We start from the raw sequence: 72,089 nt of genomic DNA on the forward strand, positions 1-72,089 counted from the left end.
CTGGAAGGAAAAAATGGATTTGAGCGCAGAGTTAAGTGCACAAGCTCAAGGGCATCATCTTAACACAGTAAAAGCATTGACAATGATGTATTAAACTATATAAATTTGGATCCACTCTAAGAAATTTGCATGTTTATCATGCTTTAAATGTGAATATAAGGAACCTTGATAAAATTGTCCAGATTTTTTATTTACTGCAACTTAGTCCTAATGTCAGCTGGGAGTGGTCTTGAACCAGAAAAGCCAGAATAGATGAGTGACAGACATTTCAGCCACCCACTGACTGTAGCTTTGGCAACGCTGATTGGCACAGCAGGCACGGTGATACAATACTTCCCCTTCCCTCAACACACACATATACACACATATTCAAGATGTCATAAAGATAAAGAAGAGAGGGGGATGTAAAGAAAAGAATCACGGTGCCCCTTGTAATCCCTAGTGTGAAGAAATACACCATAATAGATTTTTAACAGCTTCACCCGTCCAAAAGAAAAGGTAGTGATTCAAGTGTCAATGACAAAAGGTCAGCAATTATTAACTACTGAAAATATCTTTTAACAATAACAAAACAGGAATTTTGATGTGTCTCACTCTTACTTACTCTTTCAAAGCTGATCAAAGTGTGCCTATGTGTCTGCAGCTGGAGATGTTTCTAGTTGAAAAGTAATGAGCTTTATGTTTCTGTTGTCACATTATAATTCAGAAAGTGTCATTTCACAGTGACTATTGTGACAACGTTGGCTGACACCTCTGCATTAAGGTGTAATTCCAAGCGTGATCCTTAAAGTGATCTGAGTGATGGCTCTGGTACCCCTGCTGCTCGCAGAGCACGCGCGGAGACGTTGCTGGTGGCCGATCCAGGGGCTTAATAATGATAACCTCTCCGGTATTAGCTGCAGGGGTTGTTCACACAATAATTGTTTCTGCCAAGCCATATATCTATATGACAAGAGAAAAAAAAAACTGCTGTGACTTTCCTGCTAAATAATTGATTTAAGAATTGGCTGCATCAACTATTTCAAGAAGATGAACATGGTTTGTGCTATTTTTTTTTTTTTTGCACTGAAGAAACTTATTAGCTAATTAGAAGATAATTACAAGTCTCTGCAAGTTGATTAGCAATTTCACTGTTGAACATTAACAATTTACAGCAACACTACACTCCATTTCAGCACTTGTTTTGCTTTACTTACCTAAATTCTAAACAGTACAAGTATTTAAAGATTTCACCTTGACAAAACTTATTACCAGCTTCAGCATGCAATTAAACTTGCCAAACAGGCATTAATTCTTTGTTCATTACCACATTAGATGTGTGTTGGGTAATTTAGACTCTTCAATACAGGACTAGACTACCGCGGCTATTAAAAGGCATCAATCTCGCTCCAAACGCTGATATATTTTGTTCATTTACAGCAGCTCATTTGCAGTCCGGATACCCTAGACCTACACTGGTGGCGGCTGAGGTTGGATGTGTAACGCTAAGCCTTCTCCGGAGCTCAAGGGGTGCCCTCCCCTGCAGTTTAGAGTGACTCAAAGGTGAAGCCCTGAAAACGAATACAATGTACTCACATGCTCCACAGTTTAGATTTCACTGACTCGCATCATCCTGTAAGAGCCGCACACAAAGCTGCAGTCGGTTGCAACCCCCGTGCAATTGTGTCTGGCTGTACGGCGGTATCAATGCAGCTCGCAGGTCAAAGGGTCAATGAGTAATTAAGACATGGTTGCCTGAGCATTCCCCATGCACACTTTCAGTCCTGATGAAAGGAGGGGGATTTAAGTGCAGCCTGATACTATGGATCAGATTTCCATAAGTGTGTCTAAATGTTCCTTGTTCAAGGCAATTAGTATGATTAAGAGATAGTGTGGTGTCATCACGCTGTTTAAAGAGGAATTTGCGCATGAATTCTGCATGAGGTTTAGACGTTTTTACACAGCGAAAGGTTACATTGCTTAGAATAAAAAATGTGCAAATTACTGTACATCCAGGGACCTTAAATATCGGTTTAATATCTCATTCAGTAATTAGTGTGCTTGCTGCAGCAAAGCAAAGCAGCTTTTCTGTCTTTTTTGGAGGGAAAGAGGTGATGGTGGTGCTGGTATAACATAAAGATCTTAAGAAAAAAAATCATCTTAAAACCACGAGGAAGGAACATTTAACAGTTTTTGATATATTTATTATTTTAAATTCAATTACCCTGTTAAATGTTATTGTGTAGGTCAAGTAAGTTTAAAAAACAGGACACTCATGAAGAGGCTGTAGATCATGAACAGCATGTAGGCCGAGATGTCGCAGCCTTGAAGTGCAATGGAGGTCAAAAGGTGCATTGATTTACATGTACAACAAGAAATTATTCGTTCAGTTTCATTGTTGCTAAAAATGAAGAGGCCAAGGCCGGAAAATTGAGGTCGCTGATAAATGCTATTAGTAGGAGATGCTGAGGAGTGAAGAAATCAATATGGCAGTTTGTCAACCCGCCTCTCAGAGGGAGCAGGACTCTGCAGCAGAGGGAAGTGTGCCCTGTCAGCAAAGCACATTACCAGAAATCAAAGGCCAGTGAAGGCCCGAAGGAAGGGATGTAGATGTCTCTATACAAAGGCCACACTTTGGTAATTAAAACCTATTTTATCAGACCTGTCTTGTCACTGGTTTTCCTCTAACGCTATTGACTATCTGTTGCATGCAGAGTGATCACTAATTTACCTTTAAATAAATGAGCCAGGGTTATTTAAAATCCTGCATTTGTTACACAAAATGAGGCAAAAGACATGGTCAAATAATTGATGCTGCCTTGCAACATGAATTATTAATAATTTAAGACTTGGGCTTTGAAGGAAATCTTATTTATTACAACCTCTTTTCAAGAGTTCATCTTAAAGCGCAAGTTCGGTATTTTTCAACCTGGACCCTATTTTCCCATGTTTTTGTGTCTAATTGACTAATAGGGACAACAATTTCTGAGACTGGTCCAGTATTGAGGGAGAGCGCTGTAGACGGCAGCTGCTCACAGGCTGCAAGGTAATCCTATTGGGGCAAGCTGGCACCGTCATTTACGTCCACTAAAAGTGCTTGTTTTGGCCATGACAGGCTCTGATTATTATTATAAGTGTCTGACATTATGGAAAGAGTCTCGCTCAAGAGTTCTGAAATCTGGCGAGGTGACGTGTTGCCGGAAGACGGTGGGATAGTGGAATACATCCATGGTGGAAACGTGAGAGCCAGCCAGGCAGAGTTCGTTGTGTTGGAGTACAGAGAGCGTAGCTTAGTGTTATCTAAAAGATTTTCAATGTCATGGCTGAATATTTAGATGATTTCGACAACGTGGATGAGGTCTTTGAGTTTGATTTATTTGAGCCAGAGTATATATTCAGATTTCACAACAAGACTTTTCCTTGCGCTGGACTTGGACAAAGTAACAAACAGACCGGATCAAGTGAAAGGTAAATACAAATGTTTTCTTTTCTCTGTGGCGGACCGCTTGAGATCGCCACCGAGTGCTGTACTCAAAGTTCAAATTAATTCAACTCTGACCTTTCAAAGCACAACCAATGAGAACAGCTGCAACTGTTATTGTTGCCTAGAAACAGTGAATGTCATTCCTTGTGCTCTTTTTGGGAGATATTTTACCTGCTGCCTCTGCAAGTCTCTGCGCCCTACTGTACCTAACGGTGAGTGAAGTGCAAATCTCTTATCATGTGAAGGCAGCTTCACAGTGTTCTCCCTCAATACCGGACCTATTTCAGAAATTGTTATCCCCATTAGTCAGTTAGACACAAAAACAGTGAAAAATACTGAAGTTACCCTTTAAGAAGCTGGCTGACCCTCATTATATGAACCACACAGTCATTTTGTACACTTTAATATGTTGCAAAAATAGACTTTTACAGTGTATTGACTCTGAAGACATATGCACTGGAGACTGAAACAACGTACACAACCATCACTGTGAAAACATCCAGGGAAAGGTTCGGTGTCAAACAGTCTATTCTTTGAGAAATCCTAAACTTTCCATTAAATTTTAATGGAAAGTTACCTTTCCAAACAAACACTGTCAGTATTGTATGTCAGTGTAATAACATGCATAACTGACTCCTCCACTGCAACTTTTAAATCTTAAATAATTAAACACAGATGACCCTGTGCAGTCAGACAATAAGAGCACTAGTGACACAAGATGGCACTTGAGTCAATAGGTCCGCCTGAAAATCACCTGGGGAACTGTTGTAAATACAGCAGCCTGGCAGACGAGAGGCTCTTGAAAACACACTCAAAGTAGTGTTTTGTTCACGGTTTAGTACCGAGCGCCTTCATCTTCTTTGTAGGCGAAATAGACGGTGACAGGTCCAACACTTGTCTGCACCTTTTCTGCAGCTCCCACCACCATCCAGCAACCGATGCCATAGGCCAAACAAGGGATGCCTGCAATAAAAAGGACACTCATTGTGTAGCATCTGCAGTGTTTTAAAATTAAATAGAATCTGTGTTTTATAGGAATAAGGAAGAGCTTAAAAGGGACTGTTTGTAACTTCTTACACGTATAAATCAATCCGGGTTGTTGTCCCATGCGCGCTCGTGTGTGGCTACGTTGTTCAGACAAGACTCCAACACAAACTACACGAAAGCACCAAAACTGCAAAGTTCTATCTAGTGAAGCCCGTCTTGAAAAACAGTGTTGGCTGCGGTCGGAGGACGCGGGGGAGACCGTAGCTTTGGTCTCCAGAGCCGGAGTCTCTACTGTACTCTGCTCCTCTGCCTGCCTGCCTTCACTCACACGCCGCGCTCGTTCTCGCGCTCCACTCTAACGTGCATGCGCGCACATTACACACTGCAGAAGAGTTTGTTTAGCTCTGAGAACATCTAGTGAATGTACAGTGGACGTTTGTGCAGAAATAAATGCTGCAGCTCCTCCAGACCAACAGAGGTTTCCCGTGTCTTGTGAAGTGCCGGGGCTCAGCAGCGAGAAACGTTATCGTCTCCGACCAAAACGCCGGTGTTTCCCCTGTTCCCTCCGACCGCGGTCGGGAGGCTGAGGCAGGAAAAGCCAACACTAGGATCAGCAGTGATTCATGGAGAGACCTTTGTCTGGTCAGCTAACATTACTGCCAAGCAGGTGAAATATAGAGTGATATTGTGGTTTTAGCTGACGTGTGTCGCCTCACTGTTTTGAGCGATGCTCGTTTACGTCTATGTAGAGCGAGCAAGCGCGAGCCCGACACTGACGTTTGTTGACTTAACGGTGTCGCTGTTAACAAGCATTTCTGATTCTTACAAACAGTCCCTTTAACTATATTTACTGACCTAGATTAAGAACTTTCAACACGGTGAAAAACTTGTCCTCAAAGTCCAGGTTCTGCGGAGGCGCTTTGCTGCAGTGATATTTGATAAAGGGGAAGCAGCCAGTTCTCAGTATTTGGTAGTTGGATCCCTGGACGCTCCAGTTAAAGTTGGACAGTCCAAACTGGTCGTTGTGGACGGAGCTGTAGCGGACACAGAAGGAAGTCCACGGTGGGAGTTTACGCTGCAGCAGGTGGCAGGTCAACACCTCTGAGGCAGCTGGCCGCGGGCCGGTCCGGCCAAACGTGCTCGGAAACAAGACCACCTTTAGAACGATGTTGTGCGTCTTCCTCAGAAACTCCTTCATGACATGTGCAAAAAGCAGATTCACCTTTTTGCTGCTGTTTGTGTGTTTTATCACCTAAACTGCAGGTAAATTATTCATCACTCACAGACAGAGATCTGACTACAGCCTGAGATAAATCAGCTGATGCACAACAGCAAAACATGCTGTTTCTCCACGTCCTTCAACACACGTGAGCTAACTAAGGTTAGTAAACAAAGACAGCTCCTGTTTGTTTGTGAGCTAAACAATAGTTATTATGTTAAAGATATTCCTCTACACACGTCCAGTTACACATGCTGAACACACATAGTTTATCTTAACCAGCTGAGAGAGAGAGCTGTGCAGAGAGCAGCTCTCTGTGCGTGTTTACGTGCTGTGTAGCGTTAGCTCTGACCTGGTGCTCCTGCTAAAGTCATCCGGTTGGAAACGCAGCATGCGCAGTTGTTCCTCTTCAACGATGGGACCGTTCAGCTCGCACTATTCTCACACCAGCAGGCCACCCTATAACACAACAACAACAACAACAACAACAACAACAGAGGTTTAAATCCAAATTAGCTTCTTTAGTTTATCGTTTTTAGAAAATATTCACTGCTCACTGCAATATGTGTGAGTTTAATGTTGCAGAAAAAAAAAAATCCTCTTTTACACACTTATTAGATTTCCATCTTCTTTTTATATTTACCATATAGATAGATAGATACATAGATATATGGACCACAAACTTAACTGAAACTAAAAACTAGGACCATACAACTCTAAATATATGCTAATAATAAGGATTTTTAAACAATATATTTTCAAAAAGACAAGCGGGTATTTTAAAATATCTTTATGATACAAAGGGTAATGAAAAGAAAAATCTGAGCTATTACTATTAATATATCATGTGTTTGTGTTTCGTGAGCTGTGCAAAATAAATAATGTCTATTATTATTATTAGTAGTAGTCGTAGTCGTAGTAGTAGATAGATAGATAGATAGATAAATAGATAGATAGTAACTTTATTAATCCCGAAGGAAATTCAAGTTTCCAGCATCACAGTTCCTTAGTGCAAAACATGTTAGTAAAAAAATGCAGTAAAAAAGTTAGTAGTGCAAAGTACAAAGTACAAAAAAATATACCAGATATAAAAATACAAGGAGATGAAGAAAACTGTTAAAACTGAATATAGTGGAGGGGAACAGCTGTGATACATATTTATCTTTAAGTACAAACTCAACTCAAAGACACTGAAGCACTTGAAATATTTCCAATCAACGTTCAGTTGCTGTCGATCAGCACCATGGACAGCAGTCCATATAATCCACCACAACTAAATCAAACATTTCTGCATATCAGCCAGAGTTAATACTGACTAGGGGCCACAGAAAGCAAACCTTATGTCAAGCTAACATGCACGCATACTCACATACTATGCATTTTCAGATTAAAAGATATACATATTGTATACACAGATATGTATATAAAGAAATCTGGGGTGATTGTGTGAGAGATTAGTAATGTTTAAACTATTCCAACCAATTGAATACATAATATATTGATCATTTGGTAATAACTGTGCAGTAAATTGTGTGTGAATGCAAACATTTATAAAAGCAACTGAATTTTGGATGTATTAAGAAACACTTTTTTTGTTTTTGTTGATTTATGGTTGGTTGTTATCGGTTTTCTTTTGTTTTGTTGTTGTGACTTAAAGTTTCCTCTCTATCTTTTATAATGTGTATACTTGTCACACGTTTCTTTAAGATATTGTATTCTGCACAGCAAGTGGGCCATGTTTCCTGTGTGTGAGTTGGTGTTAAAGGGGAATTTAAGAAAAAACATAAAAGAAAAACAAATCATGATAGGGGTACCGTGTGGTAATGTGCACCTATTTCTTTGAACAAGTTAAACATAAAAAAAATACTTTTACAATTCATAACTTTACTCCTATAAACAAGATATGAAAAACAACACATGACATTAATTAGTACCCAGAAAAAAAGCCACTTCAGGTGTTGTCCCGTTCTCTGGATGTAGAGGTGAAGGGGAAGCAGTGACATCCAGGCAAAGTCTCTGCTTTTAACCTTCCTGCCCAACTGTCACCTCATCAGGACCTGGATCAAATAAAAAAACACATACATCCTTGCTGCAAATGTGTATATTTATTATAAAATATCTATTTGCAATCTTGACATTAGTGACTAATTTGCAGTACTAGTTAAATGTAAAGCATGGAGTCAGAAAACGATCACAAATCACAATAATGAATAATTATGAACAGCCTACAACACTGGCAAGCTCACATATCATTTTGTAAAATGTCAACAACAGAATACTGTCTTTCCGAAAACATTAGTATATTATACTTCACAATTTACTGTATGATAAAGAAATAAATATTGTCAACTTACAGAAGAGTCCTTTGGCGACCAAATTACAGCCAGTACCAATCATTTTCTCATCAACCGACCAAAGTCATGTGTGGCCACAGGTACGCAGAGACAATGTCATTATGAAACATCTCACTAAACAATAACACTTAACAATACACACATCTATGTTGTATACATCTGGACACAAAGTCAAGATACTATGCAGTGTATAGTAATTCGATGGCACACTAGTTAAAGCAAGATTAATCTGTAGTTTCCAACACAAAATAAAACATCTTTATATCATTTGAATGTATGAATACTTGATGAATTCATGAATGAAGCCTATTATTCCCCAGTGGAATTACCTTGTGCATAGTTTACTGTGTTTCTTTAATAGCTGTCATTTTCCAATATTTAATTATATTCAAGCAGTTAAAACAGATTACAAAACCATTTATTATAAAGGCTCATGACAGATTCTGACAATGTTTTATCAGGAATTAATTCAGCTATCTGTGTGTTTGATCAACATTGATTCATCTCCAGTGTTCACAGTGTAATTTGACATCAAAGCGGGCTAAGGCATGATGGCTTAACTCGGCGAGATGAAGGTGAGTTTATTGGTGAAGCAGCTGTCTAAGCAGCAGGTTTGCCTCCACCGCTGGCATCTGGTTCTCAACAGTCATCTCATCAGTACATCTTCTATGTTCTTGGTCAGCTCCTCCAAAAAACAAAAGATAAAATAAGTTAAACTACTACCCATTATTATTCCACATGGGAACAATCTTTCATTTGAAAATATATATTTTCTTCAGCAAAAAATCATTCCAGCTGATCAGAGCTTTCACTCAAGATGCAAGTTTCATGATATAGTTGAGGAGGGATCGTTAAGTCATTAACACGGTACCTTAAAATTGGTTTCTCCGTGCATTTTAGAGGGCGATATTTCCTGATGAATGACTGACAGATTCCGAGCAAAGGTCACCAGAGCTCCCTGGAGATCCTCTGAGACGGTTCTATTAACGACACCCCAAACAAACGAGTTTACAAATGTTCCCCGTGTTGCCCGCTAAGAAACAATCACCTTGTTCATCTGATGGTGGTGGTTAAATGAAACTTTCAGCAGACATCTTCATCTTCAGCCTTTAGGGGGATGAGCACAGCTGGATTTAACTGTTACAGCACTGTGTAAGCTAAAGGATTTGAGTGATAAATATGTTAAATAACCCTCTGCTTAACAACTTCTACAGTTTGTACCAACATTTACAAAGCCAGAGGTGGCATGTTAATCCTCTAAAAGAATTGTCTTTCCTCTCAGTCTGGAGAAGTCTTTCATCCACCTAATCCGCTACTGTTTTGAACAAAGGGAGGTTAAAGCAAACCTTAATGTGCTCACAATTCTTTCCCCTGGTAATAAACCCTACATTTCAATAATACTGTTTGTATATGAATATTCAGCAATAATAAATACTTACATCATTCCAATGCTGCGTCGCTCGCTGTTGTCGTAAACAGCAAAAACAGTGCCTTGCTTCCTCTGAAAAGTAAAAGCCACAAACACACAGTGAGAAGCAGAGCTCCATCATCACATAGAGCAGATTAAAAGAGAACTCCACCGATTCAGCATTGCACTCCTTTAACATCGTCGGACTCTTGATGTACAGCTTAAGATCAAAATCAGTGGAGCAGAACCAGAGATATCAAGTTTTTTTTTTATCACATACGTTCTTCTTCCTTGTCAAAACCTGGCACCTACATTACCCACAATGCAACTCGAGATTTGGGTGTGTTATTCTGGTAGTACGGATGTCACGATACCAGAAATGTTGTAGTTGATACCAATACGAGAGAAAAGTCCACGATTCTCGATACCCAATACGATACCACGGTAAAAAACAAAAGTAAAACAATAAATCCCATGTACTTCAACATCCAGCCCTTTATTACCGTTTGCATACTGATTTTTGTGAATCTATTATTAATCCGATGATGCGCCAATTACTCGCCAAAAACTAAATTGTACAATACTACATTTAAACACATCATGATAACGTTATAATTTATATTTTATGTAATAATGTAGCTCAAGGCAACCTCAGTACGTTAGCTCTTAGCTCCTTATTTAGCCAAGCAGGACTGTGCTACTGCAGAACGTTAACTAGCCTGCCAATTTTGACACGGATTTGTTGTTCATAATGTAGCATTATCAGGGAAAATTTCTATTGTTCCCGGGATGCCTGGACACCGTTAGTCTCGAGCCCTGATCCCCAGTACCTACGTTACCTTCGGTACAACAGAAAAACAAGTACCGAAGTATCAAAGTATCGGTTCTTGAGACGCCCCTAGCTTGCAGCAGCTAAAGCCTGACCTGCTAGCCTCAAGCAGAGATGAGGAGTGTTGTGATGTGAGTGAGAATTTTCACCTTCATGTTAAATCCTATACCATGAGCCTTGCACACCATAAAGAACACATTATGGTATAACATGGAGAGGTTGGAGTGAAACAAGTGGCTCCCGATAACTGCATAACGATTCACCACAGGAGGCTGTAAACAAGAAAACAAGAAAACAGGATGTGAGTGTGTGATTGTTGGCATTAGTCTCTCTATGAATCTAAAACAAGACTAAAACATTTTTTTGCTGGAGATGCTCTATTATATTTGGAGTTAAAGTATAATAGGTGTTGGTGTGTGTAGAGATGGCTGAACCGCATACTCATGTCCTTAGGGTCACTGCTGAGTTTGGGGAGTGTGTGTGATTAGTAAACATGATGAGTGAGTGCGGGGCACATGTGGTAAACTGTTGGGCCTTTCTTAATTAACTGCGGGGAGGAACAATTAATGTTTAGAAGACATGCCAAATACAAGATGAGCTTAATTGTACGACGCCAATCAAAGAAAACACAGTTCTGGGACTGCAAATGTTTGCATTCAATTCCAGACAAAAGCTCTATACCAAATGCACAAAAGCACCACTCAACGCACAATACATATCACCATAATAGAGAGGGTTTCTGAGCATGCGGGTGTCATAAGTAACACTGGAGAGGTTGATTACTTAAAAGTGGCAGGGCTCAAGAGGATAAAAATGTTCCTGGTTCTCAGGCACCTTTGGGAAACAAAAAAGAGCAGGCCTAAGCCTCTGTGAGCTCAGGAGATCGCCCGTAACTCGCTGTGATGGGTGTGTGCTCGCGGTTGTCAAACACAGGACCCTCACACAACAATAAAAGTGTCCAACAGGGATTTAATTGTGTTTGTAATATGCAGGCCCCTAATGATGGCCACTGCTAAAGCCATTAACCACTGTGGTGGCTCAACTGCTGTACTGAAGCACCGGGCCACCGACTAAATGAATGTTTGATAAAATAATACAAGTCGCAGATTAACAAGCGTAAACTCAGGCATAGTGCTAATAAAAGAACTCTATTGTTTAAGGCCTGGCACCAGGTTGATGAGGTGCTCAAGCATGCATACACATGCATAATGAAAATGGTATGAATTATTAATGTGTTGATTATTTAGGCTCATCTATCAAAATGATAATGAATTCAGCACCTAAACACCAATTGAGCTCAGTGCGTAATTACAGTATTTAGTTGTATTTAACAAAAATGAAGAGGAAAACATTGATCTATCTTTGTGATTACTGCAGTGGTATAATAATGTCTTCTAAAGGCTCAGCTTGCTTGGTGGTTTCTTTCTTATTGAGGACACTGTATACAACTTCTACTATAGCATTTAAAATCAACCTTCTCCTGTTTAAGAAAAATGTGACATTATCAAAACTGTCCTTATAAGCAAATATAAAATGGTACTTTGGCTGCAATCTGGTGTTCACAGCATTTTTCTCGGAGTGGCATTGGCACTTCTAAACAGCCTGTGCGGCAATTCAGCGTTCCTCCAGTCATCATCAGAAGCATCTGGGTCATGGCCAGCTGGTCACTGTACGCGAGGTCCAGATCAATAGCCCACACCTGCAAACAAGACATCGTGAACCCCGTGTCACAGCAGAGGAAAAACAGACACTATAAACTTAAATTCCAATTTAATCACAAAAAATGGAACATCAAAGTATTTCACCCAGCAATCCTTGTAAAGAGAGGGGTCAGTACCTTTTAATCCTTACAATGTTATCCATGTTGAGAGGCAGGGGAAAGGAAAACACGGTTAATGGTGTGTGCTCGACAGATTTAGGTAATTCAGCTGTGGAATGACACGTGCACAAAGTAGATCCTTCCCTGCATATTTGTGTTCAGTCTGCCTTGGGCTACTTTGTGTGGCACAGGTCTGATGAGAAGCTAAGTTCAGATATGTATGGTAAATGGCATCATTATAAGTATATTAAGGGGTCAGGTATGGTCGTAGCCTTCTGCTTAAACAGGGCTAATTTTCCCAATAATAACCTAATAGCTATGCCCTCTCTTCAAAAGTGGCAAATAAATCACCGGTGAAGGAGTTGTTAATAACTAAGTGGCAGTCGGCTGCCTCCCTTTGCGGTTCCTATTTGTCAAAGTAAACGCTCCTGCCACTGAATGCAAATCGCTGCCTGTCTGAACGCCGCAGTCTCTGTAACCTGAGCACTTCATCTCCACTAACGCATGGATATCTGACCATATACAGTAATGCACTTATAACATTTAATTTTTTATTAAAATTCAAATATATTGTGAAACATAGGTCATATAGTCTAGGGCTGCAACTAACTTTCATTTTAATTATCGATTAATTTAACAATTTTTTTAAATAAAAAGTCAGAAAATAGCAGAAAATGCTTCACATTTTCCAAGGCGACATCTTCAACTGTCTTGTTTTGTCCAACCGACAGTCCAAAAACCCAAAGATATGCAATTTACAATCATACAAGACAAAGAAAATCAGCAAACATTTGAGGCGCTGGAACCAGAGAAACTTGGCATTTTTGTAAAATAATCAAAACGATGAATCAACTATCATAATTGTTTATGGCTGCAACTAACGATTAATTTCATTGTCGATTAATCTGTCGATTATTTTCTCAATTAATCAATTAGTGGTTTTAGTTTATAAAATGTCAGAAAATGTTGACGTCCTCAAATGTCTTGTTTTGTCCACAACTCAAAGATATTCAGTTTACTGTCATAGAGGAGTAGAGAAACCAAAAAATATTCACATTTAAGAAGCTGGAATCAGAGAAATTTGACTCTAACTTTTAACTTTATTTTTTAAATTTTTTTTTTATCAAAATAGTGGGTTAATAATTTTGTAGTTGACGAATAATCTATTAATTTATTAATTGTTGCAGCTCTATAATTGTTGTTGATTTGTTTTTTGTCAATGGAATAATTGACTATTAGCTCATAATTTCAGATCATCAGTTCAAAATTATGATAGTGTATGAATTTTTAAAGTGCTCTACAATACAAAAAATATTTCACAACACTTCCAATGAACCACTTGAAGAAATACGAATATTATTTTAGGCAACATGAGCTACAATGTTGTAGTTGGTAATCTGGAACAGTTTTTCAATGAGTTTTAAATTTGTAATTTCATGAGTAAATGTTGTAATTTCAACATTTTGACAATACAAGCTATATGAGAATGACATAGAGGAGGATATACAGTATATGCAGTAAGTGTTATAAACAGCACACATCAAAACAATTGCAAGCTGTGTAATTTCATGATTATCAAAAGTTCTGTGCTGCACTCGGCCACCATTAGCTGCCACTGGATAGACGCTGGTCTGTACGCATCAGGTTGATACCTGGGCCTGAGTGATGGACACACTCCACCGCGCCATTCATTCGACTCACTAAAAAATCATACTCCAATGTCTCATTGTCGCTCTTAACAAAGCCGTGGGAAATGTAAGCCTGGATTGTACCTGTTTTCTATTGCCTTGCATTTTCATTAAAAACCCTGATGCTGCAGCTGGGGCCCCGCCGCTCCACAATGTGAGGAGAGACTGCAAGGGCAAACATATGTGACCCACTTCTTCCCATCAAATAAAGTAGGCAGCTTTTAGCAACAGGTTTGAATCTAAATTGATGTTTAAATCCAGACAGGTTTGCCCATGTGGCTCTCCTCTGTCTGCTCTGTGTGCGGGGAGATGGTTAAGAATCTGCCTTTAATGTTCCTGCCTCTATTGAAGCACATGCTGTTTATAGGCTGTTCTTAATTATGCTGTCAGTGAATCCCATTCAATTTTGGGTCAACATTGAAACTGAAAATTAATTTTAAGGCTGTCATTATATCAAGTTAAAGAAAAGGGCAGCTCCTATTCATATGATACATTTGAGAAATAGCATATCATTTGAGTGTCACTAAAATTACAATTTAGAGCGTAAATTAATTTCTGAAATGTAAAAAATACTGTGAGATGTATTTTTTCTTACCTTAAAATAAATAAAATGCGATAAAATCCACAGTCCATGTCAAGACTACTGACAAAAAAAAATCTGTATTTTAAGTCTTGAAGGAACCAATAATACTAATGCACTAAAATAAAAAATAAAAAAGTTTTACGATACAAATTGCAATGTCTGAACACTGCTTTGCTCACACTGTGTGTTAACATCTAATCCATAAGAGACTACCCTCTAGTGGCAAGCATGCCCTTAGCTAGTGTCAAATCCATTTTTTTATACTGAGAATACATTATGAATGCAAACAAAAACAAAGCTTCAAACAATGACGAGAAAAAAACAAATATTCCAGATGTGTTGAAATGTCCTGAATAAGAGGAAGATGTATCGCTATTTGATGGATTTTTAAAGAAAAAAAAAAAATCTGAACACATTCAGTGTCCTTTTTCACGTAAAACTGTAACATACCGTAGCTCTAGAGCTTTCTCCACTGTTTTGCAGGTTCAGTATTTTATAGACCGTATTATAAACAAAGCGTTTCATTTTACAGCTCTGGATCAATAAGCAGTCAATGTAGCCACATGTTGGGAGCAGAGGTTAAACCATCATAAACCAGCCCATTTCCAATATCATAAATCAAGAAGGTATCAAAACTTAATCCTGACAAATGAGATGAGGCTTCGACGGTGCCTCGCTATAACAACGAGACACATTTCAGCAGACCACTGCAGGTAAAGCAGCTAGGGGTTAAACACTGACAGGGTGTCCCTGTGAAGCCGCCAAATCACTTTAGAATGACCTATTGTCTGAAAGATAGGCGCCTCTGAATGTCTCGGCACTGCGAGGTTAAAGGGCAAGCCTTAAATGGTGGAATCAGTGTATCGACACGATAAGACCCGACAGTTTATTAGATGGCCTTGTGACACATTTGGTCCCTGTGCCCACTGTTTGCCTTGCCTGTTTTACCAAATCCCAGGGGAGCAGTAGGGGGGACACCTATCAGCTCATATGGCTCCCTGATCCAGCCTAAACATTGATCTCTTTCACCGATATGGTGAAATAGAGAGCTTTGACGCCACATGCCGCAACAGCCCAGACCATATTTAAGGCAGTCTCACCTTTTGCTCCTTGGTGTTGCGGTTCAGAAAGGTGGCCAGGTCCACGGAGACGTAGCCTACAATAAGGCGTTGTAGACAGGCCTGGCCCACACGCATGCAGATGGATTGCAAGGTCTCCGGGTGTACAGAGGTCTGAGGAACAGTAGAGCCGATAGCTTCCAGCTGACAGGAGCTATGAAGCTGGTCTCCACAGGACAGCATGGTCACCTCACCCCCGGGCTCCAGCAGCAGATCTACTGTCAGACAGGTGACGCTGTCTGAAGGGGGGTAGGCCTCCACCACACCGCCTGGACACACAGCGAGAGCAGAGAAAATAAAAAAAGTTACCAATGATACAGCACCTGAACGTCTCCTAGCAGCTGTTTAACAACCAACATGAAATGTATTAAACTTGTCAGGTCACATAGGCAACATCTGGGAAGTAGGAAGGACGTAGGAAATGTGTGTTAGCATATTCCAAATGGTTGTATTAGCAGGTGAATAGCATTCAGGGCTGACAATAGATATCTGACCTTGCCTGAGGAAGGTCTTCAGGAAGCAGGCCCAGTTGGGATAGCGGGAGGTTTTAGCAGGCTGGGCGTAACGAGCGAGCCAATCTGGGATTTCATCTAAATATTTAAGCAGCACAGACTCCTGCAGAGAGAAAGTTAAGGTGCATACATTAGGGGATCTACTCAAAATGACAGATCTGAGGACATTATGAATGTTTTGTTAATTCAAACACAAGTCAGTAACTTTATTTCGTCCCGTTATCAAAGCGTTCTGGGCGTCGACTACATTAGTGGAAATGCCCTTGTGTTATCCGGATGACTCCAGTGACTTGCTTGTTATCCTCGAGACCTTTGGTGGCTGCTTCAATTTCTGCGCGAGTGCCTGATGGATGCCGCGGGACGGTCTATCTGTGAGTGACAGCCTATTATCAGAAGGCCTCAGGAGTCTAATGGTTTTAACTCACAGCCACAGAGACAGCACCTGCCCTCAATAACAACTCTCTCCACTGGGCAGCTGATGAATGCCTGAGCTAACCCTCATCTATCTGGGGATCAATCAGGGCTCGACTGAGATCGATATCACTCTTGTTTCTGTAACTAGGAAATGCCATAATGGTTTCACCACTTAATTACGCTGTTAATTTCTAACTTTTGTTTTAGGTGTCTCTTAAACAGTTTGGCAACTCAAGTACACTGTTTTTTCTCTGACAACAATGACTCCACTAAACCTTTAGCGGTCATTTTATACCATATATACTGCGTTATAAAAGTACAATTGAATGCTTTATGTAGACTGTATGACGAGTCAAAGTGCTGAGTCTTCTTTTAAATACAGGTTTTTCTGAATGTAATAATGTCAGGGTATGACCATTAGACAAGGCTTTAATTTGGTCATACACAATAAAATATGTGAAACTTGTCTGAATTCTGAATGGAAATAATGTCTTTGTTCTTCCATCGTTCTATCTAGAGCGTAACTTTGTTTTGAGTGTATGCCGTCCGGCTTCACTGGAGACAGGACCGGAGATTATGCTGTTGATATTCCAGTCATGTAACAGCCATCATCGTATTCAAGTACTGTAAGAGGCGAGGTCAAACGCTACACAGTGATTCCCCCTATACAAACCATAAAGCACACAATGGTGCGGCAAAAAGTGTAAGGGAACGGTTGTCATTTTCAACGGAAGAGCAAGCTCACCCCGGGACTTTGCCTATGCAGTTCACAGAAAACAGCAGGACAGGGGGGGCAAAGAAAGAGAGGTATTTTGCAATAAATTATTTGGACTTAAACTGCGTACAGTACCCTGTGATAGGATTCAGGCTTTGCTTGGTGTCCACATAAAGCCAAGCAATCGGGTCATAAATAAAATAGATGTTGCCCTGCCTCTTTGATTGCCATCTCATCTGTCTACTACATAGTGAAACAACTGAGAAGCTACAGCAAGTCTCTGGAATAGAGGGATATAATCTGACTAGTCATACATTTTTGTATGAATATTCATTTTCTGTAGCACTGTTCCACCAAAGCTTCAACCTTAATCTACCACAGCCCATGACTAATTCATGTGTGACACTAAATGAGCTCTCTTGTCATCACATCCTCCTCATCCCTGGTTGAATTTAACATCTTAGCACGAGGGCAGCAACATTTCCTCTGCTTAAAAAAATGCACAAAAAGCACTTATGACCTTCAGTGAAAACACAAAGCAAACGTGAACTACAGGAAAAACATCTTATCAAGGTAAATCCAGGTTAATTACGTTAAGACAGATCATTATATATTTAAAATCCTCCATGCAATCACAGACTGCACAATATTTAGACGGAAAACATCTGCACAAAATGTCCCGCACCTCTTCAATGGTAGTGATTATCAAATGACCCATTTCGTTGACAAACTTAACCTAAATAAGGTGTTGCTCAAGATCTGTTTGTACACAGCGTGACAAAAAGAAACACTCCATCTGTTGACGCTATTAGGTGTAATTTTTACCCTCTTGTGCCTAATGATCCATATGCAAGCTGTGTGAGCGCTTAAGTGCATGTGTGTGTGTGGCCCCCTTCAGGCGTTGCATGGGTGCAGATCTACATGTCTTTAACCTCTCTCTGTGTAAATGCTAAAAGAGGCCTGGGGGGCTTTTTCTGCAGGCTGGAACATTGTGCTGCAGGCTGTGGGCCTCACCATCTCCCAGACCTCTGTGGAAGCTCCTATAGTGTGGTTGCGAAGCCCTCCTCCTTCCCGTTGTACCCTTTTAGGCTTTCTTTTACATAGCCAGAAGGGATCTGATTGTTGGTATTATTCTGAAAGACCACATGGTATTCTTGTGAGTCAGGCTTCTTCATGCTGCGCTCTTCAGAACAAGCAATAATTACAAAAATATGCACACAGTCTGTGTAGACTGAGGCCAAGTGCACTCTCTAATCCCCGCTCTACTTTATCAGTGATTATAAAGGCTATGAGACATTCCACTGAAAACGTATTTGTATAATATACACTCCAATCATCACTTATTTGTTATTTTTTTGGTAAACAATGATCTTGGTGTTATTCTTGGTAATTATGAATTAATATTTAAAATGCTTCATTTGACAATTTGTGTTTCATTAATAATTAATTAAATTGCTATTATTTTCATAGCTTTAAACATCTATTGCTTAAATGCAAATATTCCGTATCTATCCTGTTCACTATCTGTCACTGCCGTCGCAATTAGGTCCACTTCTTTTCAGCTAATGGGTGTTATATCTCAAAATATACGGCCATGTTTGAACATCTATCTGCAGTTTCTGCTGTGAGGAGAGGACGGCGAGAAGATGCGCTGATATAAAATATTCATATGTTTCTATCTAATCAACAACATTGTTCTGTAATCTTTCAGCATATAGAGCCAAATTGCTATCTTCAGTATACACAAGTACAACAGCAGAAGGACGATGTAATACATTTAAGGAGCTAATACATTTTAGGAGAAAACAATGTCACAAGAAAGAAAATCATGCAATGAGGAGCACAGGATGTGGGCTTTGCTTTGATTAAAAGAGCAAGGTGTAGAATAAAGGCCAGTTAAAGTGTTGTGTCCATATGGCCCAGAAGCCTCGAGGCTGTCGGCCTACACTGGGGGCCTCGGCACTCTTCCCTCTCCATGGGACCCCAGCTGGTGAAACAAACCCCATTTACTTTCCTGTGCTGCCTCAGCCACCATTATGGACCTTGGCTGTGGCTCAGCCACTCTCTGCCATAATTAACAGCACCGATGCCACAACAATTACAGCCCCGCACTGCACATACACTATGAATCAGAGGACGAGCTAATAGGAACAAAACAGAGTGGAGCCATAAGAAGCTCGAGATGACTGCTGTTCTTTCAAATGGAATAAAAAGTAAAATCGTTGTGCTCCAAGCCCACAATCATTAGCCTGTAATTAGTTTACACAAAGCTCCCAGTTAAATGGCAAAATACGGTAATTAACACATGACAGAAAATCAAAGGCTACTTTGTAAGCATATGAGAAATAAGAGCCAGGGGCTCAGAAGCTGTGTAGATTGGATCTGTACTAAATGAATGGTTTACCAATGATTACGTGCATTTTATTTTTTTTGATTAGGTCTGAGATTAAATCTGAATTTAGTTTTTGAGGGGAAAGCAAATGTTGATGATTTATAGAATAATTACAATGTCACACTTTTAACGCTACACACCGTACTTGTACTAAAATGTTCTCTTTACGAATGGCCCAGACCCGACCAATGAGTGTTATGGACACACAGAGAGAGAAAGCTCAATGCTGTAATGCTAGAGCAGCAGATCAGCTGCAATTAAGGATTTAAGTGTTTAGTGTCATTTGTACTTCAATAAACTTTCAAGGCATTTGTAATACAAATTCAGCTGTGAATCTGCACAAAGGTTTTATATAAATTAGGGCTGTCAAAGTTAATGCTATAAAACGCAAATTTGTTTTAACACCACTAATTTCTTTAGTTTTAAAGCTAGTCATGTCATACTAGCTTGCAGAGAAGGAGGCTAAACAACGCTCCAAACTTATGCTAAGTTTTGGCGAGAAAAAACTGGCATGGCCATTTTCAAAGGGGTCCCTTGACCTCTGACCTCAAGATATGTGAATGGAAATAGGTTCTATGGGTACCCACGAGTCTCCCCTTTACAGACATGCCCACTTTAAGTCAAGTCAAGTCAGCACACTGACACACTGACAGCTGTTGTTGCCTGTTGGGCTTGAGTTTACCATGTTGTGATTTGAGCATATTTGTTATGCTAAATGTACCTGTGAGGGTTTCTGGACAATATTTGTCATTGTTTTGTGTTGTTAATTGATTTCCAATAATAAATATATACATACATTTGCATAAAGCAAGAATATTTGCACACTCCCATGTTGATAAGAGTATTAAATACTTGACATATCTCCCTTTAAGGTACATTTTGAACAGATAAAAAATGTGAGATTAATTTGTGATTAATCGCGATTAACTATGGACAATCATGCGATTAATCACGATTAAATATTTGAATAGATTGACAGCCCTAGTATAAATATATACACATATACAGAGAAAGAAATGCTTTGAACTGTGATTTAATTGTCACTGCCAGGTGAGTTAAGGCTCTAATACAATCGGACAGGTTTCTGTTCTCCCCAACACATCAACACTACTTGATGCGTTTGCCTCAGAGAATGGATAACGGCTATGTCTATAAACAGATATTTTATCTATTGATTTAATGTTCTGTGGCTCTGGGGACGATGCTCAAAATACTGTACTACAGGGACCAGCATTGTGACTGTTAAGACACCCACTCTAGGCTGAATGATGGCGTCTCTCTGACCTCACTGTGACCTATCTTATTGTTCATTCAGTGACACAAGTGAATCTAACCCTTTCTCTGAGCTGTCTCATCTCAACACGGAGCACAATCTCCATTTTAATATCTGGCTGTTACTGTAATGTTATCTGTTAAGTATCTAGTTGTTAGCATGTTAACTTTAAATGGCTGATCCCTCATTGGTGGGAGTGTAATAATAATAGCAATAAACTTTATTTGTATTGCACTTTTCTAAAACCAGTGCTTTGGAGGGAGCCATAAAAACAAGACATAATAGTAAAAAACATCAATTTAGGGAGAAGTAATAAGGGAAATGAATAAAAATACAAACCAAAATTCAAGCAAATTCAATAAAACATTGCATAAAAGTAAGTGTGTAAAATGTCCTTTAAGAAGTGATCCTATTGTTTACGTCAGGGAAGGAATGACGTAATCCTCTGAGTCACATATTTACCTGAATCCACTCTGTGCTCCATAGCTCAGGACCGTAACGACGGCATTCCTGTAGGGCCCAGTTATAGCTTTTAAGGTGGCGTACATCACAGTATGCTGTGCCACGGCCGCCGTGCTCAGAGTCCACCTTGAAGAGCCAGCGCTGCACATCCATGTTTTGAGTCAAGAGCCTAGCCAGTGTTTCATGGAGCTAAACCAAGAGAGAGACATGAGAAACTAAAACTAAAATAATACAATTAATTACAAATGAATTAGGGCTAATAGTTAGTAAAGTTAACGCGATAATAATGCGTTAATGCAAATTCAATTTAACGCCACTAATTTCTTTAACGCATTAACACAACTTGTGATTTTTAGGTTGTATCAAGCTCGAGTGAAGATACTAAAAATGAAATATGAAACTATAAAACCTAAAGAATCCATTAGTATCAACCATGTCATACTAGCTTGTCGTGAAAGAGGGTAAACGACACTCCAAACTTACGCTAAATTTTGGCGAGGAAAAACTGGCATGGCCATTTTTAAAGGGATCCCTTGACCTCTGACCTCTGATCTCCAGATATGTGAATGGAAATAGGTTCTATGGGTACCCACAAGTCTCCCCTTTACAGACATGCCCACTTTATGATAATCACATGCCGTTTTGGGGCAAGTCATAGTCAAGTCAGCAAACTGACAGCTGTGTTTGCCTGTTGGGCTCGAGTTTGCCATGATATGATTTGAGCATATTTTTTATGCTAAATGCATTACGGGTTTCTGGACAATATTTGTAATTTTTTGTGTTGTTAATTGATTTCCAATAATAAATATATATATATATATATACATATTTGCAGAAAGAAAGCATATTTACTCACTCCCATATTGATAAGAGTATTAAATACTTGACAAATCTCTCTTTAAGGTACATTTTGAACAGATAAAAAGTTTGCGATTAATTTGCGATAATCGTGATTAACTATGAACAATCATGTGATTAATCACAATTAAATATTTGAATCCATTGACAGTCCTTACAATAAATGTGTTCTTCTTCTTGTTATCTGTGTATGCATTTGAGTTTTTGATCTCTGACCTGGTTTAGCGAGTAGATGTCTCCTTGACAGGGGGGTACATCGACCTCCGCCACGGCGAAGATCCTCCTCCCTCCAGACTTGGTGCCGTAGAGCTGTGCAACAGCCGGTTCTGGAGCCAGGATTGGCACTCCCAGCTCATCGGCCACTGCCAGGTCATCCATGTGGGCCACTCCACCCACAATATAGGCCTGCTTCCCCTGGATCAGGCTCCTGATGCGCTTCAGGGTGCGTGGACTGTACTTTAGCAGCGTGGACAGGCACATATTATGGGTCTGGAAGAGAAAAGGGGGAAAAAGGATTTCTGCTGCCGCTAAGAGTTCTGAGTGTGTCTTCCAAGGGTTGTTTCTTGACCTGATTTATCACTGTGTACACACAACAGATCTATTATTGTAATAGCCAGCAGGGCTTTAACCTCTCCTGTATTCCAGCAGGTTGAATTGATAAAAGCTGCCTGTGGGAGGCCTCCTCTATCCTTCACATCTTTAATGTGTGCTAGCAATGAGCTCCTTGGGAATATAACTAATTACTTCACATCTGTATTTATTTGATCCACATGGAATTATCCCTTCTGTCACTGGCAGAATGCGCTGCCAGCCATGGGTAGCAGTGATTCATCTCAGCAACACGTCTGGCACAGTTTAACAACAAAACAGCAGGAAAATCAATAGAAAGAAATGAGGAAGACCATGTCATGTTGCACATTCAATCTCGTGCAAAGGCATATAAAAAGATGGATAGAATGGCTGGATGTAAAAAGACAATATAACAACACCTTCGTTTTATTGTATTGAGGTAATCAAAACAATTCTGAATTTCTGAAAATGCAGCAGTTAGATGGAATAAACAGTTAATAAACCAAGTAATATGGAATTTAATTATTTACTGAAAACCAGCTAGAGACCGTTTGCATGTATTTTAATTAAGTATAACTTAATATAGCTCTAGTGTGTTTACCTCGAAATAACACAGATGTTTAATTTCAAAAGTAGTAAAAGGGAATGAAAAATATTAAACACACACAGAGTGTAAGAGAACTGTATAATAACAATCTCCTCTAGTACCCTCTAGAGGAGGATTCACAAACTACAGATGCTTGTAGCATCTCTACAGTGCAATACAATTCTAAGATCCTGCTGAAAAATGAAATGCATTGTCAGGGTTTTTTTCTTTGAAGTTTGTGCACAAAAATGTGATTGACCTTACCGGGAAATAATCTACAGCCTCAGGTGTGAGGATGATGAAGCGTCTGACCGAGGAGGATGTCACGGTATCATCCTCGACTGTGGCTCCATCACACTTCAGGAGGCTGGTGTAATAGTGCAAAATGTCGTCCCCCAGATGTCGCGGACACACGTAGATCACCTCCACTTTTTCATCTTGAAATATACAATATTACATGTTTACAGTAAAGCACACAGAGGAAGTTAATGTGTGTATATGGAGGTGAGGCTGGAAAACACTCTTACCTCTAATATCACACAGTCTGCTTATTTGGATGTTCTGTAGGACGTCAAATCGCCTCAAGTTCATGCGCTGGCTCCGGGAGTATCCTGTCAGAACAAGGTCACAAAAGAAGACTTTCAGAGAGAGATTCATATCATCTCTAACTGGCTTTATTAAAAATCTGTAGCTCTGTACAACTGCCCTCAGATGTGCACGCTACTAGACTTGGGGGACGGGTAGTTAAGTCAAATCAACAGCAGTGCAATCTGATGATTAATTTAGCTTAATAACTAGCAGGTGCAGTGTGCTGGGCGTCCTGTTGCACCATGTCCAGCCACCACTGAGCTACATCCGGTGGTACCTCCAGGATTTCACTCTATGTCTGTCTGGATTTCTGCCTGAGAGAGAATCCTCAACTGAATCAAGGTAATTAAATGATTGGATTCATGCTAATTAACAACAATGGGGTTCAACTTTCTAATTATCCTTGCTCACACAGCACTCTCTGTAGCCACCCCAAGTGCAAATAAAGCATTCCATCTGCTAGTAATTAGGCTTAATAATTTTAGACAATCGCTCAATGATTTACAATGCACATGCCTGATTACAGTCTAAATGTGACTGCCGTGGTGAAATTAGAACAAGAACGGATCATAGCTTGATGTCTGATGCAAATACACAGCAGCTTCTTCCTCTTTGTGTGTGTGTGTGTGTGTGTGTGTGTGTGTGTTTTGTTTTTTTGCACAGCAATAAAATAAGACCTTTGTGCCTCTTGCAAATATTCCAACATAATGGCTTTTCATTTGCTTAATCTGCAAATTAAATGGCGATTGAGACTAAATTGTTCAGTTCCCTGGCATGGGGACTGTCATCATCCTGTGAGTGCTTTCCTGCAGAGAGTCATTTGAACGAGACAGAGTGCCTCCACCAGGGCCACAGACTGGGGCAGCAGAGTGGTGGTGAGACAGGGGATGACTGCTGCTACATCAGATGTGTGTGTGTGTGTGTGTGTGTGTGTGTGTGTGTGTGTGCGTGCGTGCGTGCGTGCGTGCGTGCGTGCGTGCGTGCGTGCGTGCGTGCGTGCGTGCGTGCGTGCGTGCGTGCGTGCGTGTGTGTGCAGCAGGCAGAGAAAGCTACCTAATGAAGGGATGTGGATAATGGTCCTCTTGGAGGACTGGATGTGTTTCCAGTTGGCTGCCAGATGCTGGGGATGGAGGAAAGGAGTGATCAGAGAGGGGACTGCTTGGACGCACACACACACACATACACACACAAATCATCACTGCATAGCAAAAACACATCAAGCCAATCTCTCTCTGGGCTAACAGAAGCAAACCAAGCATAAAATACCACCTTAATTAAATTAAGCGTTTACTTTAGAAACATCTTCTCACAATTAATTCAATCAGCAAGGTACATGATGCTACTGCCAGGGGAAGATTAGCAGGCTTAATTAACAGGGTATGAATGTTTAAAGAGCGAGAACATACATTTAGTGCATGTATACACACACACGCCAATGTTAAAACTAAATGAACTTGTAGGCACTAATTAATATTGTCTCAGCGCTCTAAAAGATGTTCAACCCAGGTGACAGCACCGACATGACATCTACGCTGAACGGGGAAAAATTTACAGAACAGTTTGCATTTGGGAAAATTGTGCTGTCATGCCGCTCTCTTGAAGAGCTAAATAGAAGCAGGTCTTTATTTCTTGAGCTTAGGATTGCAAGGTTCTACAAGTTAGAAATATTTGTAGTAATGTAATGTAGTAAATCGGTCTTCACAGCTTAACAAGGCACATACCCCCAGAACATCTAAAAGATTTAATTGCATTAAATTAAATTGGTTTTTGATGCCACCGCATTCACAATCATTTAAGCTGCAAAACAATAATTTTACCTTTACAATCTGTTTTCATTTTAAAACCTACAACACATTTTGAAATTAAAATATTTAACGCATCTATAATATTTATAGTACGTCATTATATATTTAGCTATTGTTACATGTAGTGTAATTGACCATCGGAATGGATTGGGTACCTTATTTGCCCTCGATCACTAGCCCTCATAATCACTGTTTCTCCATTTGTCTTCTTTTGCTATCAATGTGTCTGCAGTTTTACTTTATTCATCTGTCTCTTTCTGCTGTTCTCTACTGTTCATCTGTCTCACTCTTTCTTTCTGCTGTTCCCCTCCGTTCATCTAACTCCTCTGATGTCTTATGGTTGTCTTGCTTCTTTCTGTTGTTCTCCTCTGTTCATCTGTCTCACTGCTCCCCTCTGCTGTTCTGTGTTTCTGTTATTCCCAAACTATAAGCACTAAAGCAGCACATTTTAGTTAACGTTACATGCCATGATTAATGTCCCTCCTTTTTTATTGATGCGACATTGCCCAATTTCTGTTGTTACTCTTATACTCATTCATTCAGAGTAGTAAAGACTCTTGGCACCTCTGAAAGGATGTTGCTCAAACAAAGATTTTGACTGATGCTTTTCACAGAATGGGACATAGAACTTAATATTAACAAGCTGAAATGTAGAGAAATTATTTTCTTTTTAGCCTAAACAATATTTTAAAACAATTAACCTGTTTTTTTCTAGAGTTAAATGGTTATATTTAAATTTTAAAACACAAGCTCAAAGTAAAAATATTATGCAGATAATTTAATTTAGATAACAAATGACTATACCTCAGATGGAACCAAGTGCATCCACATTTTGGATTTGTCTAATTTAATTTAAAAGTCATAAATAAAAGTCTGACTCTAATTTGAGAAATTGGGATAAAAGAAAAACAAAGGCGAGCTTTGAAAAGGTTAGAGAGCAATATTAAGTAAGAGAGAGAGAGAGAGAAAGCACACATTGGATATAAGCGACATCACCTGGGCTCTGCTGCGGTAATTCTCCAGTTGTCTGAAACGCCGGGCCTGCAGGGCCTTCTTGACACGACGCATCTGAGCGTGCATCAACCATGAGATAGCGATGATGCCTACCGCCCACTTGCAGCGGCAGTGGCACAGGTAGGCTGTCTGGGCTGAGTGGCGCCTCCAGCAGGACTGGATGTGGATGGCAGCCGCCTCAGTGCCTCCCTCTCCCTTGTAGCGCTGACCTGGGCGTAAGACCAGACTCAACACCTCCTCCCAGTTTTCAAGCACGGAGAGGAGGCTGGTCACTGGGGAAGCCTTTCTCCAACCATTATCCCAACCATGGCCAAACTCCACTAGTCGCTCCCCGCTCACTTTGGCTAGAGGCACAGCAAAGTCCCTGAGCAGCTTTTCTAGGGCCTCCAGAGCATCGACCACACTGCTCCAGCACAAGATAAAGCTCTGCTTGAAGTGACAGAAATCTGTCGCCACTGGGTTGATGTGTCCCTTTATGATGGTAAAGGGGTATTTGCTGATGTTTACTCGAACTTGCACAGGTAGATCCTACAGAACACAGGGAAACAAGTGAGAGGCAACCAACCTAGAGTTTACTTATACAGTGAAAGTGGCAGTAGGTAGTATATTTTTGGCATCATTGGGCAAAAATTCCATAATAACCTTTCAGCATATTGTAATTCAAGTGTTCTGAGAGATAAAGAGACTTCTGCTCCTCCTCATGGCTCTGTTTTCAGGCTTTAAAAAAATCTAGCCCGTGACGGGAGACTTTGACCAATCACAGGTCATTTCATTGAGAGAGCGTTCCTATTGGCTGTGCTCTGGTCATGTGACCGGAACTTGGCGTTCCTTCAACAGATTTTACAATGGCGGCCGCGTCACAAACCTTCTCATTTTACAGCTAAACCGTGCACTACAAGATGATTCTGAAAACATTTGAGTTGAATAGGCATTAACGTAACAGAATATTGATTCATATTTGACCAGCGCTGTCTAGTTTGACCGTTTGGTCGGAGTTCGCGAGTGATTGACAGCCGGCTCTCATAGATAGCAGATGGACAGCGGACCTCAGATCAGCTCTGACTGCTTGTTTTCCTCCGGTCTGTGAAATCTTGCAGATGCCGTTAGGAGCACCGGAGGACACAGAGGCACATGATTTTTTTCAGGTTACCTGTTTCATGTACTACTGTCAGGATATAGCAACCGTTTTGTAAAAATAACTTTTTAAAATCATATTTGCTCCAATCTCGCCTACTTCAGCTCCAAAGGAATTGAAATATTGTCTTTCTCGGCTTCTCTTTCTTGATTTAATTTAACATCTATTTAAAATGATTACAGTGTTCTCACCTGACAGCTTTTAGGGATAAAACCGTCGCTGTGGGCCATGCTCTTGGAGGATGTGGAGGGAGGCGGTGTCTTGGTGGTCCAGACGGGTGTGCATTCTCTGCCTATTCTTTCGCAGGTGGATCCAGGTTCTGTTTCCCATTTCAGCATCTTGTGGCACCTGGACTTTGAGCCTATCAGACAGAAAGTCACAAACAGACAGGCTCAACTGTACTCTATCGGTGGCAAACAGCTGTGGCAGCTGTACCTACTACAACAGAGTCACTGAGGGGTTTAAACTAAAAGACAAAACAATGAGAGAAATGGCAAGAGAGCAAAACAGAAGACAGAAATGCATAATTGCATAGAAGCCCTCTCAAAATATTGGATTGCCACAGTGGCAGTACTTTTATTAATGTCAATATGTCCAAGGGCAGCAGACCTTTCTTAGAAGAATATGAATCCTCTCTGGGGTGAAGAGAGGCCGCCTTATGCTGGATCGACATATGAAGCAAACTTGTATCTGGCACAAATGGAAATAGAAAATAAGAAAAACAACTTTCAAAACATTGTCCTAGAAAAGATTAGAAAATACAAGACAATAATATGGAAAACAGAATGCTAAGTTAAATGTCATAAACATCAAACAAACACCAACTGAAACGCACATTCAATGAGCATTTGTCTAGAGTATAAAAGGTGAGGTGTTGGTGAGGTGGTGAAATATCTGTTTACCTGTCCCAATGTCTTCTTCAGACGTTGCCAGGCCATGGCGGCCCTTTGGTTCAATGGTTGGAAGACTTAGGCCAGTGATTATTCTGTGATGTTTTTCCTTAACAGAACAGTTTATAAGATCAGAGGTTGTACATTTGATATGAATAAAATCAATGCAATGCTACCAAATCCTGGTCCAGTATTTCCTTGTCTGGCCCTAAAAAGTTCTTGCCCACAGCTAAAGAAGTCCGGCCCTAGCTTCAACAAAATAAATGCAGCAATTACAAGTTGAGAGCTTGAGCATGTTTATATTGGACGTTTTTTCTTCAGCAGCTAGAGTTTCTTTCTTTTCTAGAGATATTGTTGTAAGTGTGGGAGGTAACCAACCATTAATCAGACTCATGTCAGCTTGGTGATGTAAGAAAAACAGAACTTTTTAGCAGAGTAAGTATAAAGGAGAGGCCTGGGATAGCCTACATGATTACAAACAATAGATTTTCTGTATTCATTAAGAATTTAGGAGAGCCATAAAAGTGGAACTGGCAAAGTTGTAAACCGTCCTGTAACCCATCTAACCCTACATCAATTAATCACAAAGTAGATTAAAGGTGTATCTTAACTCACAAAGCAATTATATTCTGCTAAACATAAACATTTTTAAAACACAGTACCGTATCGTAATAAAATTAAAAGTTGATTTAATGGCCTAGTTTAATATAAACAGATTCAAATGTGTCATTACTCATAAAACACAAAGTTTGTGCTGCCGATCCTCCAGACTTGCCACCTAATGTCCTCTCCTTCGTTCTCCTCAGACCACTGAGCTCTCTGACAGACCACAGGTAGCAGCCAGGTGCTGGGAGAATCTCCCCTCAAAGGCACACATCTGTTTCAGATGGGGTTGGGAAAAGGTGGCGCCTTTTTGTAAAATTGCTAAAATGCAAAAGCTCATTTCCTGGCATGGGTACGGAGTGGAGAAGAGCTGGCCTGAGCTGCAGGAGGAGGCAGCAGGCAGAGAGCCAGTGGTTAGCAGTTGGGGAAGCTACGGCTGTCTTATTGGCATGCTGGACAAGGTACCCACTTCTGTCCTGAGACAGCTGTAAACCAGCAGCCCATAGCACAGCAATCAGGCGCCTGTTTCTTTAGAAGAATGCTGATGTGCTGCAATCTGCTGCTTTCCGCTTTCTGCAGCCAGCACTTCCATCTCTCCTATATCAGAGTGACAGTCTTGGCCGCTATTTCTCATGTCAGTTATAGATTACCAAAAACACATTGGAAAAGAAAGTGTGTAAAATATATCTAAAACTAATGTCGACCTTTGCAAAGATTAATTTGTTTGCTGTGACAAGTGCTGGCTGTCATCACTGAACCAAGTGACCTTTATGTCACTGTCTCTCTGAGGATGAGACTTGAAGCGTCTATTAATGCAGACCTGTACCATCACTCTTCACTCCAGCATAAAGTGTCTATTTTGGGGATTAAGGGAGTAAGCATCGGGGAAAGGAGCAATGATATCCAATTCATCTTAGTTGTAGCAGAAACTCTTGTAATGCTTCCTGATCAAATTTTTCCCGAGGCATGTGCTGTATGTTACAATTAATATCAACAAAGACTCAACATAACAAGAATCAATTCTGCTCTAGATCAATCTCACTGTGCAAAATTAACTGGAGGACATGATATTATTGTGAGTATAGTTTATTATTATAGTTGATTATAGTCCTTTCCAGCAGTAAGATGGAAGTGTAATGAGAAAATCTGCTCCATAAGTATGAAAGCCAAAATACCAGATGTAGCCTGATTTCTGCAACTAATAAAAAGTTACAAATTCTCCTGGTTGTTCCGTTTTACAAAGCCACAGTTGAATTAACTGTCACACAGTCCATGATTGTTATGTATACTACTCAATCTGACAACAAATTGCAGTACATAATTATGGGAGAAAAACATCAACTATCATCTTGATTCCACAGAGAGCCTGAAAAGCTCCAGGGCAGACCTGAGTCAAGCAGCATTTTTAAGTTCATAGTGTTTACTTTAAACCCACCTGGAGTGCACAGTACATCACAATGAGGTATTGACATGTAACATACATATACTGTATTTTGAAAGTATTTAATCGAACCTCTCTGTAAAGTGTTGTTTCTATGGAAAACATGCATGGCGTAAAAAAATGTAATACAATCTACAGCTCAAGTTATACTAATCTAAATTTATAGTCAGATTACTTACTGTATTTGTGCTCCTCTTGTGGACATCAGGGAGTGATATCCCAAATTTCTGGTGCATAATGACTCTGTTGTTTGGATGAGCAGGATTACACAGCAAACGCCTGGTTAATGCTGACTTGTGCTGAACAAGACAGATAGAGGAAAAGTTTAATTAGCATTATCAAATATTTAAATATATGTATATTTGTGCTAAGCAGAAAAGTATTTTCTTTTTGTCTCATGTGCTGCTCTATCACACCATGTCTACTTGTTGTCTTAATGTTTAATACAATGGAATACTTGAATTTCTAACTTACCTACCTACCATATATTTTGTAGCTATACTCTATATTACTCAGTGAAAACAAATAGTTTTCATTTCTGAACATGAATAATAATCTACCTTTTCCCCAGGTGAAGCCCCTGGAAGGTTTTCCCTTTGTGGACGCACATCTGGGATATTCCCCAGAGCAGGTTTCCTGTGTAATGTCTCTATGTCAAACTCACAATACACACAACCAGACTTTATACAATTCAAAACATATTCCTTAAGAGTTCTAACAATGAGATGGTGAAGGAAAGTGTCTTCACTGTAGACAATTATTTAGTAAACAACACATCTAAGCTTCTCCTTACTTACCATTTGGGAATCTGCTTCTTTTCTTGTAGGTCTTCAATTCTTGGAAGAACCAGCAGCTGCTTAGACACAGTTTTCAGGTAATCCTCTGTATGCTTCTATTGACAATAAAAGAACAGAGAAGTTATCTGTTTGTAATTCAGCAACCTTTGTCTGATGTATATTCAACAATAATATTATCAGAGCTTATTCTGCATGAAGCATCCTCACCCTGATGCAACTCTCTGTCTTGCCAATGGCAGCGTCCAGGGCTTGAATGTCCAGTACTTTTCCCCCTTCGTTGACAGTGATGCTCTCAAGACTACATTTGAGTTGTCTCAAATCCTCTTGAAGCTGTAATATACAGTCATGTGTAGTAGCTAGGTTATATACTGTGGATAACTGGTCTAAAAACAGCCAACAACTACTAACAACTGACTTTAACTTGTAGCTTGTTCTTGCGTATTGGTAGTTTAGCTAAATTTATATCTAGAGATTTAAAAAGAAAGAGAAATGTTAAAGGTCCCATATTGTAAAAAAAAATAGATTTTCTATGTCTAATGTCTTTTATATTATAAAGCAGGTTTAAGTGCTATGAAAATACTGTTAAACTATCAAAACGCTAAATATACGGAGAAACACACACAGCCCGTATTCAGAAATTGTGTGTTTGAAACAAGCCGTTAGGATTTCTGTCCATTTGTGATGTCACAAATATACAATAATTACACCATTACACAGTTTTAAACATAAACATACTAAATGTGACCCAGTTTATATCCTGTTGCAGTGTATGTAAATAACATCAGCTGACAGGAAGTACACATGGACCCAAGCTGTTTCCTAGCAACGCATTCCATTGCAATTCAGTTGAAATGCACTAAAACGGAGCGTTTCAGACGGAGGGTAAATACAGGTATATTCAAGCAGACAGTATGAGGAAAATAAAGTTTTTTTTGAACATTACAGCATGTAGACATGTTCTAGTAGAAACACAACATATAAGTATGAACTTGAAAATGAGCACGATATGGGACCTTTAACAGTTTATGGAATATTAGTTCGTTATTTTCTGGTCTGTGGTCTTAATTTAGCAAACCTGTTAACTTGAACTAACAGCACAAACTAGCTTGCTAGTTAGCCTAACCTAGCTAACCTAGCTAACTAACACTATATTCTCTAGTAAAGTAAATAACTAGTGATTAACGTGAGCTATAAGGTAGACAACATTACCTCCAGTAAAACTGCTCCCAAATCATCTTCGTTTTTAAGCGTGTCAGACATGTTTGTATCGGGTTAATAATAATGTAATATGACTAACATGTGTCAGGACATCATAATGACCTGTAGTCGTTGACGTTAACTAACTGTAACCAGCTAGCGACTCATCAGTCAACAGTCTTCAAACAGTAGTCACCATGACAACGAGAACACCGACTCGCGGGGTTTAATTTCCCCCGAGTAGGAACTGTCAGGCAGACCGTCCCTCTAGACCAGGGGTCAGCAACATGAGGCTCTTCAGCTCCTCTCCAGTGGCTCCCTGTGGATTTATAAACATGGAAATGAATAACTGTTTTTTGTTTACGTTTTAATTTTTATTAATCATTGTTGTAGGTCTATGATACGACAGAGTATTAGGGACACATTGAAGAAAAATAAATTTTAATTTTAATTCTTTGGATTGTTTAAGTATGTGTCCTCCCCTTTGTCTCTGAATTCAATTGAAATTATAGTTTAAGATGAAATTTTGTTTTTTTTGTGTGTTTTCTCTCCCCACCCCCCTGTTTTAAGTTGTGAAATTTTGTGTAAAAACAAAGAGACAGCTGTAAAATGAAAATACAGTGGGAAAGAATCGGATGATTGTATAAGTTGCTGAAACTGCAATAAAAACTAAGCAAAAAAATGTTTTAAAAAAATTGCAAACCATTAAACGCTTCAATACAGGAATTTAATGTAAATTTTGCCGTTGACACAAATTACATTTTAGTATCTAATATTAACGCAATTAAATGTATCAAAAGACGTTATTATAATAAGCTCTGAGCCCTTTTTTTATTTAATTTTTTTATTGCCCTTATTTAACAAACTGGTGATACAGGTTCAATTACAGAGACGTGCAAAACTGTAAAAGGAACAAGACAAAATAATAAATGCCAGGGGATAAACAGCTTACAAGTACAAAGCCAAATTCAAATACAAAAAAATTAAGGTTTAGATTTACTAAATTTGGATTTATGTATATGAAATTTAGCTAAGACAATAAGCTCTGGGCCAGTTTCCTCAGCTTCATAGTAACCAGTGCTGCACCGGAAGTGACCATCGCAGCGTCACAGTCAGAGTTGAAAGGTCATCACGTCATCACGTCACGTCAAGCTAGCAGCTGGAGGAAGCTTGTCTCCCTAAATATTATTAAAAAATGTCAACTTCAGAAGAAGACACGGAGATGCCTGTCCCATGTGTGCTCGTCACAAGCTGTGACGGTGGTTTTAGCGAAGAGGAGCTGATAAAACGTGAGTTTATCAACAATTTAACCTGCATGGTTTAGCATTATGCTAACGTTAGCATGCTAACGCTAAACAAAGCTAACTTAGCAACAACAGGTGACATTTGGTTTCGTCTGAATGATGCTAATAGAGGTTAATAACCAATTGGTCTGAGGTTGTCAAAGCTAGTTAGTGGTTTATTTGTGTGGTGCTGAGATAGAAAAGGCTAAAAGAGGTTAGGTGCATGTTATTCTAGCAGCTGGTCAGCTATGTGGTCACAGTGAAGCAGGTTGATCAACTCAATGTCTGTATTGTATGTGTGATTTATAATAATACATAATAATAATACATGTATTTATATAGCACAGATGTTACAAAGTGCTTCACAAGACAATAAAAGCAGATAAATAAAGTAAAAGATATGGTAACTGCTGAAACAGAACATCACAGAACATAACAATAATAATAGAAGTGGTAAAATGTTGATAAAACAAATATACAGTATATATACATAAATGTGTATAAATGTACACATGCGTCCACAAACGGATGTGTACATACATATATTTATACCCTTCTACTTATAGGAATGCTATCCTAAAAAAATAGTTTTCAAAAGTTCTTTTAAAAGTGGATCCAGAGTTAGATGATCGTATCTCTATAGGAAGTGCAGTCCAGAGTTTGGGAGCCCTGACAGCAAAAGCCTGATCGCCTCTTGTCACAAAATTGGACCTGGGAACAGCAAGAAGTAGCTGATTAGATGATCTCAGACCACGTACAGGCGTATAGGGTGTTAAGAGATCCATTATGTATTCTTGGTTTATAAGCAACTTGTTCTTTTCCTCAGAGATCCTCAGCTCCAAGACTTTGCCCGAGCCGATCAAGCGAGAAGAAACCGTAGCCTGGTATCCATGGACCATCAACAACAAATATTACACAGCGGATGTCAGGCTATGTGTTGTACCAAGCACTTTTCAAATGTCATCTGAGATTGCCCAGTCTACACAGGCTTTCATCGCTTATTTTGACAGCACAGTGGTACGTGACTTAACAATGAGCTATAGTTTGAGAAGCTTAACAGTATATCCTGTGTAACTTTTATTATGTGTGCATGGTGTTTGCAGAAGGATGGGCTGGAAAAGCTACTTCCTTGGATATCAGTGGTGGAAGATCTTGCTCCAGAGGTGCTCATTCTGGTGTGTGACAGAGTCTGTGAAAAAGGTTAGTTCTCCATTAACTTGCAGAAAGCACTGTAACGGCGTCTTTACTGGTCTTCTTAAAAAATCAATCAGACAGCTGCAGCTGATTCAGAACGCTGCTGCTAGAGTCCTCACTAAGACCAAACAAGTGGATCATATCAGTCCAGTTCTGAGGTCTCTACACTGGCTCCCTGTCTCTCAGAGAATTGATTTCAAAATACTCCTGCTGGTTTACAAAGCACTAAATGGTTTAGGGCCAAAATACATTTCTGATCTTCTGCTATGTTCTGAACCATCCAGACCTCTCAGGTCATCTGGATCAGGTCTGCTTAGTGTCCCCAGAGTCAGAACTAAACATGCAGAAGCAGCGTTCAGTTTTTATGCACCAAATATTTGGAACAAGCTCCCAGAAACCTGCAGGACCAACTCCAACTCTGAGTTCTTTTAAATCAAAGCTTAAAACTATCTTGTTTGCTGCTGCCTTTTATTAAATCAAATAATGATCTTATACTGCACTATAACTTTTACTCTTGTGTGTTATACTCTATTTTAGCTTCAATCCTAGCTTTTATTTTTAGCTTATTTTTATTTTCTAATATTTCATGTTTTTATGTTTTTATAACTGTTTTAATTATGTCTTAATGTTCTTTTGCACTTTGTCGCAATGTTCTTGAATGTTTATGTAAAGCACTTTGAATTGTCCTGTTGCTGAAATGTGCTATACAAATAAAGCTACCTTACCTTACCTTGGAATACAATTTTACAGGGTACTATATTGCATCTAAAATGTATATTTGTCTTCAAGGGGTCACCAGACATGAAGCACAGCAGTGGTGTTTGGCTCATGCCTTTGAGCTGGTGGAGCTCAACCCACTGGAGTTGCCAGATGAGGATGGTGAGTTTTACAGGCAGCAGAAATTCCATTGACACACTGCGTACATTTATATTTTCATTCTTTATATTTTTGCATTGTTTTTATACGCGTTCACTCTGTCTTTGTTGCTTTATTAGATGACTTTCCAGAATCCACAGGAGTAAAGAGAATTTGCCAGGCTCTCAATGCCAACGTGTGGACCAGTGTGGAGATGAAGGATGGTGAGATGACATCATTAATACGATTACCTGTTGCACATATTGTGTATGTGTGGTGTGTGACAGTTTACATCTCTGTCTGATAGGGCACAATCAGGGCTTTGGTCTGATGAGTAGTTTGGTTGCTGCCAGACACAACAACCCACACAGCTGCCAAGATCCACAGGTCAGTGGCAATTTTGTTGTAACCATTTTCATTTACTACATTTATATTTCTAAATATCTTCCAATGTGTTCTTACTTCTTTCTTGTGTTTCATCAATCCATTTTCATTTAAATGGGATTTTAAATCTGCAAGTGTTCGATGAGGCATGCTAACCCTCGCTCCTTTTCTGTGGCAGTCTTCCAGCTTGCCAGTAGAGGGCTCACTTGTTAGTGAGGAAACTAACCATACAGAAAGTAGTGCAAACACAGAAGACACACAGGGAGACACAGTAGTTGGTAAGTGAACAACTCCTGATGAAATCTGTTTTTTAAAATTCCCCAAAACTGGTTTTGATCCTGCTGCCACATTTTCTTCAGTATGTTCTCCCAAAATATGGATATCTTGATGATTGGAGGTGACATTTAATTAATATTCACTTGTGTTGATTCTCTCAGATGCAATGACCGATTTGGACATTCAGGAACTCGCTAATCTCACGGCTGGAGATCCAGATGTGGATAACTTTGAACGTCTCTTTACCAAATTAAAAGAGATGAAAGGTAATTCGGGGATTAAAAGGGAATGCACAACTTTGTCAGCAAAAACTCTGTTGGCCAATTTTAAAACTTAAAGGATGTGTGTTTGTACCTTGCTGTAATTTTTTGGTGTGGAGGTCAAATATTTGATGCCATAAGATGTTTTGGTTTTCTCTGATTTTCAACCTGCAGACAAAGCTTCTTCATTACCCCATGAGCAGAGGAAGGTTCATGCAGAGAAGGTAAGCAACTGTGTTCATCCCTGGATACAAGACACCAAGACTAGAACCTGTCAATGTTCATAATCTGTGTATTCTCGTTATATAAAAGATTAATCCTTTACCATAAAAAGTGTTTACAGTGAACGGTGTATCACAATAGTATTCTCACAACCTCACACCATTATCAAACTAGGCAGTCCATGCCTAAATAGCTGCTGTGACAGGGAAAAACATTTTTATTTAAATCTATTGTTAGAGCAAGTTTCAGTGCTTCAGTACTAGTAGTTTGAATCCTCGTTTGGCTCAATGAATTATTTAGGTAAACATGTTCATGTAAACTCTGGTATCGAGTATTTACACTAAATCTACTTTTCAGGTAGCAAAAGCGTTTTGGATGGCCATCGGCGGTGATGACGACGAGATAGACGGGTTATCATCGGGGGAGGAAAGCTAAAAGCAGCTACCTGTGACTCAGTTTCTTTTCTCCTGGTCCTCCCACAAGATCCAGCGCCCTTGGATTTGCTTCTTGCACCTGGAAAGTGGAGATGCTTACAGACGGTTCTGTAGGCATATTCATGTTTAGAAACTTTTGATTCTTAAAATGAAACAATTGCAATACTGGTGTATAGTAAGAAGCAGTTGAATATCTTGATTAGGGAAAGAAGTGGTCCTCCCCTCGCTACGCTATAAGCCCTGAAGGAACCTCAACACATGTTGGTGTTGCAGGTGGAAAAACAAAATACAATTTTGTGTCATTTATGTGTATATGTCCCTTAGGTACAGTTGTCACATATATTTGCAAGTGAAACAACGTGCCTTATCCTTAGAAGAGTTGTAAGACATTTAATGCACATTCTGTTGAATCAACATAAAGACTTGTGATTTTAATTTTTTTTTGCTCCTTTGTGTGAGTGTGGCGTACTTATTGTGAACACGGGACTGCACTACATGGGTTCATACAGCTTATCTCGTACTTGTAAAGAAAAATACACAGAACAGAAAAATAGAAACACCTGTATGCTGCAATGGAGTACCTCTGCAATAAATAAAATTCAGTCATGGTGCTGTATTGGACATTATACTGAAGAGTGTTTGAAATATTTTGTCTTACCTTTAGAGCTGCAACGTTTACTCAATTAGTTGTCAACTATTTTGGTAAGCGTTTAATCGGTTTGAGTAATATTTTAAGAAAAAAAGTAAAAATTCTAAGATTTCCAGCGTCTTAAATGTGAATATTTTAGGGTGTCTTTACTCCTCTATGACAGTAAGCTGAATATCTTTGAGTTGTGGACAAAACAAGACATTTGAGGACATCATCCTGGGCTTCGGGAAACACTGACATTTTTCACCATTTTCTGACATTTTATAGACCAAACAACTAATCAATTAATCAAGAAAATAATCAACAGATTAATTGACAATGAAAATAATTAGTTGCAGTCCAACTTGCCTTTACATTTGTGGAGGAGCAGAAATGTAAAAAAACAGCTTACAATATGCCATCACACAAAATCCCACAACTACAGCCCTAGTTGCCCTGTGGTTGACTCATCAGCTTTGACAGTTTTACAATGGTAGCATTTCTAACAGGACAGTAATATTGGACTGCATGCATGTAGTGGGGTTTCTATTTTTCTAGTCACTGTGCATTAAGGAGCCATTGGTTTAAAAAACAAAACAAAACGCTGACTTGAAATCTTTACTCGGTTGCAATTTTCACAGATAACAAAACAATGGTCATTTTGAGAACAAATATTAGGCTACATGAAAAAAACATGTACATAAGACTTGGAACAGAAAACCACCAACTAAGAATATCAAAGAACACAAGTACTGATACGGATCTACCAACTACCTAACGCACTGTAGTACACAGTATTTCAGCGCCGTGTACCTGTTTTAAATAGATTACATGGTGACTCAGTCTCATGTACTGTAAGTAAGTGCAGGATAAACATGGTGGCTTCATAGACAATGACAGCGAGCATATTACACATGCCTTATATTGTAGCAATGTACATGTAATATACAGTATTTACCAGACAAGCAAATTACCACTAGAACTAAAGCGTTACACTGATCAACACAGTAAATTGGAAGTGCATCATTTACCCACAAGGAGCATAGTGTATTATTGGCTAACAGTTGCTAATATGATCTTTTGCTCTATATGCCATCGATGTATGAGCCGTTGCCATGGTTGCTGCTAGCGAGTACCCTTCACACTGAAGTCACATGGGTGCCTAAATTCAACCAGTTCAACCTGTATGTCATACCCTATTATGAAATAACAGTAACAGCTGGTACAGTAATCCTATGGGTCACACTTAAGTTGACCCGCGTTAGAAAAGCCTGCATTTAAGCAGGCCAAGTTTTGGGTCATTATAAAGCAAAGTGTTTTTGTGAATCTACTGATGCCAGAGGTCAGTCAGGTCAACTGTTTCAAGCGCTGCATGACTACAAGAAATCACAAGCTATAAATATTTATGTACAATCATATCGAGGCAATAAAAAAAATATATTCCCATGCAGGACAGTATGCAAAAATAACTTAGAAAATGTCTCTTTCACTGAGCAAAATAGTTTTCATACAAGGGTTCTTTTCAAGAAACAATGGTGCTAATGTCTATATTTTTGTTTAAAATAGATAAAATACCAATTACATGATCAATCAGATAATTGACACGTTTATAATTCATACATGTAAATTAATATGGGCAAAGTACCTTGTACTTAAGATATTAATTAAATACATTCTATTTAATCGCTACTCACAATGACATTTCTCATGTTAATTTATGGTTCGATTGATAAATAAGCCTCCTAATTCAGTGATTACAAAGAGTGGTACTGGGACACTGAAAACACCAGTGATGATAGCGTATTTTAGTTAATTCATAGAATCAAAAATGTTTTGAAACATGTAAAAGGTGACCAAACATTTGGGAACATTTCAATCTCCTTTTTTTTAAAACAAAAAAAAAACGACAACACTGAGCAGTGACATGATATCCGAGTGAATAATGAAGAAAATGTGGTTAGCCTTTTGAAAACTATTGCAAATACCCTGTGGCTGCCCGTTGAACACATGAAAACAATGTACCGGTCCTAAAATAACCATCAAATGGAGACACTAAATGGTACGGAGGAAAGTGCTAGAGGTGTGAGGTGAAATGTTAGAGACATCGAGGGAGGGGAGTGATTTATTATTATTATCACTGAGAGACGCCAGAGTTTTCCTATGTGGTTCGTGTGTAAGTGTGTGGATAAGAAGGAGGGTTTCTGGGAAACATGCACTGCTCCTACGACACACTGGAGCAGTGGATGCTGGGAGAGCCCATCTGTGTGAGGACCTTGTCCAGCCACTGCAAAGGGCCATTGAGATGCAGTTCGATCCAGCAGGGGGTGCTGGTCACTGTCTGACGTCTGCAGGGTATAGAGAAGGAGAGGGGCATCACAGTTAGGCATTACTGAGAGCTTTTCATACTACATCATAGTATACACACATTTAAAATCACTGTCATTATTAATGTAACTTCATTATAGTCGATGCAAAAACACAGTCTACTCGGTATTTCTTGTCTTACACTGACGCCAACTCTACAGGCTATTTCTGAAGTCATTCAAGTTTCTATCAGAGATGTTTTCCTCCGAAGTGTTCGGTGCCAGAAATATAACACGTACCACTCATGGTCCATCGGGAATCCCCCTTGCAAAGGGTGTCTGAAATGTGTTCACCTCCTACTCCATGTCCCCCCTCATGCCTGCTGCATTCTTCCTCTGTTACTCAACCCACTCTTGCCGACTCACAGCAGCAGCACCCCCCCTCATCACCTTCTTTTTCCTTTCCAAGTCCGCTACTGTCTTTGCACAACACCCCTACGTTTTTTCACCCCCAGAACTTAATCATCCTGACGACAATCATCAAGGCCGTCTCTTCTTAAATTTGGGGCACTCAGGTTAACAAACTGACTCAAGGAACACAAGAAGAGTGATGAACCCTTAAACCAAATGTTTACCGATAACTTTAAACAGGCTGGGACAAAGACAGCAGCATAAGGCCGCCTGTGTGTTTGGAGCAGGTGCTTTATTCCACTTTGGAAAGCTGAAATCAGAACAGCAAATGGAACACTCAACTATGGACGGGCTTTTTACACAACTAACAAAAATACAACAAGTTCGAAGGTAAAGTTTAGCCGTGAGAAGGGAAAGGTACACTGCGTGGCTGGTCTCGGCTGTAAATAGCTTTATGTGCTGTTTGTGTCTGCAGAATGATGTCTTCTACCAAAAGAAGAGCCGTGAGCAGAGAGGGGCAGGTTCATAGAGGGCCCACTTAAGACCCCTTTAAATTCTCTGTCCCCCTCCCAGACCCTGGGGATTACTCAGACCTGACAGCCTCCCTCAACATCCACTCTGTGTTTATTCAAGTACATAGTACAGTATGAGAGGAGAAAGGGAAAAAGCCATGTGACAGAAGGAAGCTGTAGTCACTTGTTGGGTCAGTTAAATGTTGCTTTTCAAGTCTTTTGGCCACTGTTGTAAGACTAAGATCTGCCAGTCAAATTCTGTATGTTGGCCTTTTTGGTAGAAGCTCAAGCACTATTTTTGTGCTTGTATGTTTTGTATGTTAATAAATTATAATAGCTGTCCAAATCCCTGTTGATTTTATTTAGTATATATTCACTACGCGCACATCGCACCGGAAATGGGGCGAAAACTAGCGTGTCCACCTGGGTGTCATGTTTCCATCACTGCCGATCGGAGCTGGAGCCTAAATAAATACCCTGCGTACCCTGAGTTCTTTGTCACGGGAATGTATGCAGATTGCAACCTTTCCAACTAAAGACAAAAGCCAGATGTTAGTGGGTGTTAGTGAGTTTTTCTTTCCAGTGGGAAATGGGCTTAATATGACATCTTTAGCAAACAGCATATTATATATTTGTCTTAGCAACTTATGCCAGCACAATCATTTGAACATGAACTGGTTGACCTCAAAGCCTTATACCATTTGTCACGTTTAAGCCTTTAACTGTTAATAAACATACTCAGTCAAAGTCAGAAACAAATGTAATGCATTCATATAATTGTAATATACTTCATAATGTATTATTTACCTGTACTCAGCTCCCCAACCCTTGACAAAACTCATGCGAATGGTGCACATCCTGGTGAGTTGGTAGACAGCCTCAAAGCCCTGGTTGACTGACTGGGCGAGCAGACCAGCAAACTCCTGGTTGTTGAAGATCTTTAGGTTGCAGCCTGCAAAATTATGATTAGGTTTAGTTAGAACTCAGTTATGTTCTGGTCATTTAGCCTCTTATGGCTTCATGTGTTTGTGTGTATCCCCTCATGCTAACCTGGAGGTATTTTGCAGACAGTGGCAGGATGCCAACCGTAGCGCTGGTTGCAGTTGGGACTCTGGACAAAGATGGCACTGTCGCTGAGACACTCTGCAAACACCTCTCCCCCAATGTAGTACAACCTCACGCCCCGTCCTGGAAAGAGAAGAGAGGAGATTGTCGCTCAGCGCACAGCTACCTGCTGATTATGTCAAGAGAAAATATAAAAAGACAAATTAGATCAGAGCTTAGGCGGTCGCTGTGAAATAAAACGAGTACCTATGTGTCTGCGTGTGAGCTCCACTGCTGAGTTGCGGTTCACGTTGGACAGCAAGCCCAGACAGAAGCGTTCAGAGTTGGATGGGTCTGTGAATCCATCTACTGTGAGGGAGGGCTGCGAGGCGTGGAAGGTCTCTCCAACACGTTGGTTCAGCTCATAGTAGGAGATGGAGCACCAGAAGGCCGACTCGCAGTACGTCACAGGTTGTAAATCTGTGTGAGCAGAGGGTTGGGGTTAGATGGAGAGACATTAGCTGAGATACAAGCTCCAGTTAGGTCCTTGAGAAAAGAATTCATAAGAACAGGTACGGCTTTGTGGTCAAACAACCATTTGATTGTGAAGATGCACACAGCTGATAAAGCTTCCCTTTGATTTCTCTTCAAAAGCTCTTTCCCACGACCCTCATGGCCCCAGCCAGGAACGGCCAAGACATGACGTACCTATTTATTTTTTTAACAATGACCTCCTGGTGGCTTTCCACATAGATAGAATAACCTGGCAACCGGATATTATTATTGCATTACCTTGAGCTGTCTGTTGCTGGTCTTTCCACACACACAAGGACAGACCAAAGACAAAGACTCCATTCATACCACGCTTACTCTGTTACTGCCCTGAGGCTAAGCCTCCCAGACGTAGTCCACTGCTCCTGTATATTGCTCATCTACAGACACGCTCACCCCTACAAAGATATTCTCATCTGATAGTCTGTGGACATCATATGAACAGTACCATAAGACATCAAAATGTTTTGGTTTACTGACTTGTTCATGTCCATGAGCAAAGAAGGATGTTATAGAATTAACATATCTGATACAGCGCTGCTGCAGATTAAGGCTCTCCTCCTATAGTTAAAGGATGATTCCTTTGCAGGAGACATTTTATAGAGATAACAGGTACGACAGGACAAGACATGTACTCTATAGTACAGTCATCGGGTCCAGTTAGGTGGGATGGGTCTATTGTTGCAGGATGATTCAGACTGAGAGGTCTGTAGTCCTGGTCTAACATGTATGCTCTTACTGTCACATCTACAACATACATGATGTGCAGTGTGTGCCTTAGCCAGCTGAGCCACCAACATCCTCAACATTAATTTTAATTTATACCATGGCAACTGAGAACTGTCAATGACTGACTGGCAGACGTCCATTCATCTCCAGTAGCAGGACATTATAACTAGACACCTCTGATGCAGAGGTTTCTTTGACATTTTAAATTAATGCACTAGGGCTGGGAGGATATGCTTATCTAACAATTTGATACTATCACGGTACTTGGGCGCTGATTAGAGATGTATTGCGACTCTACAAGTATTGTGATTAATTGCTTTTAACTTTTTTTTTTTTTTTTTAACAGTAGACAATGGGAAAAAGTTCAATTATACACCTCTAGGGACTTTTACTTTGGAAAATCTCTAAATTGATACAATAAAAATGTTTGATTATCAGCATGTATGTAGTCAGAGATGTCCTGAAGTCAAATATATCAGTCATTGTCAGGAATTATTCACTTCTTTGTTTTTTTCCAACATCCCACAAGTCAAGGAATAAAGACATTTCCCTCAACATTTAGTGGTATATTCTTTGTAATTTATAAAGGAATTAGGTCATATTTTGAAAACCGGATGTAGTCATGCATTTATACTTCCGCTAACTTCCTCAAGTTCGTCGCTAGCTCTCTCTGTCAGCTTCGTTCTCTTTATACATCCATGATCAGCTCCTTCTGGGCCGTTTGAATGCATTTAATATAAATATCAGTATATCGGTGCGCTACAGTTGTAACATCTGCTGATTTGACCACGGAGATGAGAGTGATGGCGGGCTTGACCATAGTCGAGAACTATGGGCACACTCATGTTGGACATATTACCACAGTACGATACAAGTCCATGACAGAGTTAGCATGCAGCTTTAGCCATGATGTATAGCTCTGCTTTTCCTGGCAATGTGTGAAACACAAAGTGTTTCCATACTTTACTTTGTTTGTAGTGTTTATCATACTTTGGATTTAAAATGTGAGGGTGCAGGTCGTATTCCGGCGTCACGTTACTCGGACTACAACAATAAAAGCGGTAACTTCCTTCTACCTCCGCATAGACTCAAATGAAGCCATTATATTGATTCAGGCATTAAAAAAATAAATTACAAAATCATTAAAAAAATCGCCATACATAGGCAAATCGTTTTTTTTCCCACCCCTAGAATGCACCAGCATTTCACTGTAGGTAATGACAGTGAAAGTTTAAGCTTCAGTGAATACGCAGTATTATACATTACATAATGTCATTGCTACCAACCAGATAAGTGCACATAATGAATGATATGCTGTGTAGGTAAAGCTTTGGTTTTGCTTACCAAGATTACTGTTTGCGGGTGACACAGGATTGGGTGACAGGCTGGGTGAATCTGAAATAGAGCGGTAATAGAGGTTTGGCACATGATCCAGATAAGGCATAATTAGAACAGTATGAGTTTCAATTGCGTGTACTTTCATGTGACTCACCTGTGTCCATGCTGTGGTTGAGCTGGTGATCATTTGCCTCACCATCCTCACTCAGATACCCTGGTGGGGGAGTTTCTATAACATACAAATACATACAAAGATTGAGAACACACTCCTGATCTCAGCATATCAAAGGTTTGACATGTATTCAAAAGCTAAAACAAGTTTTTGTAACGTAATGACTTGGCTATTTTTTTTACATACATTTTAGGCCACTCTTGAACATTAGAGGCCAAAATATCAATGCAACAAGCCTTTACCAAGAAAGATTTTTCTTATAGTCAAGTTCTCTTTTGTTTAAAAGGTTCCTACAATAAACAGACAGTGCTCTCCAAATTAAGCACACACTAAATAATCAATCATGAGAATAAAAGTTAACTTTTAAATTCTGTTTTCAGAAATAATGTCATTGTTTTTCTCACCAGGAATATAGTTACTCTGGGGCTCAATGCCAGCGGGAAAGTTGGTGTTCTCAGGGATGGATGGGCTGTAGTCATCCAACGGTGGGAACTCTGCGGGGATATCTGTATGTCGCGGTACTAGGACAGGAGGCAAAACTGGAGACACCCCAATATTTCATTAAGGACCAGTTCAGTTCTGTATACCGTATGGCAAAAGCCTCATTTTAAATACAGTAATTTGGATCATGTAGCAATTAACTGCACTCACTTGGTGTCTCCACCCTCTGGTAGTGGTAGGGGTTGACGCAGACTTCATCCTTCTTGGTGTGGAAGGCAAATTCACAGTGGTCGACAGCCCTCAGCTCATGGTGGGACTGCAGGTCTGGCCAGCGCCACAAGCGACAGTAGATCACATGAGGAAGACCTTTTCTGTGGGAGACCTGGAGACGCCCATCTAAAGATCTGAAAGACATACAACACATGGTATATAGAGATTCAATTTAATCAGTCACTGTGTTGCTTTGCTCTATGCTCTGACTATTGTTGAAATCATGAATATTGAGTTATAAGATAAAACCTTTAACATACTTCCTAGATCGACATTAAGATGGAAGAACACCAAAGCATTTGACTGATGTCAGACCAGTTAATTCTTTTTTTTCCGATACTGCTTACGCAATGTGCTTTTCCAGTTATTGTATTAAAATACTGTAAGCATAAAAGACTGTATTTTTTGCCAACCGTTACCATTCCCTCAGTCCTTCCATCACAGCAGCACCAGTCAGGGAAATGTCAGCTGTCTGAACCATCTTAAAATGACCCCAAATGCCAAATCATTATTTCATAATACAAACAAAAGGCTAGCTACAAAGTCTACGGAAATTGGTCTTAGTAATGTTCAAATACCAAAGTTGTCTATCGTAACTCAAACATGGCAAACGTGGGTTTTTAATTATGATGTGATACAGTCAAACTATGAATTGTAGTGACTATAAAAAGAGAGCTGTTTGACCTATGCACAAAAAGCATATGTAACTGAAGTGTAAGACCATATTATATATTGCCATGAAACTCAAATGACTAAAAAAGGAAAGGGAGGACTGTAACTGATCCTGATCTCTCCCCTCACAGAGTCCAGTGTGGTGATGGCTTTTTTCCAGCTGAACTCAACAACAGTTCAGCTCATTGTTGAGCTGTCAGACAAGAAACATATGGTTCTCATTCTATACCATGGCTGGCCTCCCGTGAAGTATGTCAGAGAGGACTTGGGGTTCAAGACAAACAAGTTAAATCTAGCTTGGAGCTAGTTTCAGGGTGACCAACAAGACTACGTATAGCATCAAACCCAAATATCATAATTTCTAATAATTATATACAGTTCATTGAGATTAGGCTGAGGATGACATCAAACATTGGGCAAAAATCTATAAATCTCAAGTAGGGCTGCACAATTGATCGAAATCTAATCAAAATTGCAATATGGCCTACTGACATGTTTTTTTTTTATATTGCTGATATTACTGATTTACAGGGTCATTCAATCAAGAGCTCAGACTACAATGAGTAGTCATGAGGGCTGCAACTTATAAATAATTTCATTGTCGATTAATCTGTTGATTATTTATTAGTTGTTTGGTCAATAAAATGTCAGAAAATGGTGAAAAATGTCGATCAGTGTTTCCCAAAGCCCAAGATGATGTCCTCAATGTCTTGTTTTGTCCACAACTCAAAAATATTCAGTTCACTGTCATAGAGGAGTGAAGAAACCAGAAAACATTCACATTTAAGAAGCTGCAATCAGAGAATTTTGACTTTGACTTTTGATTAATCGTTGCAGCTCTAGGCATGACCATCTCATCTCAATGACAAGGGACACCTGCAATAACCAAGTCCCACTACTATTTCATGATCTAGAAGGCAAGAGAGAAGAACTTGTCAAATGTTCCAAGATTAAACAGAATCTCCTAAATCACAGGTTTATAGCTCAAAATTATATCTTACTTCAGATCAAATACAATAATTGTATGTCATTTGCATGGTCATATGTTGTTAGACATAAAGTCTGGCCCATTAGTGTGATTGGTCCTGCAGTCTATGTGCTGCTATTCAGTCTGATAGCTCTGGCTAGGGGTTCATGAAATAAAATCATATATATTTCACCATTTTTGTAGACAATGCATTGATATCAACAGCCAAATCAAGTAATGGATAACCTCTTAACCTTTACATACTCAATTTAAATGAACAGGCTTTGACATAGTTTTCATCAGAATTTAAAAAAAGAACCTCAGCAAGCAAAGAAGCTAAATGGGACTGAGAAAAGACACACAGTACCAGTGAAGTTTGAGCAATGTGATACCTAAATAGTTGGAAATATCTCCCAAACTCACACCACAGACCACCAAACTTTCAGACTGCATCAGTGACTACTGCAAAGATCTTCCTGCACTGCCTCCTGCCTAGAGGGTCAACTGAGTTTAGCCTTCCCATGCTTCTGCTGAGACTGGCCTGGGCTATGTCCTATCTCCCTGATTTGATGACCACTCTGACACCCAGGTGGACTGAGGCAACCCTCTTATCCACCAGAAGAAACAACAACTGTACAGCAGCCAGCCAGCCAGGGATTCACGGGCATCTCAACACCAATAGTGCAGTACCTCTTATCCTGTGACAATCCAGAGTGGGAATGAAACCACTTCCTGTTATAGAAATTGGTCCCAGAGCGTCAACCAGCTTTTAATGACGTTACACAATAAACAAGTGTGTACTTCCCAGTGCCTGCATATGATGAAACACATCATGAAGAATGGTAACAGCACTGTTTTTTGGGTAATCTGGTAGCCTAGTGTTTTTACTATGCATACCACACACACACAGTGAATCTCTGTATCCCCAACAGATAGGAAGACAGCTGTTATACTGTAAACCTACAGTCTCTGGACACACCAACGTTGAACCACAATCCAAACAGTGGCCCACGCCCTCCCTAGAGCCGGGAGCACATTCCCAAGAACTGAGAAAAAGTTTTTAATGTAGGTTAACACCCATGATCTGACTTCTATACACACCACGATGGGGGACTGCCAGTTTCATTAGTAATTAGGCCTGGGTTACAAGCTGCCTGATTGAATATTCCTTGGGAAAAAAAACGTTGAAGGATGCTTAACAAGTAAAGAAGTCACTAGGGGTGTATTCTAGCTTCTTCAACACTGCCCATTACCAGTAGGACCAAGACGTGTACCTGCCTTATCTATTTTATATAGGAAAGGTAAGAGAGACAAAACAATCTAACAGAAAATGGAAAGAGTAATTGCGCCAACATCAGCAATAGTTCACATTGAAGAAATTATACAACATATTTACATTCTACTCTATGTTGTTATGTCTCTTGTCTGAGTTATCAATGTAGTTGTTGGTAACAATTTTCATTTCATTTAAGGTTACATTTCCACATCTGGACAGGATAAGGATAAGATAATCTGGATATGATAATAAGGATTCATGTCTAACACTGACTCACTCACTTACAGTTAGATTGAAAACAGTGCCCAACTAGTAAACTACTTAAAGCTGAAGTAGGTGGAATTGGAGCAAATATGTTGTTAAATCATGTGCCTCTGTGTCCTCCGGTGCTCTTAATGGCATCTGCAAGATTTCACAGACCGGAGGAAAACAACCAATCAGAGTCGAGCTGGAGCTGGTCATCTATGAGCAGCTGTCAATCACTCAACTCCAACCAAACGGTCAAACTAGGCAGCGCTGATCAAATATGAATCAATATTCTGTTACTGTAATGCCTATTTCTCGCCTGAAATGTTTTCAGAAACATCTTGTAGTGTACCGTTTAGCTGTAAAATGAGAAAGTTTGTGACCCGGCAGCCATGTTGAGAATAGTTGTGGAAATACCAAGGACCGCCCAGCAGCCGGATCAAACTTTCTCATTTTACAGCTAAACGGTACACTACAAGATGTTTCTGAAAACATTTGAGGAGAAAAATAGGCATTACAGTAACAGAATATTGATTCATATTTGATCAGCGCTGCCTAGTTTGACTGTTTGATCCGAGTTCGCGAGTGGTTGACAGCTGCCTCCGTTGAATGAACAGCCAATAGGAACGCTCTCTCTGAAATGACCTGTGATTGGCCAAAGTCTCCCATCAGAGGCTAGATATTCTAAAGCCTGAAAACAGAGCAATGAAGAGGTGCAGAAGTCTAATTATCTCTCAGAACACTTGAATTACAATGCTGAAAGGTTATTAGGATTTTTTTCGTCCAATGATGCCAAAAATATTCTGTCCACTGCAGGTTTAAACTGTCCAATATTTTGATTCAACATCTGATCGACATTTGGGACTCATTCAGACCACTGAGAACAGCTGTTTGTGCACAATCCTGCATCACGTCCAAAAAATCACCTCATATTACTGTTCTTAGACGGATGTGTATCCCATATGGGGAATCCCAAACCCATCCCTTATCCCGGCTCTCCCAGAGTACACACAGTCTAAACATCCTCTGTGAGTCAGAGAACCGCTTCCACCCAGAACCACCCCTTCTCCTATTCATCACACGTGTGAACTGTGGACATACTTGTTTATGTAGCACTAGATGACAGCTACCATGTCAGCAAGTGAAAAGTGCTTATAGACAGTTTATTAAAAACTTGCTGACACATTTGAGAAACACTAACTGCTATGTACGTCACATTCCTACACATTTAAGTCGCATAAATTGTACTTATAGGTTACCTGCTGGTCTATATGTTATGCTAGTTGTGCATACTAATGATATAATATGACACAATAGTGTGTTAATGGGCAGAGGGTTAGGGTTACATTAACATTAACTGACATTCATAACACTAACTCAATCACAATAGACGTAACAGTTTGCCATGTATCGGTATTTCAGACTGATAAAATGATAATTGTATTTCAGTCTGTGGGGTGGATTTGTGGAATGGGTTAGGTGATGGGTTGAAGCGGAGCACAAATATAAATCACTTTAAAAAGCTATACAAAAAAGATATTGTTTGGGAGGTATATGGTTGAGGAAGGGTTGTGATAAGGGTTGTGGTTAAGTGTTGGTTTATATCTACGTTTTAACTCCTGATGGATATGTGGGTTGTTAATAAACTTGGGATGCTCTTCATATATTTAATTTGGGATGTAAATAAATCTGGGATAGTTTATATATTATATTATATTATAATTCTATGATATGAGTTAATAGAGGAGAAGTGAGAAAGAGGTAGGGACACTATTACACTATTACTCTTGTTTTGTTTGTTATTATTTTTTGTATCTGTTTTTATTTATTTTAATGTTCGAAATAAAGTCTTTCATTCATTCATTCATATTGTCTGTTACCTGTTTACACACAACAAACTGAAACAGCAGGTTGCATTGATTAAACTAATGTTAGCTTCACTATTTAGGATTGTTTTTACCATAAGCAGCTAAAGCTCATTATCAATGCAATCACTGCATAACATCACACTTTTTAAATCCCCCCACATCAATTAATTTAGTAATTAACCTGTCAAAAATTAACACAAAGAAAATTGCTTCACTAACAAATAGGGCTTCTAATATTAGCTCAAGCTAACTAGCAAGCTACTTAAGTCAAGTCAAGTCAAATGTATTTCTATAACACATTAAAAACAACATGAGCTGACCAAAGTGCTTTACAGACACAGTGCAGAATAGAAACAGGTCAACAGAGCAGACAACAACATCTCACATACCCACAGACAGAGACCAAGATAACAGACTGTTATAACGTTAGCTAACGTGAGCTAACTAGCATGCTAGTTAGCTCACGTTAGCTAGCTGTCATCAACATTAGCTTGCCAGTTTAAGCTAACTACGAGGCTGCTAGTTAGCCTAGCCGTTAGTTAGCTAGTTAGTTAGCCTAGCCGTTGGTGTGATTACCTGGGTTACTGGGTATGGTGTGGTTATGGGTATGCTGGTGTGGTTACCTGGGTTACCGTGGTATGGTGTGGTTACCTGGGTATGGTGATGCATTTGGTGTTGATGTTCTGAGTCGTGATGGCTTTCTCCAACTCGTCCAGCTGTCCCGTCTTCTTCAACTTCTTCACCAGACTCTTCACAGCCTTCTCGCACCATTTCTCCTCCTGTCCGTTCTGCTCTCCCTTCTTCCAGCCGAGCAGCCTCTTCACGATGGGGGGAGTGAACGGCAGGATGGACATCTTTAACAACAATAAACTACTAGTCGCAGGACTCTGGTTTAATGCCCTAACATTACAGTTCTGTCTTTCATATACAACTAGCTGGATAAACTCCCAGACAGACAGGTGAGTGGCTGGTCGCTGCCGGTGGAGGACTGAGCAGCAGCAGCAGCGGCTTGCGTCGCAGGTTCAGTCCGATCAAGTTGGTCCGTCTGTCGGAGACTAGTGGAGCAGCTCCTCCAGCTAACAGCAACCAACCAGGCTGTCTGTCTGCACCGGTCTGCCCCTGCTGCTGCTGCTCCTCCTCCTCCTGCTGCTGCTGCTCAGCCAGCTGCTCTGTCCTCCACCTGCAGCAACACAGTGTGTCAAGAAGATTATTATTATTTGTTTACACACTACACTTGCTAAATTAAGCATTGTTAAATAGGAAAAAGACGAGGTTCTTTTAAATGCAGGGTAAACAGTTAAAACACAAATAGTTTATTTTGTTTATTTGTTTATTTATTTTGCACAATTTAAGACTATACAACATAAAAAAAAAAAAAGAATAATATAAAGTGCAGGAAGAGGCAAAAAAAACACTGGGCTTACCTGAAGCCTCCACCTAGAGACGTTGTTAAATAGGAAAAAGAAATGCAAATTTTCTTTTAAATTCAGGGTAAACAGTTAAACACAAATAGTTTATTTTGTTTATTTTGTTTATTTGTTTTTTTTATTTTGCACAATTTAAGACTATACAACATAACAGATAATAATGCACACAGTGCACTTTCGTAGACTAAGCTACTGGAGTTACCCTGCACTATACTCATTTTTAACAGTCTCTTCTGCACTATATTCACTTTTTTAATAGTCGTTTAACAGTTTTCTTCATCTCCTTGTATTTTTATATCTGGTATATTTTTTTGTACTTTGTACTTTGCACTACTAACTTTTTTACTGCCTTTTACTAACATGTTTTGCACTAAGGAACTGTGATGCTGGAAACTTGAATTTCCCTCTGGATTAATAAAGTTACTATCTATCTATCTATCTATCTATCTATCTATCTAACAAAAAAATAAATGAATAATGTAAAGTGCAGGAAGAGGCAAAAAAAAAAACACTGGGCTTATCTGAAGCCTCCACCTAGAGAGACAAGATTAATATAAAGAAATAATATGACTACATAATAGTGATAACAAACAATTAGGACAAAATGTATATAATAACAACAATAACAATACAGTAAATATATCAAAAAAGACAAGTGTGTCTGTGTCTGTGTTGAAGGGAAGTGTATGGTTAGTGTTTGTGAGGAGTGGGAAAAAATAAAAAACATAAAAACAGATACATGGACAACATGGGGAAAAGCATTACAAGACAGCAATTAAATGACCCTTTAAGCGACTTTTGAACATTTGACAAATGAACAGTTTTTTGATAGATGTGAAAAGATAAAACAACTAAACTACAATGCAGTGATAAAAGCATTTTCTCTGATAAACAACATTTAGGCCACTGGGTTTTGGTCATTTGCTTTTATAACCAATTCAGATGCAGTAGCCTATGTTTACATTTTCTAAAATAATGTGTTTTTATATCAGTGTCAGTGATTTAAACCCTGTTTGTATGCATCTATTCAATATAGGTCAAACTCAAGAGGCAAGAAATGGAAAACATGTTGTAATCAGAGATATGCCAACACTGAAAAGTGATCCAACTTTTTGCATTTACTGTGTCCATGAATAGAAGACCCTCTGGAGTAATCCCTTTCATCCCCCCATAAAAGTGATTTCATTTCACCACAGATGCATCTTTCCAGAAATGGAACGAGGGAGGTGACTGTGTTATTGATAAGTGCACCCCGTGGCTGCTGCCTCCAGTAAACAACAGTGTGCCTGTGCTATAAATATCTCCGTCCAGGACCAGCCCCCTTTCCTCCTCTCTATTTATAACCTCCATCAATGACTGCTGCCTATTTTTAAGCAAGCATTTGGCACAGCTTCTTACTTCCTCCTTAAATAAATATTATAGCTATCTTGGCAGTGGGACCTGAAAAATAATATTAAAGGACACTTCATGGCTCTCTGTAGGACAGTCAGTTGGCATGTGTATCTAAAAGTAGGCCCTATTCATAGTAATAATCATTGATAAACACTGAAGGGCTTACAAATAGGGCTGCAACCAACAATTATTTTCATTATGGAATAATCTGCCAATTGTTTTCTGGATTAAACTATTAATAATTTGGTCCGTATAATGACAGAAAATAGTCAAATTCAACATTTGACGTAATTAAATTCAACTGCATGTGCTTTATTGACATAAAAATTAATACATTTAATATATTAATCCTGCTTATTCAGGATAAAATAGTGCTGACACATATTGATACATACAGACTATAATCAGTGATCACAGTTTTAGTTTCAGCCAGTGTTTCACATTTTCATTAAACATTTTCAGGTCAGGTTGTCAGTGTGGGTCAGAAGTTAGTTTAACCATGTGTTTATCTTAATATTGACGCTGAAATGGCTTGTTTAAAATGTATTTGGTAAAGGAAACCGGCTGAAGAGCTTTCTGTCTTGTGCACTCTGATGATCTGCTTCAGGGCCGGCACCTTTTAGTGCCAGAGGACACGAGCCGGACAGCTGGCGTGAAGAGTTTCTGCATAGTGTGTGTGTGTGTGTGTGAGGGAAAGAAATGGGGGTCTTGTGTAGTGTGTGTGTCAGACAGGGGGGCAGATGGGCCGCAGCAGGCAGGAGAAGGTCTTAGGGACGGAGTGAAGAATGATTTTGGACAAAAGGCCCGACGGCTGGGTGAATAAGTAATGACTGCAGACAATCTGATGGATAACAATGGCATTGTGATGGACCATACATGGGCTACGTGGGAAACAAGCAGGATGTGGTGCAGGGGGCCCGATCAGCTGGGCTGCTGTCACAACAATACTTAGACAAGGATGGAGTAGCAATTAGAGTAAACATGCCTTTTGTGTGTCCATATGGGCAAAGTGCAGTGACATTTTAAGTGTTATGAGACCACTGATTTCTTATATAAGCTTTAAAATGACTCATCCAGTTGCAACCATGGTAAGTTCTGCTATAAACACAGATTCTGTAGGATAAATGATAGCTTCCAGCATATTGTATGATTAAAAAAAATCAGCTCACATTTACCCTCCACAAACCTGTAATTGCTTCAGCAGCTAATTGCAGTGTGTTAGAATCAGACACAGCCCCTAACGGGTGGGGTTCGCTTCTCCCTGCAATCTCTGCCTCCTTTTTTAATCTCCCCTCACACTGCAAGCTGTTATCTGTTGCTTGCAGCCATCAATCTCTCCCCAGACGGTGGCACCTTCAAATCTGGGGCAGTGGTGACCTCCCTCCTTCCTCCCTCCTTCCTCCCTCCTTCCTCCCTCCTTCCTCCCTCCCTCTGGCCTGAACCAAAGCACCCTCAAATCCTCTTCCTCTATCACATCCTCCTCTCTGCCTGCCTCCTCACTGGGATCCTCTCCATTCTGTATATTTCCTTTTCTCTTGTGTTTGTCTCAGAGGTGTGATCCTTTACTCTTCTCAACTGCAGATATTAGTTTGAGGTACCACTTTCTAATAAGGCAGCCTTTATAAAGGGTTTACATGTTGCAGCTGATGGCTTTATCAGGAGGAGTCCTCCAATGAAGCGTCAGGAAAGGTTGGCAGATCATCTGGAACAAAAGCCATTTATTTACAACATAATTGTAACATTTACACACGCCGATACAGCTTAATAGAAGATGAGAATCCATTTATTATTAAATTGTATTAATGTATTAACAACATTTCTAGCTGTATTATTATTACCAGATATAAATGGTCATCACTAATTAAAGGGGTCTCATTGATTGGCTTCTAAATGATCTATAAAGCATTAGTAAATTATTTATTAACTAATAACAGTGCCATTAGTTGTGACCTTTTATAAAGGATGCCTTATTAGAAAGTGGTACAGAGCCTTACCATTAACATGTAAATCCTAAGAATGTGAGCATGTAGTGTTGTTCTGCACTGATTTTACATTATTATCTAGAATATTTCCAAAATTGCAAGCAAATCTGTAGCATATTGGTTTGATTTATCACATCAATCCATGGCATTCACAAGTTGGTACACTGGCTGAAATACAGGTATCAACAAGATAGATAACACATCACCACCTAGTGGCTGGAAACTATTACTACATCATTTAATGTTGAACATTCAGAGACACCAGGCTGATTTTTTGTGGACTTTTGAGGCAAATATTTTTCTGTGGTATATCCTACCAGCCTAGAGGAATATTCTCTTCTATAGATCTTTTTCACAGAAGACATTTTGTCACAGTAGAAAATTCTCCTGCATCACATGAGCTTATGCTCTTAGTTTGTTAATGACGGTTTAATTATAAATGAGTCTTCTTGATGTGTTTCTTATGACTATGACTGATCCAATATATTTGCTTAACAGATGTGTGTTTAATGGATGCACTGTTGTCAAGTACTTTGTTAAACTACTAACTACTACTTCTACTACTACAACTTGTATGTCTAAAATCATTGATAAATACATACAAATTGTGTATATTACATTACAGTAATTATTTGTATGTAATATGCTGCCTGGAGAATGCCACTTTTCAAGCCCCTGAAGGGTTTTTAGGCAATTCTCCTTCACATCCCCTTGCTAATTATATGTTGTATTTTTTATAAAAAAAATATGTATATGTGTAAATAAACAAAAAAATAAACAAACAAAATCACAGATGTAAGTAATAAAATGAATGATGGCTAAACTCCAATTAGCTGCTTCAGTTTCAGGGTCCTGATATTGTGCATGCTGGCTCAGTATCATGCTGTCATGGTTTAATGCAGAGGAGTTAATTTTCAACTAGTGCTGGGCGATATGGAGAAAATCAAATACCACAATATCGATACTGTGACAATGTTGTAGGGTTGTCTATTGGTGCACTCACAAAATATTATTATATTATAAGGCTAATAATCATCAGTAATGTGGATAAATATATATACTGTATATATACTGTATACGTGTGTAAAGGGAAATAATAGAACAATTAGTATAGCCTAGTAAGTTCAGAAAGTTACATCACTTTACTGTTATGCAGCCTTTAAAACCAGGAAACGACAACACTTATGCCATATTACCATTTAAACAAGACAATATCTTGTCTCATATCACAATATCGATATAATATCAATATATTGCTCAGCCCTACTTTCAGCCCCGTGGTTTATTGGGACACTTAAACAGAACAGAGCCATTGTTAATGTTATTGTAACATGTGTGCTTTTTCTACTATGACAAGTCAAAATGTGAAAACAGCTTATTATACAATAAAAATAAATTATTTTAGTTTGGATTTATGTGCAAAAGGACATCCCCTTTGTGTGTGGGTGTGTGTGTGTGTGTGTGTGTGTGTGTGTGTGTGTTAGGACTCACTGTGATTATAATTTATTTGTGAATCAGTGCCATTGATTTATATGCTATTCCATAAACACAATTTACATGTTTATTGTGAACAATGGCCCATAACAGCATTAAGTTGATTCAGAGGCTTTGCAGAATATCTCATCTCATCTTACATATGGATGGAATGCAGCACTCGGCTTCATGATTCATTAATTTCACCTCCGGGCTAAAATGGCTTTCTGTTCGGCCTGGAGGCTACCTCGAGCGCTGACTTGGCGCTGCATTTATAAAAGATCTCCCCCTCTGTGACTCTGTTTTATGGGTGGACATTGATATCATAAGTGATAGACACTAGAAAATGATGATTATTTATTTGTCCTTTTTTGTATTTGGAAAAGAAAGGTTTGGAAATCCAAGCTGATTTCCTTTGACTTCAGTCACCGAATAGTTTAAACACAGAGCTTCATCCGACTTTCGTCTCTACAACTTCCTCCACAAAGCTTGTGGAACTTGTCATTTTCTGAGATCTAAATACACTCTGTCACTCAACACCACCACCAAAACTAATGATTGTGAAATTAGTTTCAGAGCAATCAGGAGCTCCCCTGCTAAGACCCACTGTATCCATATGCATGAAATTGCTTGCGTTAATACATGCTATGAATCGTGGGTAATGCAGTGAATAATTCTGACTGCACGCAATAACGCTATCTTCTATTAGATTGGGGAATGTTGTGGAGCCGGAGCCCTGTGGCAATATGCTTGTAAATGGCCATGTATGGATAATTAAGCATTACTCTTGAACATTAAAACTTGCTTATTTCAGAGAGCTGCAGGCAGTGGAGAGCTCTTATTGGGCTCATCACTATTTTTGGTGTCTCCCTATAATGTGTTCTCATTAGTATGCGAGCAATTGTAAACTTTCTGATCTCTCTTACTGTATCCTGGAAATGGGTTTTCATTAGTAAGAGTATATTAACAATTGTAATCTTTGCAAAACATTTTTAGAAATACTTTTGTTTCAATTGTACACTAAGGAGCGTTAGTTGTTTGAAACCTCACTAAAGTGATTGATTCTGTGATATCCAATAGTGCGTGAAAATGCATTAAAGTTATTGGTTTTTATTGTGTTCTCTTCTATTCTGATCTTCCAAGAAATATAATGAGATATTAAGAAAGACATATTTGTGTAAATGTTTCATAAGGAAAGTAGGGTATATACCAGCATGTACCTTACTTAAAGGTATAATGTGTAGGATTTGGCGACATCTAGTGGTGTGGTTGCAGATTGCAACCAACTGAGTACCCCTCTGCTCACTCCTCCCTTTCCAAGACTGTGGTATAATGAGCTGCCGAGTGCAAACAGTGGCGTTCACCTCAAACAGAGGCCATCCTTCCCATTACACAGATAATAAGATTGTAGATTTAATTAGTGATAGGTACTGTAGTACCTAGAAGAAGATAAAACTCACAGACATTATAGATGCTTCAGGCTCATTCAGGTGCTTCATCTACACATACAATTTAGCAAACTAAAACTAAACTGTAAACCACGCCAATCTGCAACCGCGCCATCTAGTGGTGCGGTTGCAGATTGCAAACAACTGAGTACCCCTCCGCTCACTCCCCCCTTTCCAAGACATCGGTAACATGAGCCGCCAAGTGCAAAATCGTGGTAACGCTGTTCGCCTCGCTCAAACGTTATCCTTACCCTAATAACACAAATTTAACAGCAACAGAAGTCAGACGGCGACTGCCGATACCGCGGTTTTGCACTCTGCGGCTCACGTTACTGCAGTTTCCAACACGTTCTCATCCAACTTGTCACACTGACGCTTTGTCAGACCCCTCTGTGTCTCTTTTCGCTCGCATTAAACACGTGCTTAATATTGTGAATTAAACAAAAACACTTGCTTAGTTTTAGCAAACAAAACCACTAAGATTTAAGAAAAAACATCATGGTTGGGCTTATAGTTTTCACAGTGAAAATGTGACTTGATGTTGTGAACACAGGACACCAATGATCAGCTGATTGTAAAGTGAAAGTGAAACGTAACCCACGGGACACAAACAGGATGAAAGCCCTGTGTTTGTTGGAGCCATCCACCTCCCCTCCCGCCAGCCTGGTGTGTCTCTTTAGTGTCTCTTTACTGTTGCCGCGGATGTGTTTACATTGTAGTTAATGGAAAGTCCAGTGCGTCGCATACCAGCGCTAAAGGGCGGTGTGGCGGTATCGAAAGCCGACGGCGGTGACAAAGCATTGGTATTTGACACCCTGGGAATGAGAACGGGCTGTAGTTTTCACAAGTGTGTCGGAGAACTACAGTGGCCTTCAGGTAACGTAAAAATACAAAAAGGCTCTTTCTGTTTGGTTTGTCCGTTCTGGCTACTGTGGAAACATAGTGGAGCAACATGGCGGACTCCCTGAAGAGGACCCGCTCCCTATGTCAATATGAAGGGCTCATTCTAAGCTAACGAAAACACAACTATTCTTAGTTTCAGGTGATTATACACTAATGAAAACATAGTCATGGATATTATATTCCCTTTCTGCTAATAGATCCTCAAAATGTTACACACTGTTCCTTTAATATAAAACTGCATTAATAGCAGTGTTGCAGAAATGCATTTTACACTTCCAACCCATATTCGTGATATTGTGACCTTCCAACAAGCGGCCAACCTTCAGGCAGTCATTTTTGAGCTGAATGACCTACGTTAGCAACAGGAGGCCGTGTTTCAGTAGATAAACACATTCCTCAGGATTGGGCGATGACAGGAGAGACCCGTCCTGTCCCTCAGCTGTTGTGTTTAGGTAAACCTTGTTTGCATCATCTGTGTCCTTTGCTGCAGCAGTTCCCATTTATGTCCACCCATCATCCAATCAACATGGGGTTATAATGTATGTCTAAACATAGCAGTGTACCTGCAGGCCCGAACCACCGGGCCTTAATGAGTGTGATTCAGCAAGGTCAGAGATGTGACAGTAAGGTTTGGATAAAAGGCTGCAGCTGAGGCAATCTAGCTGTTTATCTTCTTTACTTCTGTTTCTTAGACTCAAAAACGGATGCACACTGGGAGGCACAGATGTGGGGGATAAAAGGGGATTAAGTTTGTCTTAACTGCCTTAATTATGTGTCACATAAAATAGTGTCTTTAAAAAAAACTCCCACACACACAACCAAATCACCTCTGCAGTTTTATTTCAGTGGTCAAAATGAAGAATGTCCGTGACACCGAGGAGCTGCCAGTAAAACGTAATTACACAAAAACAACAACACTTAAGTCATTTGATCAAGTGCCTGAGAAGATTTTTTATGAGCACATCCTTCCCCTGTTTGGTTGCACAATTAAGTGTCAAGACATTCACAAGACATAATGAAGTTACTGTGAATTTTACAAAAAAGGTCAACTGAATTTAAATAATTAGTGTGAGGGAGTTTTATTCATGTGGTAGTGAAATGAAATCTTTCCCAACACCGAATAAAGTTTTGGTCTGCATGTTCTAAATCACCACAAAGAAGTCTAAACAAAACAGGGACAAACTTGTGTTTAGAATTGAGTTTTTCCAGCTCCCGATTCAATGCTCCAAAAAGCTACTGTCCATTTGAGTCCAACCATAAAGCCTGTAAATTAGTCGGTTAATTTGCTGCTGTGGTCTGTAAGACACTGGGATGTCTCCATCATAGCCCAACTCCATTCCTGTCAAAATGCTCTTCAGCAAGACCCTGAATGAGAACTGTACTGCGACCTCTGTATCACAAACATATAGGTATTAGATATATTGCTTTCCATTCAACTCTGTACGATATGAAAATCAGTTAGCCCACCTTTGAAACGTTCTTGATTTGTGCAATGTATCACAGTGAACATCAAGGCTGCATTCATTTTTGTCTCAATGTTACATTATCACAGCACGCTAATGCAATTTGCAGATTGATTTGAAAATACTACACTTTTAGTAATTAATAATAATTAATCAATAATTAAAGGAACAGTGTGAAACATTTCAGGATCTAATAGCAGAAATGGAATATAATATTCATAACTATGTATAGTAGTTATATATACTATATATTATACTAGTGTATAATCACCTGAAAATAAGAATCGTTATGTTTTCGTTACCTTAGAATGAGCCGTTTATATCTCCATAGGGAGCGGGTCCTCTTCACGGAGTCCGCCATGTTGCTCCACTATGTTTCTACAGTAGCCCAGAATGGACAAACCAAACTCTGGCTCTAGAGAGAGAATTTCAAGTTTTTATGTTACCTGAAGGCCACCGTAGTTCTCCGACACGCTTGTGAAACTGCAGTAACGTGAGCTGCAGAGTGCAAAACCATGGTACCGCCAGCCGCCGTCTGACTTCCGTTGCTCCTAAAGTAGTGTTATTATGGTCAGGATGGCCTCTGAGCGAGTAGACTGGCGTGACCACCATTTTGCACTCGACGGCTCACGTTACCGTAGTCCTGGAAAGAGCGGAGTGGTACTCAGTTGGTTGCAATCTGCAACCACACCACTAGATGCCGCCAAATCCTACACACTGTACCTTTAATTAAACTTATTGATGCATACTGGACAGAAACAGTAACAGGTTTGCAAAAATGGTGAACTGTGATGTAAGTATATGGGACTTGGAGTAAACGGACATCACATGCAAAACCACTGGTATTGTCTCTTAACTTAATGAATGTCATATATTTTAGGAGATTTTCAATGTCACCATTCCAAAGTACTAAAACTATTTTAGAGTTATCTTGATTTTCATATATTAGTTTGCTAAATTTTATGTCTAGATGAAGCAGCTGAATGAGCCTGAAGCATCTATAATGTCTGTGAGTTTTATCTTCTTCTAGGTACTACAGTACCTATCACTAATTAAATCTACAATCTTATTATCTGTGTAATGGGAATGGAGTTTAATGTTGCTTAGAAGATGATTTAATGTGGCTTCGGGGAAAAGAAGCCTCGTTGTAGTCCTCAGCAATCGCCTACATACATTTATCTATTGTGCATTTTCACATCGCTTTTGGTCAACCCACACGTTGCTAAGCTTAAGAAGCAGTTTACGCAAATTATTTGTTAAGTGCTGAGAAAAGGGAGATGTTGTTGTTCTAAGTATGATACCGTCTAATTGTATAACAAAAGCACAGTGTGCCGTGACACAATCCTCTTCAAAGTGTACCACCATTCTGTAATATTAACTGACCCAATTTTTTGCAACAAATTAATGAGTATAAAAGTGTCACAAAACAGAAGTGAGTGTGGAAGAGCAGCAGCAGCAGCAGCAGCAGTGGAGAGAGACATGTGCACCAGGATTACTTTGCTTCATTAAATACACAACATAGCTGTGATGCCTGTGCTCTTTCAAATCCATATGTAAACCATTTCCTCCTCCTCCTCCTCCTCCTCTCCCTCTCTTAAAACCTCCGGCTCATTAGTGCTGCCTTTATGACATGGCTTTACCTAAATGCCGTGGATTTTTCCATTCCCTCTCCGGCCCATTCTCAGGCGGCGGCACAGACTCTGCTCGGTAGCTGACAGAAAGACCGGGAAGACATTTTCTTGTTTCAGCAGCATTCCTCTGCGCTGATTGCATCCTAGTGAGCACAAAGACTGGGTTTTTACGCACTTACAGTAACTGATGAATTTACACCACATAGACTGGAAGTGATGGTGAAGGCGGGCGCCACAGACCTTTGATCTTTGTTTGCTCATAAGCCTCACTGTTTTCACACTGTCACTTATAGTAGAAATGCCTAAATATAAATGCAGTTATGCTGATACGTGTTTAATGTGCAGTGCCTTAACATGATATTATGAGTACAATGTTGTGACAAACAGTTTCCAGTCACTTCTGCTACACCAGAGCTAGTGTTTGAGACCCAAAGAGGTAAAATCATCCGATATCTACCAAAAAAGATTACAGAAAATAAAAAAAGGAATACAAATTTGTATAATAGAACAACTTTGTTGTTTGTTTCTTTTCTTTCCATCTCCATTAATCATCTCACGACCCCTCACATTTACTTTGTGACCTTTCCAAGGAGTCCGACCTTTAGTTGGGACCACTGGACTAAACTACCAAACTGTATATATAAAGTAGATAAAACAAGCTCTACCTGACAGTAAACTGCTGCTTACACACTGAAGCATCAATATTAACCATCTAATAATGTCATATATAATAATAAAACACTCTTTTACACACTTTGATAATTTAAGTACATTTTGCTGATAATACTTCTGTACTTTTACTCAAGTAGGATTTTGAATGAATGACTTTTACTTGCAGTGGAGCATCTTACTTTGTTGTACTGGTATTTTTTACTTAAGTAAAGTATCTGCGTACTTGTTCCATCACTGCACATTTTAGGCTGAGTGCTCACACACACAAATAAAGACACAAAGTACACACACCTTCAGTGTATGTTTGGATGTTTAAAGTGCTTTGGTTTGAAAATAGTTCATTTTGAAAGTGCAAACTAAAATCTTATTGCAAGTTTGTGCCCACCAGGACAATATAACTAGTGTCCACAAGGTGGCAATGTAACACGTGTCTGAATGATCTCCAAAAAAGTGAATTAAAAGTGTCGTTTCCTTCAGTGGCTGCTTCTACTAGAGTCATATATTGACTTTGTTCTGATGAGACATTTACAATCAGTAGACTGTTTAAATCTATGAAGACATCCTGATTATGTTGCATGTTTTCTGACATTTACTGGCATGTTTTAGTGTGATCACCCATGATAATACAACATGTCACGTCGCTGGTGTTATTATATGAAGTCAAACACATAGCGACAGAGACAGAGGACAGGAGAGTCACAGGCTAAAAGCCGGAGGCCGTGCTGAGAGGTGGGATGAATGATCCAACTGGCTCCTGTATTTTACAGAGAGTGGTTTTAGGGTGAGAAGTTTTTTCCTGTTTACCCATTCAATGGAAAATAATATCCTGTAAAAAGCCAATAAGTTTCTGCCTTTGAACTCACTGAGAATTTTTCTTCCCCACTGGCTCGGGCTCTTTGGGAGAAATGAGGGTGAGCCGCTTGACGAAGGACTTCCCATCAGCCGCCTCCAACCCTCCACACATGTTTCTGATAGACCTCCACAAGCCCCAGTAATCCGAGGGCAGCTCATTCAGAGAGGGAGAGGGGGTGATAAAAAGCAGGGGTGGGTGAGAGGGAAGAGAGGGAGGTATAGGAGGGAAGGATGGACGAGAAAGCCAAAGGGGAGGGAGGATAAAAGGAAACGTTTTAGAGCATGTAGCTGTTGTTTGCTTCTCTATAGACACTGAGGCACTGAAGACATCCCAATTTAAAATGACAGACTTGTTTGTTCCTCTTGGCCCAATCCTTTGTCTCAAGTTCATACAGCATATATTTCATACAGACATTATCAGACTTGTGCATTTTAACTTAATAACTTAATAATTGCCATAGTTTTTTTGTTGCTCTGAGATGCCAAGTACCCATGACAGACAAAGAGAAAACTTGGATTGGGAGCCGAAAATGTACAAGAGATAGAAAAATGTAAGTCTGAAAAATCCATTCTTTCAATCTTCCCCTAATCTATTTTCCCCCAAATGAAATAAAACAACCTCTTCATTTATAGAGTGTGATCCTTCAGCCTATTAGACTGTTGTCAGGCTATTAAATAGGCGTTATCAGTCACTATAAGCCCCATAGACGTGGGTCAATAGGGGCCTACTACACCTTCTAGTATGTTTTATCATTTATTCACATGGTAGATCACCGAAAGACGGATTAAAAGAACACGACAGCGACCTCTAGCAACCGAGAGTTTGCATCCCGTGTGAAACCAACAATGTGTAGTTGTCTTTGAGTTCATAGTTATTTTAACCCAAAACGTGATGCTTTTCCCTAAACCTAACCAAGTGCCTTTTTTGTTGCCTAAACTTAAAAAAGTTGTAGTTTTATTGTCTAAACCTAAAGAAGTCATAGTTTTATTGCATAATCCTAAAGAAGTTGTAGTTTTGTTGCCTAAACCTAAAGAAGTTGTAGTTTTGTTGCCTAAACCTAAAGAAGTTGTAGTTTTGTTGCCTAAACCTAAAGAAGCCTTTTTGTTTGTGTTCAAAACGTGAAGTTTCATTCATTTTTACAACATGTTAGAAGGTGTTGTTTTTAAGTTTCACTTTCACTTTTACAACGTAGTAGGCGTAGTAGGCCGCTATTGACCCACATATATGATGCTTATAGCGACTGATAACACCTATTTAATGGCCTGATAACAGTTGAATCGGGTGGATCCTTGACATCACAAACATCTTTGCATGCTTCACTGCTTTTGTCACTTCCTTTTATAAAAGTGCATGTCATCTTGTGTTTATGTGTACAGTATCCATCATTGTTAAGGCTGAATCAGTCTATCAGAGGACTCACATTTGCAGCCTTTTAAAAAGAGCACCACACACGCTCTGCAGGTCTTGCCCGTGTCTTAAACACAATGTAATCCTTCATGCTTAATTTCCTCTTGTCTCTCATAAATCACTCTGAAACCTGTGCGGATAGACGAGCCAGTGTAAACACCTGTTGTGGTGCACGTCGGTATTTTAACATGAGAGTGAATGTGAGTATCAGTGTGTAGTGTAGGGGTGGTATAATGGAGGGAGGGAGATCCATTCGGAGATGCTGGCTGGGAGAGAGTAGGGGGATGGACAGTGAAATCAAAAACAGCTGCAGCGAGCTACAAAGAAGCCTCAGCTGGAATAACTCACTCACAAAAAGTTACTCTGCTCTCCTGAGTGCAGGCAGATTGGCGCATCCCCAAACACAGGAGACCCGATCCATCCAGCATCCCTCCTCTCCTGTCCACCCATCCCCTCTGACATGAAGGAGCGTACTGCTGCTATAAAATACTGTCGCTAAAAACATGCTTGCACCCAACTTTATTTCTAATTTTAGTGGAAATCCAAAAGTTTATACAGATACCAAATTTGTCTGGCAGAATTTGGGGGAACTACGTATAAACTGAAGCCAAATACATCTAGAATAATGTCCATGTGATGGAGCAGTGCAGCAATAAGAAAACATGGAGTCTTAGGTTTAAATGTTTCACCAAGTGTTAACATCATATAATATCAAGAGAAGAGCTGTAACAAGCTGATACAGGATATATATGATACTGTCAGACATGATATTGATACTGCAATATCGAGAGGATAGAGAGGATGACTATCACGTTAAGGGGTTAATCACTAATGTAGTGTCTGCATGAAATTCCCTAAATGTGTTGGATCATTTGAGAAAGACTAGCCTGAAGTGGAGATTCATTTAACAATAAAAAACATATTTTACATTCTTTAAGGACTGTTGGATCTGCAAGAACCTTCATTTTGACTTTTTGCCTGACGTATCTGTATGTTTTTACATATTGTTCTCGCACATATCGCACTTACTTATAATGACTGACCAGAATAAAACCGTATGCAATAAATACAACAATTCCTTAAATACTGTGTTTGAAAGATGTCGGTTACAGTCTTTAATTTAAACTGCATTTTTGTGTTTTTTTGCAACAGAGTGACCCCTCTCAATGTTGTATTATTATACATATTGGATTATAAGTACCGATGTATTACTGTGTAAGCAGCATTTCATGTTCTAGCTGACAGCTGAAGCTAATATTATATAACAAGGCAGCATATTTTATAAACTGCTATTTTCATTTTTTGTATGTAAAGTAACTAGTATTTATACTGTAGCTGTTAGATGAATGTAGCATAGATGGGGACTTGGACTCAAGTTGTACTTAAGTCGCACACACAGTGACTTGAGACTTGACTTGGACTTGCAAAAAATGACTTGTGAGCATCCCTGGGTTTGAGGGGTAGGGACGTACATGAAACCTGCCTTGGCGGAGGTCTGCGCTCTCCGAGTGCACTTCTAGTTTCATATTGCATTGCAATAGTCTGTTTAAAGTGATCCTATACCAAACAACTAATCAATACTGACAGGTCTACTGTATGCTAATAGATAAAGGAGTGACGATGGAGTACATGCTTTGAATTCCTTAGATATAGCTATGCTGTGTTGAAGCAGACCGGATGACATGCAGCAGATGATACAACCTTCATTATAACCATAAGAGACTTGAGACTTCACTTGGACTTGCAAAAAATTATTCGTGAGCATCTCTGGAATGTAGTGGAGTAAAAAGTTTCCTTCTAAAATGTTGTGCAGTAGAAGTATGAAATAAAAATACTCAAGTAAAGTATCTCAAAACTGTACAGTACAGGTGAGTTAATGTACTCAGTTACATTTCACCACTGGACTGCATGATAATGTGTTAACAAGGTGAACAAGACATCAGTCAACACTAGCTGAATTAACTCAGATATACACCACAACGTGTAATACCAGGTACTGCAGCTCACTCTGACAGTTGCTGGTGATGCTGTGTCATACGCGTGATAATATCATAGCTCTAATTAAAATGCTACGGCATGCAAAGTATGTCGACGTTGGCACAGCAAGCAGGTCGAACTACGACGGCTTCTCGCCTGAGATGGAGAAGGAGAACGAGGTCATTTGACTGCATTGACCCTGCAAACACAGACACAGACAACACAAACAAGAGACGGACACGGTTGCCGAAGGTAGGAAATAAAGTAAGTTATCTTGAGTGTGTTCAGATGTGTACGAGGATGGAAGAGTGCGTGTGCACATGGCTGTGTTTAGGGCCTGGAGGCTTGTTTAGCTGACCTCAGTGAAAGCAAACCTCATGACAGAAGGTCTGGCATTGTCTGTGTGCCCGGGCTGCTCTGGAGCCAGACGGTCTGCCGGCCGCCAGCTTTGCTTGCTTATAACGGCTGAGAACATCCGATCCCCTTGGGGAGGACAGGAGGGGAGGAGGGGGGGGGGGGTCTACTGCACCACTCGCCACTTTCCTCTCTGTCTTTATCTCTGCTCTTTAGACAAGGAACGAGCATTAGCCAGGTCATCAGCTAGTATGTTTATTATGTATGTGCGTGAGTGCATGTGGGGGTAGAATGAGAACAGGACAAGTTTGGATACAAGGGCTTGAAATGCAAATGGAAAATTTTGTCCATGACAACACAGTAAACACACACAGGGGAGGAAAAACAGATTTTTCTTCAATTTGATCTGGCCGATCTCAGAAAAACATTCCAGTGCAGGTAATCACCGAACGTCTCAGTGTCAAAGAATTTCATTGATGAGTGTGTCCCCCCTTTTTTCCCTTTTATCCAGTTCACTTCCACTAATTCATCTATCACGCAGAGAGAAGGCTGAAGCTTTGTGCTCTGACAGAAACAAATGGTCTCTAATCACCACCAGACGCCCATGTTCAACCATGACAGAACACTTCCACTCCCTCCCCGAGCTGTGTGTTCACCGTGCCCGTCCAACAAACCCTTCACACATGGCCCTCGAGGAGTGTTGGCCATTCTTGAATAGCTCCATGAAGGAAATATGGAACATTTTTTAATGTTTTTAAATTACATAACTTCTGGGTGGAGTATTTTCCCCCCTCAAGTGTCTCAAAATAGCAAGGTTTCATTCTCCGCGCATAGCGTAAGGTGGAAAGCAAACACGTTGGTGGGAAGGTAGACGAGCATTACCTCCGCTGCTGCAACTCTCCGTTCACAAGTCAGTGTGGGAACGGGTTGCCATCTCCATGACTGCATGGAAAAAGGGAAAACCGAGGCAAGAGGAGGACAAACTCGGATTCACATGCTGAGAGACGGAAAAGGAAAACCTGAAAATAGTGACGGAGGAGACACATAGAACAGTGTAATAGTCACAATATTACAGTTAGGGTCAAAGCCAGGCCACTTTACACTTTTAGATGTACAAACGAAAATTAGAGCTCAATTCCTTTTTGCGGACAAAGAAACATAAGAAGGAGCATGAGAAAAGTAGATTGAGCATTTATGATTTTGATTAACTACACCAGTTTGGTGCAACGTCTATGAATTTTCGCTGCAGCTTCCAACCTGTCCGTGTTTTAGCATTTTTCTGCCCTGCTACGTATCCTCATACCACGGTTTGTTTTCCTGCGAAAGTCCAGCAACACGTGACGCATGTGTCCATTTCTGTGTCTTTTTGATAAATAAATAAATTTGCATCCTCACAGGAAACAAGTTGGTTAGGTTTAGGCTACAAAACTACTTAGTTAGGTTTAGGAAAAGATTGTGGTTTGGGTTAAAATAACTCTGGAAGTGGTGTAACTTAAGTACGGATGTTACGTTATATAAACTTCCTGGTTCACTATTACGTGGCTCACATATGAATTGATTTTGTGGGATATATATGAATTACAGTACATTACTTTTTGTAGGTATAGCTACAAATGGCGTATGAGAACAGCCTGTCTAGCTCATTGTTTTGGTTTTTATGGCCCACAAACTCGTTTAAATGTATGTTTTCTTAACACGCACATTTTCCTTTCTCACTAACCAAAGGTTTCTTTTTGTTAACATTTTCATATTGTAAATCCTTAATAGCCGACAGTTTACCTTACACGCTGGGAACAGTGAGCCGTCATCTGCTGCCCAGATCCCTCAGTGTGTGTCCGGTAGCCGACTCCACACTATACACACTTACAACACAGGACAAGGCCCAAACAACGCTGCACATCTGGGGCCTCAGCTGGCCACCAGCCACAAGCACTCCCCCCTCCTCCTCCCCTGGTGTACATTACAGCTCACTGTAAACGTACAGTTTCATACCTACAACCTGAACCACAACTCATAGGGACGTTCTTTGTGGACAGAGGTCAAACAAAGTTTACACATGGCATGGGAAGAACATCTTGCCTCAGTGCAAATCCTGGTTTGTTTGAAGGTGTGTTTCAAGCAAGAATAGCTCTGATATCCAGCTCATTCGAATTGTCACAGGACCCATGTTGCTAACATGTTCACATAGAGAGATTGAACCTAATGCGTTCTTGTGTGGTGACATCGCATGTCAATGATCAGATAGAGAGTAACTTAAAAGACCGTTAATCTTCAAATGATCACCCGCTAAGCCGTGACTTCATCCTTTCTATCTACAACTGTGGGAACAAACTAAATATCAGTTCTTAAATCAGCACGATGATCTTTGTCAGGCGGCTCATCAAAGCCGGTATGAAGCTCACATCACAAACAGAAGCATACAAGTACTGTGATATATCACATGAGATGTCTGTTTCCATAGTGAGAGCACGCAATTCTTTGGATGATGTTTTCAAGATAATTCACGAGTAATATGAGGTATAAGGAGGAAGTATTCAGATCCTTTACAAAAAGCTGCAGTAGGCAGTTTATTTTTGGCATCATTAGGCAAAAATTCCACTGTAACCTTTCAGCATATTGTAATTCAAGTGTTCTGAGAGAAAACTAGACTTCTGCACCTCCTCATGGCTGTTTTCGGGCTTCAGAAAATCTTTGGCCAATCACAGGTCATTTCAGAGAGAGAGCATTCCTATTGGCTGTTCTGCAAATGCAGATGAGCGTGCAAGTCCCTTCAGATGGTGAAAGCCTGATTCAACGGCGGAATATCTTGCAGGAAAAGTTGCTGTTCCAGCATTGGCAACAACTGCCAACACTGCAAAGCAACCCAAAAAAGGAAGACGGACTAATCAAAAAAGAGTCCGACAGTCGGCGAAGCGTTTCAGAGATGGACAGAATGTTGCTAATAGTTTAGCCTTCTGCTAACCATAGCCAAAGGCTCACAGCAGCTCACTGTTACGGATAACGTTAGCAGAAGGATAAACTATTAGCAACATTTTCTCTCCATCTGTCAAACACTTTTACTCAAACACATTGTAGCTCGTTAGAGTTACACAGAATCACAGTATGTCATCTCAAAGGGCTTTACAGGCCCACAAGTTTACACAGAAAACAGGACAGTAATTCTCATAGAATTGCTTCTGTATAACGGCATCAGGATCACAACCACGATCGGGATGATGTTTGAAATGAATGACTAGCACTCGTAAAGGTTACTGTATGAAGCGCATGCATATGTTCGTGCTCGTCTGGTGGGTGGGGCTTAGGTACCACTTGAATTACAATATGCTGAAAGGTTATTATCAAATTTTTGCCCAATAACACCCAAAATAAGCTGCGTACCCCAGCTTTAAGTGACAAATCTCATAATGTAAAAATACTCTGTTACAAGTAACTTCGTTCCAAATTCTACTTGAATAAAACCAAATAAATATTAACAGAAAAATGTACTTTAAATATCAAAAGTGAAAGTACTCTAAAAGTGTATAATAATAATAATATGGAGCCACGATTGTCCCGCAACTTAAAAAGTTACAACTATATAATTCCTATGTCACTGCGCAGGTAGTACTGGGATTTAATCAGCACTATTCATTTCAGCTGTACCAGCTACTAACAGGCTATAACATGCCAACTATAACTGCCAACAACAAGAAAAGGATGCAAGTTTGACTAACTTCCCGCTGCCGCTTCACTCGTTCCCCTCAGCATCGCTCAATCGTCTACGTTGTTGGAGCAAGGCCTGGTGCCCCCTTCTCCCCTCACCAACTGTGTATTGGTTTCAATTATTTAGGTTAACAAATAGAGGCAGACAGAAACTAAACCAAAATATTTCAGGGTTATGAGTCATTGTCCATCAGCGCAAAGGTCCTCTTTGCATTAACGCCACCATCATGCGTTCCTATCGCCACTCTCTCTACGGCATCTGCCCTCTGACAAGCTCATACTATATAAGACCCGCCCTCTTGAAGCTTAGCAACCAATCAAAAATTAGAAATGACAACCTGTGACACT

General features: G+C 39.7%; 4 protein-coding genes across 5 annotated transcripts; 1 reads left to right on the forward strand and 3 right to left on the reverse strand.

Annotated features, from left to right (window-relative positions):
* Positions 1–3,849: 3,849 nt before the first annotated feature.
* Positions 3,850–8,272, reverse strand: c4h15orf61 (chromosome 4 C15orf61 homolog). The gene is made up of 3 exons (XM_074632792.1): positions 7,604–8,272; positions 5,306–6,128; positions 3,850–4,426 (listed from the first exon to the last, which is right to left on the reverse strand). The coding sequence occupies exons 2-3, from the start codon at positions 5,646–5,648 to the stop codon at positions 4,299–4,301; spliced, it is 471 nt and encodes a 156-aa protein (XP_074488893.1). The 5' UTR covers positions 5,649–6,128; positions 7,604–8,272; the 3' UTR covers positions 3,850–4,298.
* A 152-nt stretch (positions 8,273–8,424) lies between these two features.
* Positions 8,425–32,916, reverse strand: iqch (IQ motif containing H). The gene is made up of 21 exons (XM_074632791.1): positions 32,733–32,916; positions 31,731–31,853; positions 31,524–31,618; positions 31,287–31,362; positions 30,906–31,025; positions 28,695–28,791; positions 28,402–28,482; positions 27,984–28,153; positions 26,640–27,185; positions 24,892–24,958; positions 23,778–23,861; positions 23,515–23,687; positions 22,311–22,583; positions 21,237–21,425; positions 15,963–16,083; positions 15,451–15,737; positions 11,801–11,959; positions 10,410–10,532; positions 9,463–9,524; positions 8,895–9,003; positions 8,425–8,708 (listed from the first exon to the last, which is right to left on the reverse strand). The coding sequence occupies exons 1-21, from the start codon at positions 32,781–32,783 to the stop codon at positions 8,670–8,672; spliced, it is 3,045 nt and encodes a 1,014-aa protein (XP_074488892.1). The 5' UTR covers positions 32,784–32,916; the 3' UTR covers positions 8,425–8,669.
* Positions 32,917–33,804: 888 nt separating this feature from the next.
* Positions 33,805–38,254, forward strand: aagab (alpha and gamma adaptin binding protein). 2 transcript variants are annotated; one of them, XM_074632794.1, is made up of 10 exons: positions 33,805–34,009; positions 34,830–35,020; positions 35,107–35,203; positions 35,987–36,076; positions 36,193–36,276; positions 36,360–36,439; positions 36,615–36,714; positions 36,874–36,977; positions 37,131–37,196; positions 37,552–37,770. In XM_074632794.1, the coding sequence occupies exons 1-10, from the start codon at positions 33,916–33,918 to the stop codon at positions 37,627–37,629; spliced, it is 984 nt and encodes a 327-aa protein (XP_074488895.1). In that variant the 5' UTR covers positions 33,805–33,915; the 3' UTR covers positions 37,630–37,770. The 2 variants fall into 2 exon arrangements, with proteins under 2 accessions (XP_074488895.1, XP_074488896.1); XM_074632795.1 differs by having other exon boundaries at positions 33,807–34,009; positions 36,874–36,978; positions 37,147–37,196; positions 37,552–38,254.
* A 607-nt stretch (positions 38,255–38,861) lies between these two features.
* Positions 38,862–52,214, reverse strand: smad3b (SMAD family member 3b). The gene is made up of 9 exons (XM_074632793.1): positions 51,709–52,214; positions 45,969–46,162; positions 45,722–45,856; positions 45,300–45,374; positions 45,152–45,202; positions 42,794–43,006; positions 42,533–42,670; positions 42,290–42,434; positions 38,862–40,601 (listed from the first exon to the last, which is right to left on the reverse strand). Exons 1-9 carry the CDS (start codon positions 51,909–51,911, stop codon positions 40,478–40,480), a joined length of 1,278 nt encoding a protein of 425 aa, XP_074488894.1. The 5' UTR covers positions 51,912–52,214; the 3' UTR covers positions 38,862–40,477.
* Between the last annotated feature and the right edge of the window lie 19,875 nt (positions 52,215–72,089).

This window comes from Sebastes fasciatus, chromosome 4 (assembly GCF_043250625.1).
Source record: "Sebastes fasciatus isolate fSebFas1 chromosome 4, fSebFas1.pri, whole genome shotgun sequence".
NCBI lineage: Eukaryota > Metazoa > Chordata > Actinopteri > Perciformes > Sebastidae > Sebastes > Sebastes fasciatus.

What these genes read in the sequence shown, in the direction of transcription:
- smad3b (XM_074632793.1), bottom strand. Translation starts at nt 51,911, where the DNA reads ATGTCCATCCTGCCGTTCACTCCCCCCATCGTGAAGAGGCTGCTCGGC. An exon ending in CAACCACAGCATGGACACAG is followed by an intron (nt 45,203 to 45,299) that starts GTGAGTCACATG and finishes GCTCTATTTCAG; the next exon opens with ATTCACCCAGCCTGTCACCC. An exon ending in GGTTGGGGAGCTGAGTACAG is followed by an intron (nt 40,602 to 42,289) that starts GTAAATAATACA and finishes TATACCCTGCAG; the next exon opens with ACGTCAGACAGTGACCAGCA.
- c4h15orf61 (XM_074632792.1), bottom strand. Translation starts at nt 5,648, where the DNA reads ATGAAGGAGTTTCTGAGGAAGACGCACAACATCGTTCTAAAGGTGGTC. An exon ending in GTTGAAAGTTCTTAATCTAG is followed by an intron (nt 4,427 to 5,305) that starts GTCAGTAAATAT and finishes TTTTTATTGCAG; the next exon opens with GCATCCCTTGTTTGGCCTAT.
- iqch (XM_074632791.1), bottom strand. Translation starts at nt 32,783, where the DNA reads ATGTCTGACACGCTTAAAAACGAAGATGATTTGGGAGCAGTTTTACTG. An exon ending in GGGCTTCACCTGGGGAAAAG is followed by an intron (nt 31,026 to 31,286) that starts GTAGATTATTAT and finishes TGTCTTGTTCAG; the next exon opens with CACAAGTCAGCATTAACCAG. An exon ending in CGACGCAGCATTGGAATGAT is followed by an intron (nt 9,004 to 9,462) that starts GTAAGTATTTAT and finishes TGTCGTTAATAG; the next exon opens with AACCGTCTCAGAGGATCTCC.
- aagab (XM_074632794.1), top strand. Translation starts at nt 33,916, where the DNA reads ATGTCAACTTCAGAAGAAGACACGGAGATGCCTGTCCCATGTGTGCTC. An exon ending in CTTATTTTGACAGCACAGTG is followed by an intron (nt 35,021 to 35,106) that starts GTACGTGACTTA and finishes TGGTGTTTGCAG; the next exon opens with AAGGATGGGCTGGAAAAGCT. An exon ending in TGACAGAGTCTGTGAAAAAG is followed by an intron (nt 35,204 to 35,986) that starts GTTAGTTCTCCA and finishes TTTGTCTTCAAG; the next exon opens with GGGTCACCAGACATGAAGCA.